The sequence below is a fragment of the Propithecus coquereli genome, unplaced genomic scaffold (genome assembly GCF_000956105.1).
Source record: "Propithecus coquereli isolate 6110/MARCELLA unplaced genomic scaffold, Pcoq_1.0 Scaffold435, whole genome shotgun sequence".
In the NCBI taxonomy this organism is placed as follows: Eukaryota; Metazoa; Chordata; class Mammalia; order Primates; family Indriidae; genus Propithecus; species Propithecus coquereli.
The window spans coordinates 110,124-181,168 of NW_012150119.1; the positions used below are offsets into that span (position 1 = coordinate 110,124).

Here is a 71,045-nt window from a genome sequence, read left to right on the forward strand (position 1 = left end):
CTGGCACACTCAGTCTTTCACCAGGTGATGCCCTGTGCCACCCTGGGATTCTTCAGAGTGTCCCCGATAGCAAGAAAACTCTTATCAGATGAGCCTCCAAGACCTTGGACTTCCCAGCACCCATAACTGTAAGTAATAAATTCCTTTTCTTTATGAATTACCCAGTTGCAGGTATTCTGTTATAAATAACAGAAAACGGACTAAGACAGAGATCAAGAAATATATCCTTTATTTCTACTTGTGCTGTCCATGAATCATCAACCCTCCTTAGAATTCAGTGTGTGTTCCTGACAATGTGGGGAAAGCCTTCCGTGGGGGGTGTGGGTGTGCGTGTGAAGGAGACACTCCGTGGGTTGGCAGAAGTACCAAGGGGACTTCCTCTAGAGGTAGGAGACTGAAAGAACCTTACAGGGTCTCTTGCCTCTGCTTTCAGGATGAGAAGACCACCCCAAGCCCCACCTCCACAAGCTGGGTAACAATTTCTTATCGGAAATCTTGGGGGCATTTGGATCATCTACCCGCATGGTGTTTGTGTGACCATGTGAGGCCCACATGTGGGTGGCCAGTTTACAGCTGCCTCCTGTCCTCCCCCAAAGTCCAGTTCCACCCTTGCTCAAGTCCAGCCCGTGCAGACCTTTCCCTCCCAGCTCCCTGGCTACTGAGGAAGCAGCTTCCATCTGTCTAATTTTCTAACTCTTGTCCTCAGGTTCAGGTCCTACTGTGACCCCAGCTCCCCTTGACACAACAAATGCTAAGCTTCCAACTTTCTCCAGTGAGGCCTTTTCTTTCTAGGAAATGTCCTGCTCAGTTCCTTGTCCTTGGAGTGACAATGACCTTAGGCTGCAGGGGAGGAGAATCTGTCTCAGGTGACACAGAAGAGCCATATGAGTTAAGTTCTGTAAGGAGGGTTCCTCCTCTCCCCACCTGTGTTCTGATGCGAATACCTGGGCTGGGCGTCCTCAGACCCTGGGACACTCAGTTCTGCCTGCCTGGACCATCCTTATCCCTGATCTCCATCTATTAAATCACAGTCTTGTGGGCCTGGCACAGTGGCCACCTCCTCTAGGAGGCCTTCCCTGTGCCCAGAGCTATAAATAACCTCTCCTTCCTTTCCATCTCCTTTCCGTAGATAAGTCTTTGTTCTAACCATTATCGTATTTTTCCTTATTTATTTTTATCTTAGGTCTCCCCGCCGGAGTCTTAGCCCTCAGCACTGTGGCTCAATTACCTTCGTGTTAATACCTCCTGTTCGCCCGGCCCTGTGTCTCACACAGAAATGGCTGTGAGTGAGTTCACCCCACGCTGTGCTAATCCCATCGTTCTGGAGGGCTTTGCTGGACTCTGGGACATACTTCTCTAACTTTAGTGTGTGTCACAGTCACCGGGGCAGCTTATTTGAGACACAGATACCACCAGATAGAATAGAGAGTTGAGCAGAAAAATACTAATGCTATGAGGATGGGAAAAGAAAAGGCAATGAGGAACTCCAGGAAAAGCAAAAAGCTGTACAAAACAATAAATGTAATCATAGCACCCTCTTTGATGCTATAATGAACAATATTGATATGATAAAGTTAATATAAATGATTGTTTTATTGATTTAAACAAAACAGCAATATAACTTTATGAGGAAGATGGCAGAGGGTATGTGGGATGTGGTGTGAGTTAAATCCTATTTATTATAAAAAAAAGTCAATAGATAATGTCTAAGATGAACACATAGCTATGTTAGCATATTATTTTGGAGACAAAGAAATTAATACCAGGAGAAACAATTAAGTTAAAAGTGATTTTCTCTAAAGGGTGGGACTAAGTTATGCAGAAGGAAGGGGCAGGAGATTGTTGGTTTTTCTTAGAAGCCTTTCAAAATGATTTGATATTTTATCGATGTGTAAATAGTATCTCAATTAAAACTTTTTAAAAATGCAGATTTCTAGACCCCTTCCAAGACCTACTAAACTATAATAGAACCTTCAGGGCTGGGCGTGTGGATTTTTAATAAACTCCTTGAGTGATTCCGATTCACATTAACATTTGATACCCGGTGTGATGCATATATATATATAGAGAGAGAGAGAGAGAGAGACAGAGAGACAGAGAGAGACAGAGAGAAGAGAGAGAGAGAGAGAGCTCTGGAAATAGAAGCGCTTAGGCAGTCCTCAGATGGGGACTTGGAAAGGAAGTGCAATTTCCCAAGCAATTTTCCTATGGGTAGGGTGACTATAGTTTCCAAACCAAAAATCTGGGGCTGTCTTGGGAACCCTCCAGGATGCAGGGTCATCGGCCTCCTGCATGTGTCCATGATGATTGAGAATAGGGACACAAAGATAGCACCCCCTGAGAAGAGAGGAACTGGGGAGGTCCCTAAAGTAGCCTTGGCTCCAGGCAGCACTGCAGCCTATGCACTGACTGTACTTAGAGCAAAGGGCACAGGCACTGACCTGGCTGCACTGGAGGGCGGGGCTGAGCCCTGCCCCTGGGGACCACCTCTGGGTGGGAGGGTTGGGGAGGTGCATGCAGCATCAGAGGGGTCGTTCCTGTTGCCTTTGACTCAGCCCTCAGGAATGAAAAACAAATGCTATGAGGATGGGAAAAGAAAAGGCAATTAGAAACTCCAGGAAAAGTAAAAAGCTGTAAAGAAATTTAATGTGGTAAGCCTGAGGTCAGGAGAGAAATGGGGACAGGAGGGGAGTCCTCCCCTTTCCACCCGCGGAGGTTTTGCTTCCCAAGCGGAAAGAGCAGCGTGTCCTGGCCCTGAGCACGGGCTTGCAGCCAGGCTACGGGTAGTGAAAGGTCGAATTCTCCCTACTCAGTTCTTTATAAAGTAAAAAAAAAAAAACACTTTTATTTTTGAAAGATTTGCTTTGAGAACATTCCAAGTGCAGGAGAAATAACAGGAATGCATTTTAGAATTGGATGGGGGTCACCTTTGATACCCAAAGGATTTTGAATACCAGGGATTGGGTAACAGTAACAAATGGTAAAAGCTAAATGTTTAATAAACACTTACAATGTGTCAGACACTGTTGCAAGTGCTTTATGTGAATTAGTCATTTAATCTGTGCAATAACTCTAGGAGATAAATATTGCTGTTCCCATTTTATAGATGAGAAAACTGAGGCTCAGAGAAGTTAAGGGATTTTGCTCATGGATACACACACAATCAGCGGACACCCAGGATTCAAACCCCGGCAGCCTGGCTCCAGAGCCCCTGCTCCATCCTGCACCTGTCACCCCGGGAACCTGCGGGCCATGCTCACCTGCACCATCGAAGCTCTCCTCGCAGGACTGCCAGAGTCCCACATGGAACCTGCGCTGGACGAACTTGTCTTCCCCTGTCTCCCAAATGTACTGGACATCCTGGCTCTCGTTGTCCCTCCTGCCACCGCCACTGCTGCCGTAGCTGAAGTGAATGCAGTGCGGCTCTCCCGGCTGGTTCTGGCACAGTGGCTTCACCACCCGCCGGGTCCCCTGGCACCAGTGGCTGCTGCCCAGGGCGGTGAGGGAGAAGACCAGGGCCAGGCAGATGGGGAGGAGGGTCAGTGTCTGCTGCAGTCTGGCCCTGTCCATGGTGGAATGAGGCGAGTGGGGGCGGGATGAGCCATGGGCCCCCTCCTCCTGCCACGTCACATCATGGTACCTGCTCTGCAGCCCTGCCATCTGGCGTCCTGACCCGGCCTCTTCTCGCTTCCCCCTAGGGAGCCCGAGTGTGCTCCAGCACGCTCCAGAGACACACAGCTGCACACGCTCCCGTCAGGGGTCTTGGCGCTTCAGTTCTCCCAGGATGTAGAGGTGCAGGAGGGCATGGGCTTTTCAAAAAAACACTGCGGTAAAATACACACAACCTAAAATTCACCATTTTAACCATTTTCAAGTGTGCAACTCAGTGGCATGAAGTACCTTCCCAGAGCTGTGCAGCCATCTCCACCACTGTCTCCAGAACTCTTCGCATTTGCAAAAGTGAAACTCTGTGCCCATACACAAGACCCCGTCCTCTCTCCCCGCAGCCCCTGGCAGCCACCGTTCTACTCTCCATCTCTGTGCACTTGACTGCTCTAAGGACCTCATGCAAGTGGAATCACGCAGTATCTATCCTTCCGCGCCTGGCTCCTTTCCCTTAGCATAATGTCCTCAGGCTCACCTATGCTGTGGCATGTGTCAGAATTTCCTTCTTTTCCAGGCAGAATAATATTCCATTGTGTTGACTGTGTCACAGTTTGTTTATCCATTCATCCGCCCATGGACACCTGGGTCGCTTCCACCTTTGGGCTGTTGGGGAAGGCACCAGTTTTGGCCAAAGACCAGGGGTGGTGTGGGTGGGTGTCTGGGTGACACTGCTCTACCCTCGCCTTTTGCATGGAACAGGGTGCACAGTGTTGATTCTGGAAACAGGGAATCCCGAGGCCTTCGTAGGCCTGTGTCTTGTCCAGCTGCTGGTTCCAGAGGCCCTGCGAGAGGCGAGGCACAGGCAGGCTGCATCAGGGCCCAGGTGCTGCACAGAATGGGGACAGACGTGTGCACCCCACTTCGGTGCAGAATTCAGCACCGTCCTGGGGCCTCAGAAGCTGGCAGAGCCCTCAGCACCACCTCTCAGGCCCTCACCAAAGGGGGCACTGGCAGGAGTGGTGACAATGGAGATCCTTGAGGAGCAGAGGACATGGATGCAGGAGCGAGGGCAGGAGAAGATTCCACAGGGCATTTGCAAGACACAGGATCTTGATTGCATGTTAGACACATCCCGAAACCCCCCAGATCTAACCTGGACAGTAGGAGAAAAAGGGCAGTGACTTTGGGTTAGTATCACTCCATCTGTCCTTTCCTGCTGGCCGAGCCTGAGCAACTGTGTCACGTGCTCTCAGTGGCCTCACACGCTGTGCGCTGTGTTCTGGTTGCTGCCCAGTGGCGTGGGAAGAGGCAGTACCGTGTTGGGCCACTAGATGGCACCCGCCCAACAGGTGGGGAAGTTTGTGGCTCCCATGGTTGTCCCTTCAGAAAAAAGATCTCTTTCAGAACAGGTTCAAAGAGATGAGACAGAATATTCTTAGAAAGTCGGCATTTTCCTTACCAGCATGAGACTTGGAAGGTCATCTCTAGTGTGCAGTGACAGAAGTGTTACAGCCACATCCAACGGATGGGGACTGTCGCTCAGGCATGGTCTCCCTCTGGGTCACTTCGTTCTGCTCTCTGCTGTCCTCTAGAGATGACCACATCGATTCCAGAGGTCACACCATCCAAAGGGTCCATTTTGGGGGGTCTTTTTTCAGATTGAGCATTTTACTGCTAAGGTTTAAAATCGTGCCCTGTGGAGTTCTGAAGATTTCCAGGGATTTCTAGTAAGTGAAGCTCACCTGCTTTCCCCACGGTTCTGAATTCCCTCAGTCAGAGAAGTTAACCGAGATGCGCTCATGGTTTGCCTGGGATGGAAGAAACGAAACAAAACAAAACTAAGTGACAACACATTCTTCTTACCTCCTGCTGACCCGATGTTCATCCAGTCAGGAGGTCTTCTACCCTGGGCCTCCAGTCTGGGGGACTGGGAGAAGCTGTAAGTGGATGCTGGGAGCTGGCGGGACAGAGGTGGGGTGAGGCAGGGCCAAGCAGATCCTTTAGGGGCACAGGGATGAGCCTGCAGGAAAATAGGAACTCACCCAGAGAGGGTAGGGGGAGGGAGTGGGACCCTCCCAAGTAGCTGTGTTCAGGTGACTCTGGTCAGAAGACCTGGGTATCCTCTTTACTTGCTGTGTGGCCTTGGGCAAGCAGCCTAACCTCTCTGAACCTCAATGCTTCTCAGCTGTCCAATGGAGAATCAGTCATACCAGGTTATTGTGAGGATAAATGAAACAGGGTGGTGGATGAAAAGATATTGTAAATGTGAACGTGGTGAGAATGTACTAATATGTTCGTTAGTAAGCGACACATTAGGAATTCTGTACAAAGGATCTGCCAGGTGGGCTGAGCCATGCTACTCAGAACAAGCGGGCATTCAAGAGGACTGAACGCCAGGCTTTTTGACACATTGTTTTGCTATTGTGTGGACATAACCTGAGCCGCTGATTGGGTTTGTGCTTCAGGCCCTGGGGTGGGAGCTGCTCCCTCCTGGGATGATCCACTGTCTCTCCTGTCGTGTCGGCATAAACAGGGCCCAGGGAAGCCCTGCCTCTGTGGCTGCCTCCGCCCGGCCTGCACAAGCTTAATGCCTTAGGAAGAGATAGTGCCCCTCAAAAAGATGCTGTCTCTGGACTGGCTCCAGGCCCGTCACCTCCTGCCAGCTGTTCCTCTGCAGCTCGAACCTGAGCCTGTCCCAGCCCGGCCTTGTGCACTGAGCAGAGCCAGCGGCGGGGAACCCACTGGCTGCCTTGCTCTTCCTCCTTGGCCTGCTGAGGGAGAACCAGGGAGTGCAGCTGACTTGGGGAAGGTCTGGGAAAAATCTCCCTGCTTTTGGGGGGGCAAGGACGGGGGATGAGCCTCTGCTGATGAGGAACTCCGGATATTCGGAGATTCGGTAGGTCGCTCTAGACCAGTTCAGACGCTCTCGGCGCGGCGTGGAGAGGATTTGTGCAAACATTTCCTCTCTGGAAAAGAGGAATGCAAGAGGAGGCTGCCTGCGGTACATCTTGGACGGCGAGAGAGATGTGCCCGCACTTGTGAAAGTGCACGAGGAGGATGAAGCCAGAGCCGGACAGGGCAAGGCCTGGGAGAAGAGTGGGACCCCTGCCGGGGGTCCCTGAGGTGCCCATGGGCATCCCTGCTCCCTGGAGGGACAGCCCTGTCCCCTCCCACAGGAAGCGCTCGCTCTGGACCCCTGGGAGGCCCTTCCTCACCCTGGTGCTGCTGGTTTCCATCAACCAAGTAAGAGCAGTTCATTATGATTATTGCTAATGCTTATTAGTATTAATATTATCAGTTGTGCCTATTTTCTGATTAGAGAAGCAATTCAGGCCTCTTGTAGGCAATTTGGAAAAGAGAAAGCAGTATTAAGGAGATAACGGTCAACCACAATCCTAGCATTCAGAGGTAAGCACTGTGAATATTTTGGCATATTTTCCTCAAATCCTTTTTCTATGCATTTTTTTACACAGTAGAAATTAGAAAGCATAAAATATTTGGTATCCTGGAAACCCCTTTACGTTATATTGTAAGCATTTTCTCACGGCAGCACCAACTCTGTAATAGTATTTAAAATTGCTGCGTGCACATGCCTGGGTACCTTTCGCACGGCTCGGGTCTGAGTGTTTCCGTGGAATGAATAGCGGTCGTTGTTTCGTTTCCTTTCTTTGCTTTTCTTTTCTTTTTCCTTCCTCCCTTCCTTCTTATAAAAATATAGAATGCTCATTGTTAAAAAAAAAAAAAACTATAAAATCCAAAAGTGTTAAATACAAACTGCAAATCACTGTAATTCCACCAGCTAGAGAGACCCCTCATTCACATTGGGGGCTTGTCCTCCAGACATGTTTCTACCATTTGTTTACATACAGCACTTTAAAACAAACACAGGAGTGTACTATAAATATTATTTTTCATAACAAAATACAGGAAGAGTGCAGCTAGCGTTTTTACCGAACACTCGCTACGACGCTGCGCGGGGTCCCGCGCCGGTTTCCCTCCCCTCCCCCTTCACGCCGTCTCACGTTGTGCTCTCAGCCACGCTCTGAGCGACGCGCTCTCCTTCATCTCATTTTATGGATGAGGAAACTAAGTCTCAGGGAGGTTGAGCAACGCTTTCTGTGTCAGTAAATGCAGATGCATGGCATAATATTTATGGGCTTTAAGGAAGTATTATAATGTATTTAGTTAATCTGCTGGAGTTGGGCATGCTGGTAGCTTGCCTAATTCTTATCCAAGGAGATGAGACCTCTGCCGCTTCCCTTTGCAAGGTTCCGTTTTTATACTGGGCTGTGAAGGGAAGGAACCCAGTTCCACTCATCCACTCAGTAGGTTAAGGAAGGGCTCTCTTCCTCCTTTGTTCCACAGGCAGGGTTGGTTCCTGTTTGTAGCCTTGGAATTCTACATCCTGCCCCCACGTAGGGAGGGCTGTGGTGCCAGATCTCATCAGCGTTCACCTTAGCACCGGGACCAGAGAGGTGGAATTCCCTGCATCCAAATTCTCCCAGAGGCTGCCTTCAAGCCCAATCAATGGTTTCACAGAATTCTTGCCATGACGCAAGAACATCGTGGAGGGGCAGGTGGCCCCTGGCCTGCCTCCAGCCCCAGGACTTCAGTCTGTTAGTGGTGGGGCCATTGTTGGGAGAGTTAATAGAGAACGCTCATCCTTGCTTCAATTCTCTGACTATGTCATTGTATCCAGATGATTGTGTAATTTTGTTCACAAGCTGCAGCACTTGGCATGTGAGCATGACATGCTTCCCATACATCATCTCATTTAATCCTCACAACGACCCTCTAAGAGTATTATTACTGAACCCATTTTACTGGTGGGAAGATTAAGCTTCAGAGGAGTGCAACGATTGCCTTCCATTGCGCAGCTCGTGAGCAGTGGAGCCGCTGTGTCTACCCGGGGTGTCCGAAGTCCTGCGTTCTTTCTTCTCTAGTGCTCTTGGGAGCTGTTGACATTCGAATATGCACAGTAACCACAGCGGAATCTGCAGAGCCTCAGGCCGGCTCACAACACTGACAAAGCCACACCGTGCCCACTTCGCTCTCGTATTTCCATGATCAATAATGTGCCCGCTGGCAGTGTCCCCTCCCACCTCTGCCACCCAGTCCGTGCTTTCAGAGCCTCTCACACTGTCTGTTCTCCAGCGTGTGTCTGTAATTCTGATGATCCTCCCCTCGGTTCTCGTCTTAACCCCGTATTCTTTCCCCAGATGTTTATATTACAAGGCTTTGCGAAGACTTTCATGATGAATGTCGCTCATAGACTCTTTCCCTGCATGGACTATAAATGAACGTGGTGTGTTTTCTGGCAGGAAGTCCTTATAAAATTCACTTAATGAGAAATTCTCAGGGATAGTTTAGTTTCTAAACTCAAGCAGGGAAACAGTGCTATCTCCACCCACCCCGTACTCACTGAAGTTATCTAGCTGTTGCTTCAGTGTCAAGAAATCTAAATTACCTGAGGCTCTTTGAGAAGTGAATTTGTGGCCCTTTTCTACGTATCAGGTAGGAGTGTAAAATGGTGCATATCTTAAATTAAAAAAAATTTTTTTTGGTGGGGATAGATAGTTTGGCAGATAGTTTGGCGGTACCAAATTGTACGCATAGTGTCAAAACCCTTTAAAGCTATGTACACTCTGTGACCCAGAAATTCCAATTTGAAGAATTTCTCCTGAGAAAAGAAAGCTGCGCTCTCCAATGTTTAACTATGAGGACTTTACCACAGCTTCATTTATGTTAGCAAACATCTGAAAACAACTTAGGTGTTCAATGCTAGAGGATTTAAAAACTAAATTATAAAAAAAAAAACCTAAATGACATCCCATTTTTCATAGAATATTATGCAGCTGTTAAAAAGGTGTTTTGTTTTATTTATTATTTGTTCCTTGAAATGGAAATATATTCATGATATATCATCTTGTGAAAAATAAAAGGTTACAAAACACTATAAGTTCCTTTCTGGTTAAAATAAAAAAGAAAAGAAAGAAAGAAAAGTGGTTCATATATGTAGAGAGAGGAGTCTGGAAGTAGATGGTGATTTCTGAGTGATGAGATGATAATTCCACCTTCCCCCTTCTCTGCTTATCTGTGATTTCTGTCTCATCTACAGTGGAGTGCATTCCTTCTCTAACAGAGAAAAATAGATTCATTTAAAGAGACTCAATAGAAGGTGTTTTATTGTATTTTTTTCATTTTCACTGATGCTGGGTGCCTATGCAGGGGAAAGAGGAACAAGGCCACACTGGACTTTTCCAATCATAAAAAATCCACTCATGTATCCTCTTTCCTCATAACTTTGCCTGGGAATCTGGCTGTGCTTGAACTTGGACATGCCTCTTGTGTGTTTGATGTCTTTGGGGCAAGGACCTTGGAAGACAGTCTGAGTTTGTCCAGCTCCCTTATGCTGACCAGATTCAGTACTTTTTAGTTTTAGTTTGTTTTTCTGCTTTTGACCACGGCCATCAGCCACGGCAAAGAACGAAGGCTAGGGGAATGTCAGTCCCGGGGCTGGTTGTCCTGCCTCTTCCTTAACCAGGTCCCAGTGTGGTCCCTGAGGCACTTTACTTTGACAGCTTTGAGGATTCTGGAAGCTTGTTATCTGATTTTCACCTCATCTGCTGAATTTGTAAAAATAATAGTCAGTTATGGTCCCATTAAGATGTTTATTTCTTTAAATAATGTTATTGATAATAAACTTCCATATTGTCTCCTGGGCCATAACACAGAGGGATACATTATTAATAGAGATTTAAAACTTATTGGAAAGTGAAACTAAGGGATAGATGCCAATTATTGTGTCATTATTATTACTTATTGGCTAACCCCATGGTTCCCAAACTGTGTGCTAAGGTACCCCAGGGCACCATTGTGAACTCACAGGGGTGCTGTGAGATGTTTTAATTTTTCCAGGCGAGCACAGTGATATATAGCAACTGCCAGACACTGTGCAAACTACTAGCTGAAGGTATTCATGCCTTCAATGTTAGATCACACTTCGTTCCTTTTGATGACGTGGTATCTTTGCAAAGCTGGGTTTTCTTCGTGTCCTGTGATAAACAGCAAGTATTGCACAAAACCGACGTGGAACAGGAAATGAAGGTGGTGGTGTCCGGTCTGATTCTAAAGATGGAGAAGTTGTATAATGCTCAATAGGCACTAAGCTAAGACATAAATATTTATTAAGTTGTTTAGACATAAACAACTGATAAATGAGACCTTAGGTATGTCTTTTGGCCTAGGAGTACTGTGGAAAAATTACTGAGACAGTAAGTTTGGGAACCTCTGGTCTAATGATGTCCACATTAGCTCTTCTTCAAAAAGCTGGCTGTGGGATTTTCTGGAAAATATGCAAAGGAATTACCCATAGACCCCATCATGGGTGCCCCGGCGGCCGGGGTGTTGCTGGGCGAAGGAGGGAGAGGGTAGATTGGACTCATTACTCAGGGAGTGAAAACTGCCCACTCATCGATGGCTGCTTATGGATGGAGTGGGGACGTTGATGTGTGTGTGTGCTTAATGAAATTTAAGTGCCTCTAGGTGGAACATCTCCCCAATTTATGATAGGTTCCTTCATTCCCTATTGTTATACCTGTCCTGCCTCATTCTTTTGGGTTATCTACCTGGCCCAAGAAAGCATTTGAGTTTGTTGCCCCTTGTGAGAGGAGACAAAACCTCAAAGCCAACTTAGAAACTGGGTGATCTTAGATCAGATCATTTATTTAACCCCTCCTGTGTGCATTTCCCTGCCCTCCACCCCACAACTGTGCCTCTGTTTCTTTGGCTGGAAAATGAAGGACAATGAAGGCAGTGCCTGCCCCTGTGCTACGGGCTTGAATCCAGAGACAAAAGACATAATCTCAGCTCTCAAGGAGCTGGTGGGGTAGTGAAGGACATGGACAAATGGCCCACTGATGCACTTGCAGTGTGATGGGCTAGAGGAATCAGTCATGCAGGGGGTTGGAGGGCATTGAGGAGGAGGGTGACTAGCTCAAGACTCCAGGGAGAGAGGTAGTCAAGTATGGCCAGGGTTCACTAGGCTCGAGTTGGGCCTTGAGGGATGAATAGGAGTTCACCAGGTGAAAACGAGGGCAGAAGGGAGTTCCAATGGGGAGTTCAAAGATGGGAAGTCATGAAGGAGCACAGCTTGGAACAGGGAGGGCTGAGATGCTAAATCCTGAGTCAATACTGCTCAGCTCCGTCCTGTGGTCCTGTCACTCTGGAGCAGTGTGGAGGGTAGACGGTGGCATCAGGCCAGAGACGGAGGGAGTGGGAGGCAGGGACAGACAGGAGAGAGATTGCGGAGGTGGAGTTGATGGAGTCTGGTGCCTGGTTGGATGAGGGGAAAGGGGGAGTTGAGAATGACTCCTGACTTCTAATTTGGGACTGAGGGGATGATGCTGCTAAGGCCTGAACCACGCCGGGGGGCGGGGTAGGGAGGAGCTGTACGGAAGCCGAGGATGACAAGCTACAGTGCCACTTGGCTTTTTATGTCAGCCAATTATAGAGTTGCCCTATCTTTAGTAGCTTCTAAATCCTTTTGGGGCAGGGACTGTGTCTTGCTCATCTTTGTACCCCCTTCAATGCCTCCTGGACACAAGCCCTGGCACACAATAGATGCCTGATGGAGATGAGGACATGGAACAATAGGAGAGAAGGTCCCCTTTCAAGATAAGTGGCACAGCTACACGATTAGAAGGTGTTAGGCAACCCAAATTTCCGGGAAGCCTAAGAAGTATGTGCTGTATTTCCGAGGTTCTATGGGGCAGGATAGTCAGCGTCAGAAAGAGAAAACCCAAGGCCTCCATCCAGCGCAGAGCGTCCGTCCACTCAGTGTCTCTGACTCTGTGCCCGGATACTCCCTTTGCTTCACGTCATTGCGTTTCCCGCAGTGTGACGCGTCTCTCTTTGGGATCCACACAGCCTTAGGAGCGTGCAGCTGTTTGTGTGGAAGGGTGTGAGAGTTTAGCATAAGAATATTGCATACCCCTGAACTGTCAACTTCACTTAAAGATTTTAAGAAAGATCTTTCATATTTGTGTTAACACCAATATGATTGATTATGGAGTGAATATAAAATTTGTAAGTATTTTTAAGATAGAGCATAAGATGCCAAAGAACTTCCGTCTCCTCGCGGCAGGCCATTACAGGCGCTTCCGTGAGAAGGTTTGAGGATTGTGGTGGGAAACGACAACAAGGCCACATCTGTGCGTGCGGCTGACCAGGGGTGACCGTGTCTTTGTCTGCTCAGGTTACAGGCTCTCTCCTTGAGGAGACAACGCGCAAGTGGGCTCTGTACAAACAGGAGTGCCTGCGAGACTTACTCAAGAAACCTTCTGGTAAGCTCGTCTATTAGTTATCTGTGGCTGTGTAACAAATTGTCCCAAAGCTCAGTGGCTTTGAACAATAATAATCATTTATTTATGAGAGACAATCATTATCATCTCTCGGAGTTTCTGTGGGTCAGGAATTCAGACGGGCACATTGCGGATGGTTTGTGTCTGTTCCGCAACGTCTGGAGGATGTGGCACCTGCAGGTTGATGCTGCTCTCAGCTCGGAGTTGAGCTGGGACTGGTGACTGGGACACCTCCCCATGGCCTCTCCTCATGGCCTGGGCTTCCACACAGCATGACAGCTTGGTCCCCAAGAGCTGGCCTGACCAGAGGCTACATTGCTTTTTATGATCTGGCCTTGGAAGTCACACAACATCTCTCCTGCCATGTTCAATTGAGCCAGACAGTTACAAAGGCCCACCCAGGCTCAAGGGGAGGAACATGGACCCCCACCTCTCCATGTAAGGGAATACGGGAGATGGGAGGCATGTGGACGTGGCCATCTTTGATAGAAGCCGCCTGTCACAGCACACACACTGCCTGGTCACAGGCCATGAGTAACACTGTAGACTAACCTGGTGATCTATTAGGGGGACGAGGGATCCGCCATCACCCAGAGCATTAACGGACTCTGAGTTATAACATTTCTGTTATCCAAGTCTGCACAAAGTACAGAACATTCCAGCAAAGGTGCAATAGTCTGCTCAGTCCACAGCCTCACCTGCCAGCATGCTGACTCTGTGGGCGTGTCTACCTATCTGTGCCCACCTTAAAAAGAAAGAAAGGCCCATTGCCTTTCTTTGGCCCATTGCCTCTGTGCATTGAGGACTATGGGTGACAGCTGCCCCTCCTCCTCCTCCTCCTGGCTTCTTTCAGATCACTTCACTCAGGGCCCTGGAGGTGGACGGGAGACTGTGGACTCTCCCTTCCTTTCCTGACCCAAAAGCAATCGCCGGCTTCAAGCCATTCCCAGCTCCCTCTGAAGGCCCCTTCGGCCCAGGCAGGTGGGAGTCAAGGTTTGCTATCGGCTACAAGAACCACCTCTCATTTGGAGAATACTCTTTCTGAGGTCAAAGGGGGGAAGGTTTTCTTCATCTGGAGCCATGCCTCATGCGGTTCAGCACCACCTCGCACAGACCAGGTGCTGACACACGGCAGCCAGTTGACGCAGTGCCCCAAGCCTGCTCTCAGCCTAGCAGATCTGCATGTGCAGGGCTCTAGTGCCAGGAACTTGGCTATTCTAGCCTAATAGTGAGCGGATGGTGGGGAATGATGCTTAGTTTCCAGGAGCCAGGAGCTTGCAATATGGACGTTTGGGACCTTGCCGGAAACACCTCCATTTGATTCTGGGGGGCCTATAAGGCTGTTTTAAGTTTTCAGCTTTCCATTGCAGAGCACCAGTGTATAAATCAGCCTCTGAGCTGAGGAGAGTCCAAATATTTCATAACGATCATTGAATTAGTAGTCAAAGGGAGAGATAGGACTATGCAGTGCTGGTGTCGGATACCCGTGACCAAGGACCTCAGTTCTGCAGATCCCCTTGTATCTGCTGATCATTTTACACGTCTCACCATCAGTGGACCCCGTGCTCCAACACTGATGTTCCTTTGGGCCCCTCTTCTCTCTGCAGGTGTATTTTGTAACGGGACATTTGATCAGTATGTGTGCTGGCCTCATTCTTCTCCTGGAAATGTCTCTGTGCCCTGCCCTTCATACTTACCTTGGTGGAATGAAGGTAATAATTCTTATTTTACCAATTTCCCACAGCTCCTTTAAAAGCTGGTCCCTCTTGGGCAGACCAGCCATGGGGGAGGGAGTGGTTAGAGAGAAGGCTCCAACCAAGTGCTTTTCTCAAGTCTTCTTTCCCCACAAAGGGTCACCTAAGCTCTCAGTAATGCATCTTCCTTCTCCCATTGTCTTCTGCAATTCTTCTACTCCTGGACGTTCCATTTACGTAATAGCTCTCTTACTTTGAGGATTATAGAGTACAGACCTGGCGACCATAGAATTCGGCTTTGGTAAGGATAAGAAGAGGAGAAAGAGGTGGGGGAGAAAGATTGAGATGCTCACATCCACACGACTTTTGGCTTGTTAGATGGAGAGGAAGGACTTTAAAACTACCCTTGCATCAGCTCTGGAAGGAGGTGCCACTGAATGGGTGCTTTCAAGCCCGGTGGGACTTGGATGGAGAATTTAACCATGTAGCTTGCCCTGATCCTGTTTCCAGGAAGTGAATATTACTTAGGAACCCAGGATAATATCCCACCCTTACTTGCCCCAGGAGATTGACCTCTCGGTTATTTTATTCTGGAAGAGGAGGGAAGCAATTCTTGGTTAGAATCCTGTTGCCTTTGACCACAGACATAGGCAAATATAACAATAGCTAAAACTATTCTCAGGAAACATAAGTGGTTACAAAGCTCCAGGCAAAAAACAAGGTGAGGATCGGTTTCTGAGAAGGTAAGATGATAGCATTTTGTGTTTAATTTCAGCCCAATAAATTGTCCCATCAGTGTAACCCTGGTTTCTATTTTTGAGGCCTCTAGAGAAAACAGAGAGAGCTTATAAAGAAGACACATTTCTGGGTGGGAGAGTCAGCGACCTATTTTATGGAAGTGGTCTCTGACGAAATCCAGTCGGGATCCGCCCAGGAGGCATGAGGATGTGAGGTTCAAGAGAGGGTGGAAGAGGAGATGCTAGAGAACTTGCAGGACCAGCGGGGTCTGAGTGACTCAGGCAGACAGTCCCCATGGGAGCAGCTCAGTGACGTTAAGAGCTCCAAGGCCAGACCCGGCCTGTCTATTTCACAGTCGGAGACTTGGGCAAGTTCCTGGAGCCCTCCAAGCTGTGGTTTCCTTGTCTGCAAAGTGAAGTGAACAATGGCTAACTCTTCAGTTCATTCTGAGGAGTGAATGAGAAGGCAGGGGCAGAGTGTCACACAGTAGGTGCTTTGTGGATGGGAGCTAGAGCTGAGTCTGAGTCCGAGCCCCTTGGGTCCCATCAGGTCTTTAAGGTCCCCTGATGTCTACAAACTCCTAATGCCACGTGGAACAGACCACCGCCTCCCAGCTGCACCACCCCTGGCCCTCCTCAAGAGCTGGTAGAACAGGGCAAGTCCAATTTAAGAGAAAAAGGTGATCAAAAATCCAAAGATACAAAGAAGGTCAGTTAAAGGCTCTTTTTTAAAAAAATGAATCTGGGTGTGCAGAATGTATACAAGCAGTGTGCCATGGAACAGGGGGGAAGTCACAACATTTTGTACACTGAGCCCTTGGAATCCAAGTGGGTCCCTGCAGTAAAAAGGGGACGTGGAGACAGTGGAAGGGTGCAGAGAAGAACGTTTACAAAAGCGAAGGGCCCGGGAAGAGTCCTTGTGACAGGAGAGTGGAGGAAGGAGGAGAGTAACATGAGAAGGGAGAGTTTGGGGCAAATGTAGGCTGGGATGGCCTCGAAGACCAACAAACGACAACCGAGGCTGGGGCTGGGGCCGGTGGTGAAGGGAATTGTGCATTATGCACGAAGCGTTTCAAACGCTCCTCGGCAGAGAAAGATTATATGGAGCCCTGGACGGTGTTAAGGCACAAAAGAAGAACATGAGATTCGTGGCTGGGGAGGATAACGTTGCCAGCACGTGGCCGCTGCACTGAGGCGTGGAGGAGAGTCGGGAGGTGGGTCTGGAGACCACTGCTGTGGTACAGAGAAAGGGATGAGGAGGGTCCAGACCCAGGCAGAGGCAAGAGGTGGGAGAGAAGGGGAAAGATGAAAGAAAAATATTGGAGGTGCAATGGTCACAACTTGTCACCAATTGGAGTAGAAATTGAGGGACAAAGAGTGGAAAATGAAGGGGAGGAAAACAAACTCCTTCCCCCACCTCCATTCCTGCCTCAGGGATGGTCTCAAGTCCCACCTGGTCCCACCCAAAGCCCCCCTCATCTGGTTGGTAGCCGGGTCCCCTCCGTCCCTCACTGCAGCCTACCAGTGCCCTGTTTCTGCTCCCTGGTCTGCTCACTAGTCCTCACCTCAGATCCGCCCCCCACGAGCTTGCTAAAATGCCAACGGCATTATGCCGGCCCCCACCACGACACCTACAAATGGCATGCGAGACCTTCTGCAACCCGGCCCAGCCGGCCTCGTAGGCATCCCCTCCCACGTCCGCTGTCCCTGCACTTCAGCCGGACGAACAACCCCAGGCTCTGCTCCTGCCCGGCCGCTGTCTGTCCAGGAGACCCCTCAAAGGCTCTGCCCACACTCTTCTGCCTATAAACCCCTGCAGTTCTCAGCTCAAATCATCCGTCCTTCCAGAAGATTTCTCAGACTTCTCCCCACAAGTACAACGGATCTCTGCCTTTCTGAGGCCTCTCCTATACCTGTGCCATCTTCTGTCTTAGCATGTGTAACTGTTTATGGCACTTTCTATTTGCACTCCCACAGCTAGACTCCAAGCTGAGCCCTATTCATTTTGTGTCCCCAGCACAGAGCGCTATGGCTGGCACTGACAATGCAAGTGCCAGGTGACGTTACTGCCATTCACTTAATCAAGAAATGTTTATTAAACATACCTACGATATATTAGTGACCAAAACAGGATACAATCTCTCTCCCTGTGGGGCCCATGTGCTCACAGGAGAGACAGATAATTATTCGCAGACGTAGTAAATAAGAGTCAGCATGTTTGAATGTGATCTATTTTGGACAAGATAGAGGGGGGCAGGGAGGGGAGAGCTGGAGTGGGGGGCGAGTTGCATTTGTAAATTGGGTAGTCAGGGAAGGCTTCGATGACAGGGTGACCTTTCAGTGAAGACTTAGAGGAGGTGACATTTTAGCCGGTAGGGGGCGTGGCCAGGAGGGAAGGACACAACAGCACCGAGGCCCCATGTGGGGAGGTGCCTGGTGGGCTGCATGAAGGAAGGAGGCAAATGCAGCTGGAAGGGGAAGCGAAGTGACAGGTCAGGGCAGAGGGTTTTGGAGCCCAGATCTTGCGGGACTTTGTGGAAGTCCGGGAGACTTGTTCTCAGAAAGCCCTTGGAAAATTGTTAGCAGACGCTTGACCTAATGCAGCTGATGTTGTATTTGGCTCAGTCTCACTGCTGTGGGGCCCTTAGATGTGCGGGGCAAGCCTATGGGGGGGGTTGCAGGAACCCAGGTGACAGATGCTGGTTCCAATCAGGATGGAAGCAGGAGGAGGAAGCGGCGGTCAGGGTCTGGTGTGGTTGAAGGTAGAGCTGACGGCTTAGCTGGGGGGACAGATGAGCGCTATGAGACAGAGAGAAGGTGAGGATGACCTCAGGTTTGGGGCCAGGGGACTGGAGGAGGAGTTTGCCATCCACTGGGGCAGGAAATATGTCAGGGAAGCAGATTTTGAGGAGAACTTGAAGAGTTTGGGGTGTGTTGCTCGAGACGTCAATTAGACACCTGGTAGCGCTGTCGGGCGGCAGGTGGATGTACCATACGGGTGTCCTGCAATTAAATTCAGCAGCTAGTTACGGTTGCCCCACGGTGTGCAGGGGCAGGACTAGGAAGTTCCAAAAATTTTCATGCGTGTTTGGAAGTCTAGGCCCTGACCCTCCAGGTAGGAGCACCTTCGGGGAGTGGATGTGACTGAGTCGCAGCAGCAGTCAGAGCGACTTACCCATCGCTTGCACACACTCTCATTTGATTCCTGCCCAAACCGTGGAGGGTCCGTGCCACCATTATCCCCAGTTCCTGAACAAGAAACCAGAAGCCTTAGAGGATGGGAGGGCGGGACCCAGCACACAGACAGGTGCAGGGGTGGCTCACTGGGCTTCACCCGGGCCTGCCAGCCTTGTGCCCACTGCTTTCTCCTGTTCATGGCGTGGCCTCTTGGGCACAGGAGGATGCCCTAGAACCAGCCCCAGGAGCCCAGGTCTGCGTCTCCCAGCTGGGCTGTACCTTGGAGGGCTTATAACATCTCTGAGTCACCAGGGACTGTTCTAACTCCAGGGACTTTGGGTAAACACAGCAGACATTAGCGGACCATGGTTTGTTACAAAATTTAGAGGCTTCTGTGTTTTTCTTTCCATCCCAAATAAACAGTGAGGATGCTAATGAGCCCCTAAAAGGGGAAATGAGAATCCCTTTTCCCTGGGATTTTCCACAGCTTTGCGGCATGCTGGGGGGAGCGGGCCGTGTGTCCTGACCTTTCCTCTAGAGCTTTGTTTACTTTCAGAGAGCTCGGGAAGGGCCCGCAGATACTGCTTGGCTCGGGGGACTTGGCAGACGCGCGAGAACGCCACAGATATTTGGCAGGATGACTCCGAATGCTCTGAGAACCACAGCTTCAAGCAAAACGTGAGTTTGCTCGGCTTGGTGATAACAAGCCACCCTCCTCCAGGACACCCGGGTGGCCCCGCAAAGATCCTGTCCCCAGCGTGTCTGCCCCAGGCTCGGCTAGGGAAGCGCCATGGTCACACAAAGCAGCACCCCCTGTGGGAGCCTCTGCGTTCCTTCCACTCGAATCGTGATGAGCAGATCCTAAGGGAAGTCGGTCTTCCGGAGTTGGTCCTAGCATTGCACTCGCTGTTCCCTGTGCCTGGAACACCTTTCCCAGCTCCCCTGTGGCTGCTGCCTCCTCCTCATTCAGGTTTCAGTTCAAATGTCTCCTTCAAAGAGAGATCTTCAGTGGTCACTCCATGCAGAGGAGGCTCCGCGGTCACCTTCTGCCACACTCCCCCGATGTACCCCTTTATAGCCCCTGCCACCCCCCGAAACCCTCGTGTGTTTGCTTATTTGTTATCTAGGCCTCTCGCCAGGATGTAGACCCAGCGGTGGCAGCGGACGCGTGTGCCTCAAGGGGGTGGCACCGCACTGGGTCTGGGTCAGACTTCACTTCCTGGCTGTGGGCCTGGTGCAAGTGGCCTCACTTTGCTGGCGTCCACTACCCCATTCACCCCACGGGGATCGTGTTTGCTGCCTGCGATTGTTGTGAGGATTTAGAGAGTCAGTGGATGTAGATTTCTTAGGAGGAAACTGGCATGCAGTCAGCTTGGCTTGGTGATAAGCGTTTGGGGCCCAAACACAGTGGGAGTTCCGGCCCTGTCACCAGGGCCCAGCGCACCCCACAAACACATCCCTGCTTCAGCCTCCCCCCACGTGCTTTCTTTCCAGGATCCGTCCCTCTGTCCTTTCTTGTTAGGCTCTTGCTCTTCTCCCGAAAGACCTCCTGTTTGTCCGAATCCCGCCCACCTTCTTTCAAAGTGAAGCGCGAGAAGCAGAAGAGAGAAAGAGATATTTGGGAATGATAGGGCCACCTAGGGCCACAGCGCAGTTTCTTTCACTCGGACAGTCAGGCTGCAAACATTAATGAAGCACCTACTATGGGCCAGGTTTTGCACCAGGCACTGGAGTAAACAGGGAATGAGATGCGGCTGCTGCCTTTGAGGAGCTCAGCGCTCAGAGCGCTGTGATCACTGCTGGGACCCAGGGTGACAGCAGAGGGGGAGGCCAACACAGCCTGGGGGCGGGGAAGGAGATGGCCCCCGGGAAGAGTGAGAGCAAGAAAGAGGAACACACACCCGGGGTCAAGGAGTGCACGGGGCTCTGGGGCCGCTTTGAGGGCTGAGGAGGAGGACACAGGTGGAGGTGAAGCCTCAGGACAGGTGCGGTGATGAAGGACTCTGCCTTGCTAAGGACTTAGGACTTTGCATGTTCAGGTAGGCAAGGGCCACAGCTCAAAGACAACAAGATCTCAGGTTGCTGGCTTGGGCCGGGGAGGAGATTGGAAAATGTGCCTCCTTGAGATGGGGGACCCAGGAAGAGTTCTTGCCCTGGATCTCCCCTGGGTTCTAGATTTTTCACTACCTAATCCTTTGCCCTCACTTGAGCCAGCAAACCTCCCTCGTCCCCTGTCCCCTAAGATGTGGCTAGCTGCTTTCATAGCAATTGGATTTTGAAATTCTTTGGCTTTCTTAAGTCATTTTATTATAATATTCTCCCATCCATTGCTAAAGATACTGTACTATTGTAGTTTAAAGTTTAGGGACAGGGAAGGCAAGGAGCTCAGTTCTAGAAACACTATCCGTGTGGCCCAAGCCCCCAGCGTCTCTCCAGCATCTGTAAGATGGGGTTGATAACAGCAGCATTGCATGGCCTGGTTGTGAGGCCTGAGAAGGCAGTGAATGTGGCATGATTAGAACACCTCCCAGCACCCAGCAGACACTTGATAGTTGCAATTATTGCATTTCTTCTCGAAATGTCTTCCTTGGTCCTCTACAAAAAGTTCTCTCCCTCCCTAGGCCTCTCTCTGGTCCACTCCTAGGGCTGTGAGCACAGCATACTTGTTACCTTGAGTTTTTGGTGTCTGTGATGTTGGCTTTTCTGCACTGGCTACTTGGTGGTTGTTGTTTTCATGTACCATTTTAATTGATTTTCAGAAATAAAAAATCTAGCTTTTTGTTAAGTTATTAAGGTCAATTTATGTAGCTTATTCTATTTATGAATGCAGTGAGTTTTAATATTTCTTTCAGTTTTTATTTTGTCTTCTATACATTATGCTGTAAGAAATAGAAATACTTTCAAGGTTTTTGATTAATTTATGTTGCCACTTACAAACTAGCTATTTAATTACCCTTTTACCTTGTAAATTGCATTAGTATATTTGAGATGCTTTCAATAGTTTAAGTATCTTAAATATTTGTTATAACAAGAAAATCTTAATTCTTAAGCAATTCTAGTTTATCAAATACATCAAAGTTATATGGTAAGTCTTAATGTTTCTGACATATGTCAATACTATTTTGATCAAGTTTCCAACTTAAAGTTTAAAATTAAGTACTTATTGACATATTTCATGTTGCAAGCATCGTATTAATGTATTAGCTCCCCTAATGCCATACGCTTATAATTCTAATTATATACAGACTGTGCAAGTCATTTAAAAAACCTCTATATGAGGGAAAGATGGATATGGGATGGTGCCAAGTGCAGTTTAATGGTAGAATCGAGGTGGTGGATATACAGGCATTCTTTATAAAATTCCTTCAACTTTGCTGTATGTTCGACATTTTTCATAATAAATATAAAGAAAACACAAGAAAAAAATTGTATATCTGAATTTAACACAAAACTATTAATAAAGGTAAGGCAAGATTGGCTTAAACCTTGCAAAGGTTAAGACAGAAAACAAAAACTATCACACTAAGAAACAAACTGGCCCCAGGAAAGTAGGGGTTTCTGTCTCAGGAGACATGGTTGCCTATAGAGCAAAGATGCATTAGGTCTGGCTGTCAATAACGCTGGTGTAGGTGTGTTCGGAGATGTTTACCAACTAGCTGCCTGCTTCCACTCCTGAAAAAAGAAGGGCTCTGATTTGTAACACTTGCCAATTTCTGTGGTGTAAATACTCCCACATGGCCAGTTTCAGGCTACCAACGTGATGTCACTGAATGCAGAGTAGGGGTGAGACGTGCAGTAGCCCACCATTCGATAGCTCGTCCACCATGCAGATACAATAGCACAGGTAACCTCAATAGCATTGAACGTGTAGAAAAATAATTAGGAAGTGATGAGTTTTGAGTATTTGTTACTCTTATTTTTAATATAACTTATTTCGCTGTAAATTTGTATGGTTTGATTTTTAATAATGCTTGTGTTTGACAACTGGCTCACTGAACATTTGCCAATGAGTTTTCACAAACCGGGATGACCACACCACTAGGTGACTTTTTCCACTGTTGCCGACATGTGAGTCCCAAGTCCATGCCCTTTGGAGGCGCTTGCTCTTTCCCAGGTTCGACATATTTCATTACCAAATTATTTGGTCTAAGGGGAACCTGCCACACCCCATCCTGACTGTGGCTCGCTTCCTTTAGAGCCCCGTGGGTGTTGGCATGACCTTGGCTCTTTTGAAGTCTGTCCTACCTTCCCATCGGGCAGGAAGAGCCTTCCACTGGGTCTTCCACATCCTCGGGGATTTCTTTCTAAACCTCTTTTAAACTTTATTACCTGATTTGAGTTTGCAGAATTCTATGTTCCTTATACAGTTTTACTGTGTGAGAGGTCACACCTCTTAAAGAGATCAAAATGACACTTATAGTTAAATTGGATTCAGTTTATCTCAAGAATTTCTCAGACCTTTTTGCACCAAAATCATACTAATTGTATGCCTTGAATTGGGCGAATTGTGTATATTTCTTATCTGTCCTGCTTGACTGTAAACTGCTTGAGAACAATGACAAAGTCATAGTCACATTTGAATACCACCCCCAAACCCCTGGCCTACTACTGGGATGCACAATAGCCTTTACATACAGTAGTCACTTAATACATACTGAATGGATGGTTTCACAGACTCTGGGTCAGCTGGTCTCTGATGGGGCCTCGCCATCCACTGTTGCCAAAGTTCACCAGGTGATTTTAACACGCAACCAAGGCTGAGACCCGAGGAGTTCAGCAAGTGTGAACGTGCCCTAGGTCTGCAGCGGCACCGTCCCCAAGTCAGCAAGTGGGGACAGCAAACCACAGTTTGAAAACTGCACTTTCAAAGACTGGAAGTAAAGATTTCTCTCTTTAGAAAAGCCAGGACCTAGGCCTCCTCCCTCTGTAGATGGCCATATTTCCAAGAATTCAAATACTTAAAAAAGAGCAAAAACAAAAAACAAAAACAACTTCTGGCCATGTTTACCTGTGTTTCTAATAGAGGGTTGAAATTTTGCCCAAAAAAGGCCAGTGTTAGTAAATCTTTGCCCTTCGGAGTTTTGGCAAACAAAATATGTTACGTTCTTCCAACTAATGTGACACTAGGGGTCCTTATGCATGTCCAATGGCCCTTTTAAGGAGAGCGTGTGTGTGTGTGTGTGTGTGTGTGTGTGTGTGTGTGTGTGTGAGTGTGTGTGTGTGTGTGTGTGTGTGTGTGTGTGCATGCGCATTAGCACGTATATTTACTAATTCATTGGTATGGAATTGTGTTTAGTAGTATAGAAATAAATTATTTTACCTTACTTCAAGCTGTTTTTGTTGTCCTTAAAAGAAGTGTTTTCTATTCTTAAATGCAGAAGTTAATTGATATACACATATCAATAGCTATATATGTATATAATTTTAATATTCACAGTACATGATTTTAATAACAAATTTTAATTTTAATGTAATTTATAATATATATCAATTGATTATTTTAACTTTTCCAACATTTATTTTGAAATATTCAAACTTATAGAAAAGTTAAAAGCGTAACAAAATAGACACTCATGTATCCACTATTAAACTTCAAAATGTATTAAAATTTTGCTACATTTGCTTTCTCTCTCTCTCTCTTTTGGAAATATTTAAAATAATTTGCAGATACCATGAGATTTCACCCCTAAATATTCATCAGGTATTGCGTTCTAAGATTAAGAACATTATTCCACAAAATTACATCACCATTTTCTCAACTAAGTAAAATTAATAGTGATTTCATCATACCACCGTATTTCATCCATATTCAATTTCCATCCATGTTGAAATTTCCCCAGTTGTTTCCCTGAACTTTTATAGCTTTTCTGCCCTGGACCAGTATCTACTCCAGGTGCATATGTTGCATTTAGTTTTATATCACAGTAGAATCTTTAATTTAGAGCAGTCCTCCCTACTTTTTTCCATGATAACATTGGTTTTTCAAAGAGACCAGAAGAGTTTTTTGGTAGAATGTTCCACAATCGGGATTTGAATGTTCCCTTGGGTTATCATTAAACTCATTCCTCCATCCTCTGTATTTCCTAGAAACTGAAAATTAGGTTTAGAGGTTTGCTGAAATTCAAGTAAGTCTTCGTTGATGACGTGCACCTTGTACGGCATCACACCTGTAGGGCTAAATGGCAGGTGCCGCGCTGTAATGACGTTACGTTTGATCACTTGGTCAAGGGAAAGACGGCCAAGTCACTCAGTGGTGAAGTTACATTTCTCCTTTTCTATTTGATAAGTTACCAGTGGGGCAATACTTTGGTACCGTGTGTTTATCTTGTTCCCTAACAAACCTTCATCAGTGTTTTAGCCTTCATTGATGATTCTTGCCCTCAGTCAAGCTCTGTTATTCCTTCTACATTTATTAGCCGGCATTCTTCCACAAAGACAACCTCCTCCCCACCTGCTTTTTTGGGTTTCATTATGGACTTTCAGATTGATTTATTCAGTTATACTCATTATTTTTCGATGCTCCGAGTTTTCTACATTTAACTAGTGAAATCCCTTCAAGCTGGTTCTTGTATCCCTTTGTTGTAACCCATTAGTCTTTGAACACCTCCTTATTTTCTGGTGCAACAAAATGGTGCAAGCTAATCTTAGATTTTCCCTGCTCCAGGCCTAGAATCAATGGTTTCTTTTAGGAGTCTTGGGTTCTTTAAGTGGAGGAATGGTGCTAGAAACCAAGATCTCAATGCTAGGTATGCTCATTACTATTACAATTGTATAATTGCCTTTTTCATCCTGTTCTCTTTGATTTTGTTTTTAAATAAGTAGAATATTGACAGGTTTTGAAAGTCAAAACTTTATGAAAAGGTATACTTGGCGAAGTCTCACTCTCATCACTATCTCCAACACTGTCTTCCTACCTATCCCCTATAGATAATCATTTTTATTATTTTCTGGCTGTTTGGGGAAAAAAATCCCTCAAACATTTTTTTTTTCCTTCTGCTTTCACACCACAATAATCATCAACACAGAAGAAGACTTCTGTGGCCAAATGTGAGTTTTTTTCTTTCCTGCCCACCAAGCAGCAGACACCAGCTGGGTGTCCTCTAATTCAATTCCTACTCTATCTGTCTGGAGATAGCATCAGATCCCACAGGGTGAGGGGCTCAGTCCCCAAGACTGCTCCCCCCACCAGTCACAAGTTCAGCCTCTAGAACTTCTGAACAACAGGTTTCAAGTTGCGGTTTCCATGACCTCCTCTTTAGGTTGGAGTAATTTGCTGGAGTGGCTCACAGAACTCAGGAAAACACATTTACCCATTTATGATAAAGGATATTACAAAGGACACAGATGAAGAGATGCACAGGGCCAGGTATGGGGGAAGGGGCATGGAGCTTTCATGCCCTCCCTGGGCACACCACCCTCCAGGAACCAGCTATCTGGAAGCTCTCCAAACCCAGTCCTCTTGGGTTTTGTGGAGGCTTCACTGGATAGGCATGACTGACAGCCATGTAGAAATGTGATTAGATAGAAGGATATGGTCTCACGCTAATAGACTCAGTGGGGAGACCCAGTGAACCCTGTCTGTTCACATTCTTCTTGGCCTCTGTCCAGCATTCCTTCCTCCAGGGTGTAGGGCAGGACCCTGTCTGGAGTGAGAGTCTTGGAACCCACAATCAATTAGAGTCCTGCCTTGGACAGGAAAGAGAAGGGCAGGAGAAGGGCAGAGGGAGAGATTCTGTTTACTGTAACAAGGGCTATGGAAGTTATGAGCCAGGAACTGTGGACTAAAACATATATATGTGTGTGTGTGTGTATATCTTAACAACACACTGGATCACACTTTCTGTTTTCTTTCTTTTTCTTTTTTTTATTGAATTATAACATATGTCTTGTGTTTCTTTTTGCAAAACTAAGAAAATATGTAAATATGTTATTCCTCATTTTTCTTACACAAAAAGTAGTATAGCAGATACCCCATTCTGCATCTTGCTTTTAACGACGTATCCTGGAAATCATTCTGTGTCAGTTCCTAGAAACATTTCTCTCTTTTTCCCCGCTGCATAGTACTCTACCTGTGTATCTACCATTGTTTAGTCAGCCACTGTCCTATGGCCTTTGGGTTATTTCCAATCTTTTATTCATAACAGTATCACAATGAATAACCTTGTATGTATATGTTCGTGGCGGTATATCTTTTCGAACATTCCTAGGAAGGGGATCACTGGATTAAAGGTAGATGCATATATAATTTTGTTAGATATTGCCAAAGTCCCCTCCGTAGGGGTTCTACCATTTTGTCCTCCCTTCCACAATGTATGAGAGCGCTTACGTCCTCACGGACGCATATTACACCTTTGGTAGGACGGTTTTCATAAAGGTGTCTAAGTGACTTGAGAGTCACTGGTTGGTACTAAGAGTGAAGTAGAGACTGTCTGGATGTTTTGGAGCCTCTAGGGAAGTAGCCAGGTTTTGATAGAGACCTGAATTGAATATAGAGGACAGTTTTAGGCAATCCTATAAAAAACACAATTAAACCAACTGTAGCAGGTGCTACTGGTGCCCTGCCTGTATACCCTTGCACTAATCAATTCAGTATACAGCTGCCTAACTTCCTAACTAGTACATGCATTTCTTTGCTAGCTCTTTGGTTCCTGGAGCCCACTTTGTTTGCTGAAATGCAGGTAGAAGTGCCCTCAACCAATGACTGGCAGGAGTTGGTATATAAATACCCCAGCGCCCTCAGTCTTGGGGTAGTCAACCCTGAAGCTTCCAGAGCTTCCTGAGTGGGATTAAGCTCTAGCTTCCCACCGTGGTAACTGGCTTGATAATGCGTCCTTTATTTGTCCTAACTTCTCCCTTCCCCTACTGAAGACTTTTTCACTTTCCACATAAACTACTTGCATTCCAATTCTCTTCTCAGAGTCTGCTTCTTAGAAACCCAAACTAAGACACAGACAAGAAAAACCAAACATTTCCCCTAATTTGTTCCTAGAAAGCATAAAATACAAGCATATGCTTTTAAAAATCATAATTCAGGAACAAATAATTAGATTATGTAATTAAATATGTTAGTCTCTTATCTCTAATAAAATAAAATAAACAAAATAAATGATGTTAAAATAACTCAGTAAAGTCTTGATTTACCACCTCGATATGCCACCCTCAATTTAAAGAAACCATACCACTGTGTGTGTAGGTACACAAAACCCTTCTCTGCTTTCAAGATGTTGGTAGTCTATCTGGAAAGACAAGATGAATGCAAACAAAGCATTAATTAATATAATTGGTGCCCCCATTTGTGAAACAGACTACAAGTGCTTTGACAATAAGAGTTTATATAATAAGCAGAGAGGCATTGGAGGAGGATTTCTTATAAGAGGTGGGTTTGTGCTGGTCTTAGAAGGATAGATTTAGTTGCAAGGAGAGGAGAGACAAGAGCAGTTAGAGACCCAATCGATTGTAGGGATCTTGACGAGGTCCATAGAAAACAATTCTAGATAGAAATGTGGTTGGGACTGACTCGGAAAGCTCAAGACCTACACAGAGAGTCCTGCATCCAGCCCACCACTATAAGAAGTGTTAGAGGAAGTCATTAACACAGAAATAAAAATAGAACGCATGGGCATTTTGATCTACCTAAAGGAATGAAGAGCATTAGAAATGGTAAATATGAGAGTAAATATTCTTATCTCTTTTAAAACAAATTCTCAAAAGATACACAAATTTAAAGTTTTTAATGCCATACAAAATATGTTCTCTGACCACAATAGAATTAAATCAGAAATCAATTACAGAAAGATAACTGGAAAAATCTCCAATATGTTAAAACTAACAACATACTTCTAAACAGCCTACAAATCAAATAAGAATCATGAAGGAAATTAGTAAATATTTGTAACTAAATAAAAATGAAAATACAATATATCAAAAAATTTGTGATACGACTAAAGCAGTCGTGGAGAAAAATGCATAGTCTTCTTATATTAGAAAAGTGGAAAGGTATCAAGTCAATGGCCTAACTTCTACCTTAAGAAACTAGAAATGGAAAAGAGCCAATTAAACCCAAAGTAAACAGAAAAAAAGAAATAGAAAGGTAAGAATGGAAATAATTAATTAAATGGAAAACAGAAAAAAATAGGAAAGAATCAATGAAATCCAAACTTGGTTATTTAAGAAGATCAATAAATTTCATAAATCTCTAGAAAGACTAATAAAAAAAAAGAGAAAGAATTAGAAATGTGTGTGTGTGTGTGTGTGTGTGTGTGTGTGCGTTTGTGTGAGAGAGAGATCAGTCATGAACTATATCAAGAGTGAGAGATGGGACATCACTACTGATCATACAGACATTAAAAGAATAATAAGGGATTTTTATAAACACCTTTCTGCCAATAATTTTTACAAGTGGGATAAAATGGACAAATTCTTTAAAAGAACAAACTACCAAAGCTCATTAAAGAGGAAATAGATAACCCAATAGCACTATATCTATTAATAAAATTGCATTGTAGTTAAAAACTCTTCCACAGAGAAAACTTAAGATTTGTTTGGCTCTGATGGTGAATTCTACCAAATGTTTAAGGACAAAATAATACCAATTCTATACAAGCTCTCCAGAAAACTGAAAAGGTGGAAATACTTCCCAACTCAGTCTAGGTGGCCATCGTTACACAGAGGCCAAGCCCAGACAAAGATGTTGCAAGAAAATAAAACTACAGACCATGAAAACAGCACAAAATTATACTTAATAACACAGAATTTCCAGCAAATTATCCTCTTTTCACAATCAGGCTATCCCAGGAATCAGAGAAAACAGTGTGCTATTTCACTGGATCTTCTTCTAAGAGGTCATCTATGAAAAGTTACTTTAGGAGAGAGATATTCAGACAGGAATCCGGCCCCATCTTCCGGAAGGAAGGACCCATAGACTCCAGGGACAGCACTCCCAGGAACAAGCAGCTTTTCCTAATTCTCAAGGCACCCTCTTGTCCTGGACACAAATCCTTCACGATATTGTGACTCTCGGTGTATCAGTGCTGGGCTGTGTCCTAGCCCTGGGGGCGAGGCCCACCGTGGATGCTTCACTCATTGAGGACCCTTGGCCTCCGAGATGTGCCAGACAGCAGTCTGTGCTACCTTACTCAGGTGTCAACAGGGCAGGGAGGGAAAGGTTTAAAAATAGGTTTAGGGGACAGGACACGTCTCGATCCATGCCTAGGCCTTGGTTGCCTTGGGCATGGAGCTGCGGCTTGTGGGTCACAGCCCACGACTCGGTGGTCATGTCTGTTCCTCCTCTGTGTGCAGGTGGATCATTATGCCTTGCTCTCAACCTTGCAGCTGATGTACACCGTGGGATACTCCTTCTCTCTCGTCTCCCTCTTCCTGGCTCTCACCCTCCTCTTGTTTCTTCGGTGAGTGGAACTTCTGCAGACACATGTTCAGGCGTGTGCAGTAGTCCCGCCTTATTTGCGGGCACGCACTCCAGGATCCCCCGTGGGTGCCTGAAAGCACAGGGAGTACCAAGCCCTATATATATACACACTATGTTTTGTCCTATACGTACATGTCTGTGATATAAGTTTAATTTATAAATTAAGCACAATAAGAAATTAACAACAATAATAAAATAGAATAATTATAACAATATACTACAATAAAAGTTAAGTGAATGTGATCACTTTCTTTCTCAAAGTACCTCATTGTACTGCACTCACCCTTCTGCTGAAGAAGGGATGGGGCAGGTCAGCGCCAGATTTCGTCATGCTACTCACAACAATGTGCAATTTAAAACTTGCGAATTGTTTATTTCTGGAATTTTCCATTTAATATTTTTGAACCATGGTTGACTGTGGGTAACTGAAACCACAGAAAGTCAAACCATAGCTCCAGGAGGGCTGACTGTGTTGTGTAATTTGCTCATTGGCTGCTTCTGGAAGGCAGTGGAAAGCTGGGCTGGGTGTGCCATGAATCCCCAGAGCTGGAAGCCGCCTGAGAGCCTCGAGTGCATCCATCCCATTTTGCAGATGGGGGAAGAAAGGGCTACCAAGTCCCAGCCAGAGGCATTGAGTCACTCCCAACCATAAAGCTGGTTCACTGCACAGCTAGAACTTGAACCCAGGACTCCTGACTGCCCTGCCTCTTTTGGGTTAGAGACTCTGTGTGCCTGGCCCTGGTCTAAATCCCTGATCACACCCATTTCTAGCACAGCCCATCCTCAGCACGACTCTGTCGGAGGCATTCTTTTTACGGAAGAGATTAGGAACCTTCCCCAAGGTACATAAGTGAGTGGAAGAGCTGGGGTTTTAATCCAGGGCCCTCGGACTCCCATTAGCCATGAAATTTAAGTGCTTACTCCTAAGCACTTTCCATGCACTTTCCATTTAAATCTCATTCTAATTCAAATTAGGATTAATTCTAATCTTGGGAAATTAACAATGTTATGGCCCCCACTTTATAGTGTGTTAACTGAAATATGAAGGCAGGAAGTAACTTGCCCAGGACAAAACAGCAGGTAGGTGGGTGATGGGCCGGGGCACAGCGAAGCAGTCCGGGATCTGAGCATTTCCACGCCCTTACACTGTCTGTCAGAATCCAAAGCCTGAGTGCATTTTACTAAACCCCGTTTTTAGAAATCACTCAAGTGAGGTATTTAGGGACACACTAAGAAGCCCTCCGAGGCTGTCTTTCCATCTCAGCCTGTTAGGAATACAAGTGACTATGATGTGGCAGAAGGAGCGTTTGACACAGACCCCAGAGACCTGGGCACTGCTCGCTCCAGGTCTGGTCTCATTTGACTCCTCAGTCCCAGGATGTTCCATGGCTCCTGGAGCAGGACCATGACCATCTACCCCACTGGGAACATCCACAGCCCACCAGCTGTCTGTGATCTCCGCCTTCCATGCACCTTCCCAAAGTCCCAGAACCAAGCCAGGAGGAAGAAACGCCAGCTGGGCCTGGGTCCACTGAATGTCTGTTTTACCAGCAAGGCCAGTCACTGCCCTTGAATAGCCCCTAGTCTAGTTAGGGAGGAGGAGGCATAAGTCATAAAATGCAAGGACCAGTCTCAGTCCTTTTTGGAAATTAAAAACATAATAATAACTCTAAAGCAAAGTAGGACAGGGAATGTGCTGGAAGAGTGCTTTCGGCTAGTGAAACCAAGGATGCAGAGTGTCACATCAGCCGGTGTGACAAAGAGCCTGCAGGAGACTGTGGTGAGTGAGGGAGAGGTGATGGGAGCTGACATTTTTCTGAACACTTATTATGTGCACTTTACGCAGATTGAGCGATTTAATCATCCCACAACCCTTTGAGGTAAGTGCTCTTGTTCTCAGAGGCGGCAGAGCTTGGAGAGCTGTACTCTGGCCTCAGAGTTCCTGGTCTGGGTCTCAGCCCCACCGCTTACTGCTCTGGGACTTTGGGCAGGTGGCTTAATCCTTCTGCTTCAATTCACTTATTTATAAAATCAGGATGATAATAGTGCCTACTCCTCCAGTGGTGGGCAGGAGCAAGGATACCCACAGGTACATGCACAGGTAAATGGCCTGGCATGCTGAACAGATTGTACAGGCGATAGCTGTTATTACCCCCATTTTGCAGATGAGGGAAATGAGGCACAGAGAAGTAAGATCACAAAACCCAGTGGTCCAGCTCTGGAACCTACACTGCAAAGCTCTGTATTTAGTGGTAGATACACAAGCATGACAGGCAGAGACCTGCTGGTCTGAGCCATTCTTCCCTGAGTGAAGGAATTCGGTTTTCTCCTTACACAGAAAACTCCACTGTACACGCAACTACATCCACATGAACTTGTTTGCTTCTTTCATCCTGAGAGCTGTGGCCGTGCTGGTGAAGGACGTCGTCTTCTACAACTCTTACTCCAAGAGGCCCGACAATGAGGACGGGTGGATGTCCTACCTGTCGGAGGTAAGCCCCTTCCCCACCACTTACATTGGCTCTCCCAGACAGTGGGTCAGCCCTGGGAGCCAAAGGCAGGTGAGGCTGCAGAGGGGATGAGGAGGTAAAGGGGTGTCCAAGACTTCTGGCTAGAGAGGCAGCACATGACTTAACAAAACCACCACCTCCCAAGAGCGGGCCAGATGAAGGAGACGCTGCAGAAAGGTTCACCGTGGCCACTGTATATCCTTGTGGGGGAAATTTCTTCATTTTCTAGCAAAAGAATTGGACTAGATCAACCTTTTTAACAATTACGGTTGATCCTCTGTATCCATGGGTTTCACCTCTGTGGATTCAACCAACCTCAGATAGAAAGCATTTGGGGAGAAATGAAAAGGATGACTGCATCTGTACCGAGCATGAACAGGCTTTCCCCCCTCGTCATTATTCACTAAACAATTCAGTTTAACATCTATTTACATTGTATTCTGCATTATAAGGAATCTAAAGATGGGGGTTTAAAGTATACAGGAGAATGTGTGTAGGTTATATGCAAATACGACACCATTTTTTATCAGGGACTTGAGCATCTGTGGATTTTGGTCTCCGAGAGGGTCCTAGAACCAATCCCCCAAGGATACTGTGGGACAACTGTACTATTTCTTTTATAGCAGCAAATCATTTCCACATTGAACTTTGCATCTATTGAGATGGTTTTTCCTTTATCTTACTAATAACACAATAACCTGTTAAACTAACCTTGCATTCCTGGAATAAATCCAACTAGGTTTTGATATATTATTCTTTCTCCCACATTGCTGAATTCAGTATGCTAATGCTATGTTTTATTTAGCATTTCTTCTTTTATATTCATGAGAAAAATTGGCCTGTAGATTCCCTTTCTTGTAATGCCTTTGTTGGGTTCGGATATCAAATTTGTGCTGACCTCTTAAAAAAATTCAAACTACTTACAAGTGAGAACGTGCGATATTTGTCTGGGGAGGTTTTTTGTTTATTTTTATTTTGTTTGCTACTTATTATTTGACTATTGCGTCCTATTCATTCTCTCCAATTTTACTCAATGAAACTCCCATTAAAAATCTGAAAATGTAAAAAAAAAAAATTGGAACTAGTTCCCCGTTTCACTATTCTCTGGAAGGATTTGTTAAGAATGGTCTTATTTCTTTCTTAAGTATTTGATAGATTATGCCAGTGAGACCATTTGGACCCAGAGTCTTCTTTATTGGAATGTTTCAAATTGTGGATTAAATATGGATATTACATTTCGATTTTCTATTTCTTCTGGCCAGCTGTAGTAACAAGTTTCTCTAGGCATTTGTCTATTTCATCTAACTTTTCAAATGTATTGGCATTATTTTGTTCATGATGTTCTCTTCAGGCCTTTTGGAGTCCACTGGGTCTGGAATGGTGCTCGCACCGTCATTCCCGAGACTGATGCATTCTATCTCTGCTCCCTTTCTTTCACCCCTTGCTCATCCTTGCCAGAAGTTTCTCAATTATATCGAACTTTCCAAAGAACAGACTTTTGACCTTGTCGATCCTCTTTAATCTGTGTTCTCTATTTCATTAATTTCTGCTTTTATTTCCTCTTATGTACTTTCTTTGGGTTTAATTTGCTATTTTTTTCTAACTTTTTTGACATAATGCTTAATATAATTGAATTTTAGCCTTTTTTCTTTTTCGATAAATGCATTTAAGGTTATAAGTTTCATTCTAGGCTCGGCATTAGCTGCGTACCACAAGTTTGAGTATGCAGTATTTTTCTTACATTCAGTTAGGAAATAATTTCTAGATTCTCTTATAATTTCTTCTTTGATTTACGGGTTACTTAGAAATCTATTTCCTGATTGCTAATGATATTAAGATGTTTTTAGTAATTGAACTGCGGTTGGGGAATATACTGTTTAGTGTTTCCGTTAGAGCAGTTGCTGATGATGAATTTTCTCTGTTTTTGTTTGTCTAAAAATGTCTAAAATGTTAAGGAAGAGGCTGATCTTTAAAGCCCGTGTGAAGCCCTCCTTCCTTCACGTGCTGATGTTGTTGCCACCTCTCTGAGATGGCCAGCAAGGGTCTGGGAGAGAGGGGAGCAGAGAGGGAGGGGTTGTGCTGGGGGCGGTCCTTTTCCACCCACCTGGGCAGATGCTGGGAAAGCCGGACTTGCCCTCAGCTGTTCGGTCCCCTGCAGATATCGACCTCCTGCCGCTCGGTCCAGGTTCTCCTGCATTACTTCGTGGGCGCCAATCACTCATGGCTGCTGGTCGAAGGCCTTTACCTGCATGCGCTGCTGGAGCCCACGGTGCTCCCTTCAAGGCGCCTGTGGCCCAGATACCTGCTGGTGGGTTGGGGTGAGTGACCTGACCCCTGGCCTCCTCTCCTGGGGACCCATCAGAATGTGGGAGCCTGATAGAGCATTTGGCTAGAGTTAGAAACCTAACTGGAGGGTGGCTTATGGGACAGATAAGTCCTCGAGGTCAAGAGGCTCTGAAGAGAAGTGTGTGTATGTGTATGTGCACATGTGTGCTAGAGTGCGGGAGGCCCCATGTACACATTTGAAAATTGAGAAGTTCTTTGGTGGAATTGGATGACCTTCCTCCTACCCTGTACCCAGATGTATTTGTTTGGGATGCCACAATGCAATTCCTGTGTAATTGAAATGACGGACATTACTTAGTCATAATTCTGGGGGCTGGGAAGTCCCACAAGGTTGGGTTCTGGGAAGGGCTCTCTTCCTGGCTTGCAGGCGGCTGCCTTCTTGCTGTATTCTCACACGGTGATGGGCCAGAGAAGGCGAGCTCTCTGGTCTCTTTTTATAAGGACACTAATCCTGTCATAAGGACCCTGCTCCCATGACCTCATCTAAACCTAATTACCTCCAAAGGCCCTACCTCCATTGGGTAGGGTTTTAACATACGAATTTTTGGAGGGCACAACATTTAATCCATAATACTTAGTGTTCAAGATGAATTTCTTTGATTTACAAAAAAAATATACGACCAAGAGTATCCAGATCTGAAGCCCCTCCTTCCACAAACTCTTAGAGAATTTGATGCTACAGGATTCAGAGGAAAAAACCTGGGCCCACCCACCATTCAGGACGTTTTGGTTAATGCCTTTACTCTACACTGCTTTGTGACAAGTGGTGAGTCCCTTCTCTCTGAGTCCTGGTTTCTCAGATGTTAAAACAACAGACGGGCCCTGTCCTGCCATAGGTCTCTCCAACTCTAAAGATCCACAAATCTATGATGTTTGAGTTTGTACAAGTTTAACCTCCTGTGCTCGGCCCCATCAGGTTGTGGTGGGAGGCAGGTGGGTTTGGCCAACCAGCTTCTAACTACATTTTCCCGTGTTTTCTCCCCAGCCTTCCCTGTGCTCTTTGTTGTCCCCTGGGGTATTGCCCGTGCACACCTGGAGAACACAGGGTAGGTAATTCACCTGGTTTTACTCTTCCACGAGCCAGTAATTCCCAGATCTGCCCAAATATAAGGAATTACACCATCTTCCCAAAGAAAATATCCATCCCCTATCATCGTGGCCCTCTAGAATATACTTAGGAATATAGAGAAATAATCAACGATCTTATGGTAATTCCTTTATTACTTTAGCTACATAAGCAAATTAGCACAAAGATGCTGTCTAGGTTAGCTGCAGCCCTTTGTATGTAAGGACACAAACATAGGCATGGTCATTGCAGCACTGGTCACAGTGAGGAAAGAAAAAAGAAAAATAAACAAGCAAACAAACAAACCCAGAATGCCCACCAACATGGGAATCATGGAACAAATGCGGCACACCTATATCACAGAATGTTATGAGACTACTAGAAGAAAAACCAAGTTCCTTCTTCACAGGGACTCTTAGGGACTGAACCTCAGCAGTGTATTTGAAGCCTGTTGCTGAATAATTATTGTATGGTCCCACTGTTTGCCTCCAAATAAAGCCACCCACAAAACCACTATGTAATTAAGGATTTGTGTTTGTATGAACATGGAGAAAAATGTGGAAGGATGTGCACACCAGGCTGTTAACACTGAAGACAGCTTACTGGCGAGAAAAGTCAACAGTACCAGTACTGACAAAGGAGTTTAGTCCTCTCTTCCACCTCCCCCACCCCAGAGGGAAACAAGGCTGGAGCGCGGGCATCCTTCTCCCAGAGGGCACGAGACCCTGACATTGAACCTCCTCTCGGTTCTTAAATCTTCTTCTCCCTCCCACTCTTTGCCCTCAGGTGTTGGGCCACAAATGGGAACAAGACAGTCTGGTGGATCATCCGAGGACCCCTGCTGCTTTGCGTGACAGTAAGGACCATCCCACCCACCTTTTTTGCCTCTGAGCTCAGCAGCTGTGGGAAACACTCCCCTAACCCTATCCCTCAAACTCTCCGATCCTTTGAGAAGGAGAAGCTGAACTGAGAGCAGTTTCTGCTGAATGAGAAAAAGTTAGAAGCTTGTCTTTGCTCTGGTTCAGGATCTAAATTCAGAGTCACATTGTAAGCCTTCTTCCCTCTGGGTCTCCAAACTGTGCACAGAGACCTGCAGTCAGCTCTGTGGTCCTGTATTGAAGGGCTGCGATGTGGGCAAGGCCCTGGAGATCCAGGTGCCTTCTGTGATTGAGGAGCCCAGCGACAGCAGGACTGATGCCTTAACACCATTAGCAGGAGGGAGGAAGAGACTAAGGGAACTTCCTTCACAGGAGGAAAACATGTGGTCAGTATCACCCAAAGCAGGGATGGGGCTAGAATTGAGACATAGATGCCACTCTGAGACCTTAAGGAGGAAGGGCCTTTCATTGTTTTGGCCCAGAATATTTGGGATGCGCAAGGGTGGCTGGCTTAGAATCAAAAAGCCCCTTTAGATGACAGAATGTGAGAATGAAATCTGTCAAAGAAGCTTGAGGGAAGAAGCAGAGAGTTAGCGGATGGTGGGACAGGTTAGCAGGATCCAGGAGGGAGGCAGAAAGTCTTCCTGCCTAGACATAGCACCCCCTTCTCCAGCGCCCACCAGGTGCCAGGCACCGTGTTCCATGCTCTGCCCACCCTCTTCTCCAAGGGGTTGCTAAACGATCTGTTTTTGCCATTTCATGTAAATAATCTGGTGTTCGTGGTGTTGTGGAAGAAAAAGGCCAGTTTTTATAAAAGACTGTCAATATTTGTCAATAACAGAAGGCAGCATTCTGTTCAGACCTGGGTGTGACCTGGAGGGAAAAATGTTCATAGAAATGGCAGGAAAATGAAGACCTTGGAGAGGCCCTTGATCGTGGGGGCTGCGTCATGTCTAGTCTGTAAGTTGGCCTGGACGCAACTGTCACTGGACCGTCAGTGGAGGGCAAATGTTCCAGATGAAGTCTGGGCACACACACCCCACACATGGCACTGCGAGCCCCGCCTCAGTCGCCTCCACCTCTCCACAACCCTCCCCTCCCAGCCACACTGCCCAGCCAGGGTCTCAGCGCCCACCCCTTGCCCAGGCACCTCCACCAGGCCCTGTAACATTTATTGAGCACCTCCTACATACCGGCTCCATTTCTAAGTGCTTTGTGTGTACAAACTCATTGAATCTTCCCAACCAAACTATGAGGTGGTTGCTGTTATTCTTATGTTTAGTTTATTGGCAAGTACAGTGAGAAGATGAGTAGTTACTTTCCTAAAGTCATAGAACCAGTCACTGGGAGCTGGATCTCAGCCCAAAGAGCCTGGCTGGGTGGCAGCTGGCACCTGCAACCATAACACTGCGTTGCTGCTCAAATAATGTCTATTGTCTCCAGCCCCTGTGCCTGGATTACTGGCTGCTGTGGGCCCTCTCACACCGTAGCAGCGTGGTTCAGACACCCCTCTGGTTCCAACTCCTCCCCTCTGCCATCTTAGCCACCTGCTGACCTAGTCCTCATCTTTGAAGTCTTGAGTTGAGCATCGACCTCCCTGTGCTACTGTACCTGGGCACGCACCCCAAGAAGCAGAAATGGTCACACCCTCCTTCAGTCCTTCCTGGGTCCTGCTCTAGCTCCAGCAAACTTCATTTCAAGTATTTGTTTAAAGCCTGTTTACTGCCACTGTGTGCCCCATGTTCTATTCATCCTGGCAGTCAGCTCAAGCCTATGGTAGGTCCTTGATAAACTTACTCAGTGGATACTTGGGACCCACACTTCAGGCCCCAGAAAGTTCTTGCTCACCAAGCAGAAGGAAGTAGGATGGAGGCCAGCAGCCAACCCTAGGATGGAGTTCAGGCTTGGTCTAGCTGGACCCTTAGTGTTTACCTTGCAGTTTTCTAGAAGCTACATTAATGGCTCTCAAACTGGGTTGCTCCTGGAATCACCTAAGTATCTTCAAAAATTCTTTTTGCTGGAGTCCCACCTCCAGACATTTGTGTTTCATTGATCTCAGGAGTGGCCTGGGGATTCTAACATGCAGGCAGGGGTGAAAAGCATGTTGTTACATCCTCGCTATTCAAAGAGTGGTCCTTGGACCAGGAGCACCAGCATCACCTGAGCACTTGTTATAAATGCATGTTCTCAGGCCCCACCCTCTAGACCTACTGAATCAGGACCTGCACTGTAACGAGATCCCTAGACTTTGGAAGCTCATCAAAGTTGGTGAAGCTCTTTGTCTACACCTGTGGCTCTTAACACTGGCTGCACATTAGAAACACCATGGTGGCTCGTACCCCAGACCAATGACATCAGCAATTCTGAGATTGTGGCCCAGGAACTTATAGTTTAAAAGCTCTCAAATAATTCTGATGGACACTCAGGACTGGAACCCCCGCTCTGGACCCTGACACTTTGGCCTTCCATGGTTGGCTGCCCCGAATGCTAGTTTTTCCTGGTGCTTCCTAGTTCCTAGAGTGACACTCTTCTCCTAGCATGACGAGAGAATGTGCTCTATCTTCTAGCATTGGTAAAGCAACCTGAGACACTCTGGGCCAGACAGTGGCTGCACATTAGAACAACCTGGGGAAGTTTAAAAAAATACCCAGCCTGGACTCCACCCAGACTAATGGAATCAAAACCTCTGCCACGTAGAGCTTTCTTAGCACTGGACTCTCATTTACCCACTGTTTTGCACCTTTGTTCAGCATTCGTTGAGTACCTTCCCTGTGCTTGGTTTGTTCTAGGTCCTCTCAGTTTCTATCCTTGGGGAATTCGGAATGTCATAATTATCATTCTGAGACTCATCAGATTGTGACTGAACCAATATCTACCTTCATGTTTGGTCATTTGACCAATTTTGCAGTTTTCCGCTGATCTGAATAGACATAACCCCAACTCTAAAAGAGAATTCCTTAACCCACAACATGGAAGGAGCCTGGCTCCCTGAATGACCGCGTGGAGCAGAGCTGCCCCCACTGCACTAGACTGTGACATAAGCAAAAAAATAAACTTTTATTGTGTTAAGGAAAAAAAAATTCTTTGACCCCCACATATATTCAATTTAAACCGAAGTACCAAAAAGTAACATGTTATAATAATCAAAATTGAGCTGGTAGCACTTGGCATTTTAGGGTACTTAACAGTTTTTTTTTTATCTTGGCCAAAGTTGAGCCTGGGTCCTGTTTTGGGGAACACGGGGCAGAAGCCTCTGTAGAAAAGGCAACTGTCCATGGAGAGCAGAGCACTGGGACCAAGGAGAGTCTCTTGCCCCGGATTCAGGCTCCCTGGTGGGCATCCCCAGTTCCCACAGTCAGGTCTCTCCTGTGACTCCCTCAGCTGGGCCTGCATTTGCTGATCAGCATCTGGGTTGGTGTGAACGTATATCATTCTGGATTTCCAGACACATCCGCAGACTTTATTGGCTACAAGGTTTCCTATGTTTCAGAAATGCCCACAGTGTGACAACCTAAAGAATCCAGATGCTCTTTGGGTCTTTCACTATGCACAGAAATTGGAGAATTACCACTTCTTTATTTGCGTAAGACTTCACAACTTAGATTAACCTGTCACTCCTGTAATGGGTGTACCTTTAGGGTTGAATCATATTGGAACGTGGTATATTCTTACATCCTAGTCTCCCCTATCGCCAATGGAATATCAGTAAGGTCTTGATTAGTCCTTTTCAAGGACAGCCTTACGAAATCATTACACTGTGCAAGGTCATTCTATTCCTGTCCTGCTCCCTGCAGATAACAGACTGTCCAGATTGAGCACGCAGTTGAATGGCTTTTTTGAGCTAACAAATTGAATGAACCATCTGTTGAATTTATGAAGTCATAAAGTCAAAAGCCTTCATTTATTTTTGTTAAATCTCTTTTGATAGCCCCAGAACTTGGCAGAGAAACTGGTGGAATTAGTCTTCACTAGCCTTGTCCCTCTTTAGGGCCTCTGCCTCACCAGGAACTCAGAGGCTTTCTGCTGCTCCAGACTTCCCAAGACAGCTCCTCATTTGCCATACTCTCCTCTTCTGAAGAATGGAAATCTCCCTATATCCTGAATTTTCCCACCCCATCAAAACTTACCTTTGCTGCACCCCATCACCTGCTTTCCATGGTGAAAGCAAGGCAGATAATAGGTAATTATTGAAGTCTTCATTGTTGTAAAAATGAGTGAATGAATGAATGAATGAAAGGGCTCCCTCCCTCCTTTCTTAGTCATTTCTTACCTTCTACGGGACATGTGCCTTTCAGCAGGGCTCTTGGGGAGGGAGTGTTGGGACCCAAAGGAGTAGCTCTCAGAGTAGGCATGTTAGTTCACATGGCAAGCCAGAGGAGGAGGGGCTTTGGGGCCGATTCAAGAGTTTAAGGGTAGATGAAGCCTACCCCTGAGCTCTTGCCATGCTAGCAATCACCTCTGTCAACCTGTAGGCTCAGATCTGTGCACAGAAGCTGGAGTGCCAAAAAAGTGTCACCAAAACATCTGAGAATGCATCTGTACCCTCTAGAGCCTGGAAGGGAGCCTTATATATTTGGGGTCCTATGTGCCTCGCGTCTGGTCACAGAATCCTAGAAAAGTTGGCTGGGTTCTTGAAAAATTTCTTCTTTCAGCCCCTTTCCTGCTCGTGTACAAATGAAGAACAGCACCATCCAAATGTGATCGCTGACTCTTGTCTTCCTGGAAGCCCAGCCGAGCAGAGGCTCCATGGTAACCGGGCTGGTGTTTCATCCACGGCAGTGAGGAAGTGCTTCTCCCATATGGCCCATTAGTTGATGCCCATTTTCTCTTGTCTGGTCTCTGGAAGACACAAAGAACAGCAAATCAACATGCCTCTCATCTCATTACAGCCCGTCATTTCCTAGGTGACAGTCCTAATTGAAATTAATTTGCTGAAATATGTGCCTTTCCCTGTTAAGCTTACTCTGTAAGAAAAATGCCTGTGTTCAACACATCCCTAAGCCAAGGACACAACGTTTTCTTTTTATGATGAAACGCAGATATCCCATTAAAAGGGATAAATTACTTGGTTACATTTAGTTTGTATTTAAATTTTCTGTTACTAAATATTCTTTGGCCGAGAACGTCCATCATTCCTGCTGGTTTACAGATTGGGTAAAGAGCTCCTCGCCTGAAACTAGGCTTTTGGCACTGGGCATTGACTCTCACGAGGCCAATAAAGCAAGTAGTAACAGGTACATATTGGATTCTACAGCTCATGTTTCAATATGTAGCTAAAGGATTTTATTTCTAGACAGGGACATTATTACTGTGCTGGCTCAGTATCTCTAGAGACTTTATTCCATGAATTGTAACCTGATCGCCCTCTCTGTTAACTCTTTCTCATTTGCATATGAAGGGACATTTTTAGGTCTTTTCAGCCTCAAAAACATTTGCAACCCAAAACCTCTTCCAGCCCTGCAAATAAAAGTGGGGAGCCGGCACAGTGGCTCATACCTGTAATCTGAGCACTTTGGGAGGCTGAGACAGGAGGATGGCTTGAGCCCAGGAGCTTGAGACCAACCTGGGCAACATAGTAAGATCCTGTCTCTACAAAAAATAAAATAAAAATTAGCTGGGCATGGTAGTGTGTAGCTACAGTCCCGGCTACTTGGGAGGCTGAGGCGGGAGGATCGCTTGAGCCTGGGAGTTCGAGGCTGCAGTGAGCCATGATCGCACCACTGCACACCAGCCTGAGTGACTGAGCGAGACTCTATCTCTAAAAAGAAAATTAAAAAAAAAAGTGGGGAGACATTACCTCCATTGTGTATCCCTTGTCAACACTGTTCTATCACTGTGCTTCCCTTCACAGCCAAGCCTCTTAGAGGTTGTCTACACTGTCTCTCCTCTTCACATTGCATTCACAGAACAAAGCTTTGGAATCCGGCTTGTGCTCTCACCTCTGCACTGCAGCTTCTCTCGGTGAACTCCTTGTTGCTAAATGCAGTCTTGTTTAAATTCTGTGTAGCATTTAAACTTTAAAATTCTTCTATTCGTGGGCTTTCAGGATGCCCCTTCCATGTGGTTCATCCGAACAGCCCTACAGCTATCCCTTCTCTCTATCCTTGCTCTCTCCTCTTCCTCCACCTTTCCCTTCGCCACGGGGTGATTCTCTCAACCCTCTTTTTCTCCTGGTCTACACAGTCTCCTCGGATAACCTCGCCTACTCCAACAGCTTCATGCTCTGGCTGGCATCTCTCTGCTGAGGTCCAGACACAACATCTAACTGCCGTGGGACATCTCCTGTGTTCAAAACCACTGGATCTGGCCTGCACCCACCGCCCATCCGGCTCTTCCTCCTCCAGGTGTTCCCGCTCTTGTTGGACGGCGCTGCCACACTTCAGATCTGCCAGGAAACGTTAGGGGCATCTTTGACCTCACAATGAACCAGCAACGAAGATCGGTTGACTCAAACTGGATCGTTTCAAATATGTCACTTCCTCTCTGTCACTGGAGCACCAGGGCTGCTACTTGAGTTCACCTCTCCGTCTTCCACCCCCAGGAACTCTGAAACTACCTCCTGAGCCCTCCTCCAGCCGTGCCCTCTCAAATCCATTCTCCACACCTGCTGCTAAAATGATCTTTCTGAAATGCAAGGGTGCAAATCTGATCAGGTCACTTGCCTGCTTAAAATGCATCGCCAGCTGTCCCTTGCTTTCAGAAGTGAATCCAAACTCTGTGCTTAGCATGGCCTGTGGGAACTCGTCCTCCCTCCCTCTCCACTCTCATGTCTCACAAGCCCTGTTCTCGTTCTCCAAGCCCTACCCGTGCTCACCTACTTGCTTTCCACACTTCAGGAGGCTCTTGATCTCTCATGAGGTTGCAGCCAGGGCTGCAGCCAGCGGAAGGCTTGACTAGGGCTGGAAGATCAGTCCCCGGGGTGGCGAGTGGTGCTTGTTTTTTGGCAGAAGGACTTAGTTCCCCGACGTGGGTCTCTCCACACGCTGCTTGGGTGTCATCACAACATGGTGGCCGGCTTCCCCTGGAGTGAGCAATGAGAGAGGGAGAGAGCACAGGGGGAAGCTGTCCTTTTGAGGACCTAGCTCAGAAGTCACATAGCATCACTCTCCCCATGCTCCTTCTATTAGACGCAGGTAACTGAATGTAGCTCACCTTCACAGGGGAAGGTGGGTGGTATTAAGCTCTGCCTTTTGAAAGGAGAAGCGTCAAGGAATTTTCAGACATATTTTAAATTTTCTACCAAGGCTGACAACGAAGGGCTGGATTTTCCCAGTCCATGACAGTTGTGAAAGTATTCTAGGGAGTGGAGAACGTACGCTGTCCAGTGAATTCCTTGGCAGCAATAGGACCTCAGGTCAGACACCATAGGGCTGGAGTTCATAGAAGAGAGGCAGTGGGGTTCTGTTTAAGTGAAGGGAAGGTTGTGATCATATAATCTGGGCTTAATTACCAGGTGGGTCGCCATCTAGCTGTGCAACCTGGGAATTATTCTTATCTCCTAAGTGCCTCTCTTTCCTCATTGCATTGTGGGAATAAAACCAGTTGTGGCTACCTCAAGGGGTGCGGGGGTAATGAAGATTAAATAAAAAAGTGCACGGAAAGTTCTTAGCCCCAAGCATGGCATGGTAAGTAGTCAATAAATGTCAGTTAATATTAATGACAGTGTTAACAATAATGATGTAAATGTCCATCTGCCTTTCTCAGATGGCTTTAGTAATGCGCCTCCCTGAGGCAGAAGAACAAACCAAATGACTCTCAGACTTTCAGTTCAGGACAGTGGAGATCACCACTAAGTAGTCACTCCCTCACCAGCTGACTGCCAAATTGCCCCTGGTTCACACGGATGAGGAACTGATGGTCAAGCCCAGGGCGACCTTGATATTCACAGCTGTATAGAGTCCAGCACTTACTTACCCACATCTGCTTTTTTTCAAGGTCAATTTCTTCATCTTTGTGAAAATTCTCAAGCTTCTCATTTCCAAGCTCAAAGCCCATCAAATGTGCTTCCGAGATTACAAATACAGGTGAGTGCCCGAGGTTGGGAGCAGCTGTCGGGGTATTTTGACTCCTGCTGGCTAATGTTCTGGGAAGGGGGGAGCAAGGTGCATTGGTATGTTCGTCTCCTGAGGTAAGGGTATGAGGGAGAGCCTGTCCAAAAACAGGCGTTGTAGGATTGCCTATAACTTTTGCCAATGTGAGACTTCTGCCAATGATGAGGACCTTCTGACCCCATGAAAACGAAGTAAGTGGTGAGTAGCCCAGGGTACACACATTCCCGCAGCAAGAAACTTGTAAGAATCCCCTAGAAATGGGAAAAGGAGTCTCGTATGAAGGGAAGTTTGGCAGTTCCCTTCCTTGGGAAGGATTTGAAACAACAGGATTAAAGACATATTCACAACCCAGAAGAGAATATTTGGGTATTTTTGAGACCTTAAGAAATAAGACCATAAACTTTTAGAGTTCAGGGAAATACATTCTTCACAGTGTCCCTTTCTTTGTGACTTGCCTCTGCTATGTCTCCCCTTCTTTCTGTGATGACAGCAGTCCCCATCCATAGTACATCAGATCACAGGTGTTTATTAGGTTGACATTCCTGTTAAAACAAATGAATGAATGAATGAATGACAGATAAAGGGCTCTCTCCCTCTTTTCCTAGTTATTTGTGCTTTCTATGCGGCATGTGCATTTCAGCAGGGCTCTCGTGGGGGGAGCGTAACGCACAGAGCAGTGCTAAGGGTGGCCACCCTGGTCCGCACAGCAGGCCGGAGGAGGAGGGCGTGAGTGATGATGGCCCTAGCTCTGTTTCTCACCTTTTCTAAGGCTCGACTGAGGTACTGGGAAGGGAGTTTATCCATTTATCTGACAAACATTTAACGGATGGCTACAATATGGCCAGCCCTGTGCTTGGAACAAGAGGTAAATACGATGTGGACCCTGCCCGGAGGATCCCGCATTCTACTTCCCTAAGGGCGGGGCTGTTGCTGTGGAGCAGGAGTCAGGAGGGAGGGTGCTGGCCATGACCCCAGACTCACCAACTGACCTTAGGCAAGTAGCTTGGCCACTTGACCTCCCCGGTGTGTAAAATGGGAGTGTCACGGCAGACCCATCTCCTGCTTGTGACGAGGATTCAGGAGGCTGTGGACATGGGTGGCCCAGGCTAATCAGATGTGGTGGGCAGTGTTTGCTCAGGATCCAGACCCTCAAATCCTATCTTCGTAAAACCCTCCCTCTGTGAGGTCTAGAAGGGTAAACATACCCAGTTCAGGACTGGGCAGATAAATACTATAGTTGCTAGTTGGGGCTTTGGCCAAAACATTTTGCAGAAACCTCCAGCCCTGGGGAACTGGCCTGGGCCCCAGGGAGCCACACTGTCTCTCTTGGTGCCTCCAGTCGAGCCTTCAAGTGGCTGAGCAGCCTCCTTGGCCCCTTTCCCAAGGCTCGGCCTCTCTCACTGTTCTCTGGGGATGGAGTTCCAAGGCCTGCTTTAGTCCATGATGTTTGGGTCCACTTGGGGAAGACAGTCTTCTTAGTAACCAGCTGCTGGGAAGACTAGGGGACCCCAGAAACTGGACAGAAGCTAGTGTTCCTAGGAGACAGAAACAGGGAGCAGACGATCCCAAGAGACTCAGAAGCTAAACCTTGTGCTTTGTGTCCCCAGAGTCTACCACTGGGTCCTTCCCCGTGCCCACACCCACAAGCCCCACAGCAGTTTTCCATCACAAGCATCCCCTGAAAGACGGCCAAAGTACAGCCTGTGAGCGCCACCGCTGGGTATTCTGACTCAGTAAGTGTGGGATGCACTTCTCACGGAGTCCCCCAGGGCACTCACACACAGCCAGAGTGAGGATCACTGATCAGACGCTCTAGTGAAATAACATATGGAACTTCCTGCTCGGGCCATGACAAATGTCATTGCAGCCTCAGTATTCTCTTTTCCAAGGTAGTGGTTTCCAAACTGTTCTAATCATGCAACTCTATCAGTAAAGAAATTTTGAGTATGTCCCTCATCATACATATGCGTGGTCTAATGAACACGTATACGTTATAAGATATCCCAAACATAGAACATGTAAAAGGATAGATAAAAATTAATACACTTCTATTATCTTCTATTATTATATTTTCTTGCAGTATCAAATAGATTGCCTTGCACAGCCCCAGAGTGTGCACACACAGCTGGGAGCCATCGATCTGGGGAAGGGGAGACCCTCATGGCTGCACGATGACCCAGGATGGTGTTTTGCAGGGAGGAAGAGTCACCCTGCCTGACACAGGCAATCTGCCTGGAAACTCCTTTCTCCTCCCCCCACCCTCCGCCCTCCACCGCCCTCCCCCATTCAAGGAGAAAGCTTGAAAACAGGCACCTGGGTGCATGTCTACCTGAAGGTCTCCCAGGGAGAGATGCCTCATCTTGGGGAGTTTGCCACCACCTGGGGACCCATCTGTGTTCCTGAGTGGCTGAGACTTTGGAGGGCTGACTGACACCACCTGAATTCACAAAAGGCAAATGTGTATGAACTATTCATTTTTCCACTATTCATTTTTCATGTCTGTGGAAGGTAGGGGTAGGCAAGGCATTCCTTTCTAGTGCCTGCATACCTAATCTTAACACTGGAAGACCCAGAAATCCAAAGAAGTCACTGGAATGTTGCTTGGTGACTGTGTCGTCAAAGCAGAGAAGGATGCCCAGGGGGGCCTGAGAAACCACCCCTGGCCCACCGCACACCTACCTGTTGAGGAGATTGGTTCCCGGAGACAGTGCGCCCTCTGCAGGCCAGGGTGGGATAAGTGCTGAGAACGTCGTCTGCTTTTCCTGCCCAGTTTGGCTGGCCGGTTCTGTTTACTTACTCTTTCTCCATGCAGAGTGCAATACAGTTGATTGGCTTGTACTTATTAATTAGCCAAAGGCAGGGACCTGTCTCTCAGGACATACCTAGACCACTTTATTTTACTCCCTGGTCTGGTGAATCCTACAGCATCTGTGAACTCACTTGCCCATTTTGCTAGCAATGGGCAATGCTGATTGCTAATTGCCCATTGCTGAAAGCAATGCTAATTCCTCATTTCCGGGTCCTAGGAGTGCTGCTTACTGTCACCTCCATGGGTCACCAGCATCCCTCAGCTGCTCAGCTCACACTGCCCTCTTCCACGTAGGAAGGCTGCTCCTCTTCCTCGTCCCCCTCTGTGTTTGTTTTCCCCTGAAGACCTCTGATGGCATGAGGAGGAGGGGCGACGGAGCCCAGTGCATTTCGTCCAAACTCCAGTAGGTACAGGTGGCCTCCACCAATCAGAGATTTTGAGAACTTTCAGAATGTAATGCTCATCTGGCCTCCCTCCAGGAATATATTTTAGGAAAGTTTAGATTAAACACATTTAGGCCCTGCCAAAGAGGCAAGTTGCTAAGAGCCGAAAGACTTTCTGGAGTTTTAGCCCTCGTCCCTGGGCTTCCACCATCAGGCGAGGGACGCAGCAAAGGACCCGTCTGTCTGGCTTGGAGAGAGAGGCCACGTGTGAAGAAGGAACTTCACGGTTATAAATGGGGTGAGTGATGCCCTTGGAACGTGGACAGAGACCAGCAGACTCTCAGCTCCATCTGAGTTCTCTGTCCTTTGTGGTCCTCAGCACGGAGGTGGCTCTTTCCCCCAGATAAATGGTCTTAGCTCTCCATGTGATACACAGGGCAGAACTCTTAGCGCATTTATAAAGGAGAATCATTTCTCCACATGCTAAACCCCAGTACTTTCTGAAAGGACTTTTTGGTGGGCAACATGGGGAGAAAAAGTTTTCCTCTACCCTTTAGGGCTCCTGTCTGGGCCTGAAAGTCAAACAGGCAAAGACAGATTAACAGGAGAAAAAGCAAACAAATTTATTTTGAGAGTTACGTGTGACATAGGAGCCTTCATAAGGAAATGAAGACCCAAAGAAGTGGTCTCACTTGTGTATTTTCATGCTAGGTTTGATGAAGAGTGGACAGTCATGGAGAAATATCACTGGACAAAAGGGCTGTGAGCTAATGGTAATGATCGGGGGAACCTAGCAAGGCCTGTGTGTTCAGATTCGTCCGTGTCCCTGTGTCTTCCGAAATAAGGACATTCCTTCCCTACAGGTATAAGGAGGGCATCTTTCACATGAGGGTCTTATGACCTGTTTGTTGGAGAGCTCCTTAGTATTTAGAGACGGCTCCAATAGGAAAAATCACTCTGTGGTCTGGGAAAAGATTTTTACAGGTCAAAGACCACCTGTGGTTGCCACTTTGCAACCTCTGAGCCAGAGGGCTTTAAAAACACTTCATTCATTCATTCATTCAATTCACAGGTCAAAGACCACCTGTGGTTGCCACTTTGCAACCTCTGAGCCAGAGGGCTTTAAAAACACTCCTGGAAATACAAAACCCTCTAGTCTCTCGTCGGGAGCATGGTACTACTGCCTAGTGAAGTGACTCCCACATGGGAGGGGTGGGCGTGGGATGGATCTGAGCTCAGCTCAGGAGAACTACATAACCAGGGCCCGCAACTCCACCTCCCCACCTCACTGGCCTCTCCTGACAGTCAAGGCTCTGGTCCATGCAGCCATGTGGCTGGGTGGAGTCCCTTCTTTGTGGTCTCCTGCTCTCCTCTTCCTGGCTTTAGATGCTTTCAGTGCGCAAAGGTGAGTTTTTCATTTGTCTATTTCACTGATAATATTGCATTGCAATGGCTCTCGCAGACGGGATTCACAGTCAGCTCTTTCTCTTGGATAGAGTTAAACCTTCCTTAAGAAACTACCCATGAACTGATGCTACGCTGTGTCTACACCTTTAACTCCTTGGCATTTGGGAGGAAACCTCCTCCTAGTCTGGCCCTTTATGAGAAACTATTTGGCCTAAAAAATCATTACAATTAAGCTCTACTTTCTAATGTGTATAAGACAGTAGCTTTGTTTGTACACTGAATATGAGTCATCTCTGCTAATGTGGTTAGTTTTAAACCAAGCAGCTCAATGGTAAAGCGCAATCACTCCCAAACCTGCTGCTTCTCAAAATCCCATGGGAGTTCCTTAAAAATTCCACATTCCTGAGACCCAACTTCCAGAAGTTTGGATTCACGGTGTTGACACTGGAGCCCAGGAAGTGACATTTTTTTTTTGAAAGCTCCGTAAGGAATTTTAATAGCCAGCCACATTTGGGAACCACCAGTCTGGAGCATTTGGACTGCAGCTGTGCACTTTACACGTGGGTGGTACAAAGGAATGTTTGTGTTTTCACGTGTGTAGACTGTATACAACAGCAAACCTCTGTGCCGCACTTTTTACGAGGAGGATCTGTTTTTCATTTCCTGTAGCCCTTGCTGTCACCAGGGTTGACAGCAAAGCCCAGTGTGTGAAGTATGTAGGGCCTGGAGGTTAAGTCAGAAACCCCACTTCCAGGCTCAGATTTGCTACTCAGTGTCTGTGTGACCCTGGGCAATTCATTTTCTCTCCCTTCTCAGGGCAACATTGGAAGTATTGTTGTTGAAAGTCCTGGGTAGAGAGAGAAATAGAGGCATCTGCTAGCCAGGCAACGGGAAACTTGTCAAACCTGGTAGGGGTGGAGTGTCCTAGGGTGGCAGCTACTTGCATGGAAATCCATCCATCAGGCAAAACATTAAACTCTGTAGGCATCTATAGAGGATAATGAGAATCTATATGGAGGAATTCATTCATTCATTCATTCATTCATTCAATTCATGTTTCCTGAGCATCTCCCATGCGTCAGGTGTAGGGATGCAGCAGTGAACAAGACCACAATGGCCCTTAAGCATTAAATGTATAGTTAAGGAGACCAACTGGAAAACCAACAATTTATCAGTGTGATAAGAGCCACAATAAAGCTGTGCACAGAACAGCAGAGAATGTGTTGCCTATTCCCTGCCTGGCCTTCATGACCATTATTTGGTTGTCGTTTACAGATTGGCAAAATCAACGCTGGTCCTCATTCCTTTATTGGGTGTTCACGAGATTCTCTTCTCCTTCATCACTGACGATCAAGTTCAAGGATTTTCAAAACTTGTACGACTTTTCATTCAGTTGACATTGAGCTCCTTCCATGTAAGTAGGAGTCTGCAGCATGACGCCTTGGCTTTGGAGAAAATAGGCTCGGAATTGAGAGAGGCCATGGATGAAAATAGAATTCTAGCACCAGCAGGCTTTATCTGTGAGGGCCCCTGATGTTAGAAGGGCGTGCAGAGGGGGAAGTGTTGCTCTGATCCTGCCAGCATGATTCCATGACTAAGAAGGGAAAAGTGGTCTCTTCCCTGGGCTGTAATAGTTGATGTGACTCATGGTCCTATTAACTATGAGTGTCGACTTGAAGCCTTTTATTAAGTGCCTATTTTTGCTGGGCTCGCTGCAGAGCATTGAACAAAATGAGCCTTGTCTGCGCTTCAGGTGACAGGTACACAGAGCACAGCACAACTTGGGTGGGCACTAGTGGGTCCAGACTGGGAGGTTCTTGAATCTTGACAGATGTGTGGGGGCTGAAACTAGCATCAAGAGGCCAGCTGTGGTTGCTACCTGGATACTTTCATCATCTATTGCTTAAAATTGTTGTCCATGCCTTAGTAGCTTAAAAATGACATTTAAAAAAATTATTTCTCATGATTCTAGGAGTCAGGAATCTAGGTAGGCTCTAGTAGGGATGGCTAACCTCTGTGTCTGTGATGCCTACTGGGCTGGAACTTCCCAAATGGCTTCTTCACTCACTGTCTGGTGCTGAAGTTGCGATGGCTCACATGGCTGGGGCTGGCTTTATTTCTGTAGCCTCATTTCTCACTATCAACCACCTTCCTTCCTTCCTTCCTTTTTTCCTTCCTTCCTTCCTTCCTTCCTTCCTTCCTTCCTTCCTTCCTTCCTTCCTTCCTTCTTTCCTTCCTTCCAGAGACACCAAGTTCCCTGTATCTGAGTCTTAAAGCCACTGCCACAAGACAGGGTCAGGTGTGGAGATTTTGTGCACAGAGCAGAGAAAAGGTGCCTGCCCACTGCATGCTCACCAACAGCCAAAGGACAGAGCCTGAGGTGTAGGTGTGATCTGGGAAGTTGGACAATGGTTTGTTTGTTTGTTTTCCCCTCTTAAATTCTTTGTGGCTTTGAACTGAGACAGGGGATTCATCAGTAATTTTTTGTTTTATTATGAAAACATGTTTAAATGTATTTCAGTCTTTTAGGGGATTTCAAAAGCTAAGATTTAGTAATTTGGATTTTTTGTGTTGCTTGTCCTTAATCTTCTTTCAAAGGTAATCCCAAATTAGAAAAATCAAAACAAAGCAAAATGAAAGCAAAAGCCTACAGCTGTTATATCAGTAGTATTTGGTGGCCTTTTGTCCCCTGAGGGCATGATCAGCCAGTGTGAGCCCTTATCACCTGATCTCATACACTCAAGACCAGTTAAAGATCAGACATTCAGGTGGAGCTAAGTGAGGCAAAGTTCTGAGACAGAATGCTAGTCTATCAGACCTCTCTGACACGGGAGGATGTTTTAGTCATCTATGGCTGTATAACAAACCACACCAAAATGTCATGGCTTAACACAATAACCACTGTATTATTTTTAATGATTCTGTGAGCTAGGTTGTCTGGGCTCAGTGTGGGTGGTCCTTTTGATACAATTTTTGGCTGGGTCTACAAACATCTGAAGGCTTGATTGGGCTGGAACAGACGAGATGGTTGATTCACATACCTAGATCTTGATGGTAGCTGTTGGCCAGGACCTCAGCTAGGACTGTAGATCAGGGAGCCTCAGCTCCCTTCTGTGTGGCCTCTCCATGTATCTCGGGTGTCTTATAGCAGGCATGCTGGACTCTCAGAGCATCCCAAGAACAAATGTTCTAAGACGGAGGAAGTAGAAACTTCTAGCTCTCTCAAGACATAGGCTCAGAAGTTCCAGGGGTCACTTCCATGACATTATATTGGTAAAAGAAGTCACAAGGTCATCCCAGATTCAAAGGAAGGAAAAATAAAGTGCATTTTTTGATGTGAGGAGCCGTGTGAGCCTACAGAGAGAAGAGGAATCATTGGAGCCATCTCTGGAGACTAGTTACCACCGTGGGTCATTTGTTTCTGCAGCGGCTAGAGCCCTGCTCACCACCTTGCACCACTGAGGAATATAACAAATCAGAGTGACTCTGCAGGGTATTTTGTGCCAGGGAGCCAGAAAACATACTTAGAGGGCAGGGACCTCCCACCCTCTGAATACCCCTGCACTGTTCCCTCCATCCTACCAGGCAGATGCAAGAGCATGGGTGGCCAAATGTGTGGGGGCACATTTGGTGGATTATATTAGGGAATCAGCAAGAATAAGTATTAGACCTAAAGCTTCCTTCCCTTGCTGCTTTGGAGGGTCCTTCCCTCTTCAAGGGCTTACGGCTTAGAGGGTTCCACCAGCCTCCTGCTGTTGATGGAGCTTAGGAGAGATTGCCAAGTGGTGGTGATACATGAAGTGAGAGTCGTGTGCTCTGTGGGCCCCACTCCCTTCACACTTGCTTGATCTAGAATGAGAACCAGACTCTAGGATGTTCCTAAAACAGTGAAGCAAGAGCCTGAAGAAGTGAAAAGACACATTTGTCATGGAAATCTTATTGTAGCCAACTTGTTTGTGAGAATTCTGGCACACTGAAAGGCAGCTCTTCTGATATCACGTGCCCAGAGGCAAATATTTTATTACCTGTGCGCCTACTGTACAGGGCAGCTGTGAGTGTCTGATGGGATTGCATGTGTGGAAATGGTTAACTGGCACCACCGTGCCCCTGTTGAGAAGCCACAGCTATGACGTATCTGGTGTGTAAGAGAAGTTCCACACTGTGGGCAGCATCCAACATTGGGTTGATGTCGTGATTGCCAGCATGGAGATTCTGGCCCGCTCCAGAAGGGACATGCTGAACAAAGCTTATGTAAGGAAGAGGAGAAACACCTTGTCCAGGGCCACATGTCATTATCATCATGAGATATTGGAGGTCCCTGCCACTGGGACCTTCCCCCTTGAGTTAAAAATGTGTCCTTGTGTGTGAGTTCTGGCATTTTATGACTCTTCCCAGCATCGCTCAAGTACCCAGATCACATGCCTAGCTCTGACATATCGGACACGCAGCCCCTTCCACAGACCCTGGCGTCGATTAGGGAAAGCCAGGGCACGTAGGTTATCATGTGACTGACAAATCAGGGAGCGTAGAAGTCTGGGGAAAACAGTGGAAACAAACATTGACTGAAGCCTCTTTGATGCCAGACCTCTGGTAGTTAAGCAGTGAATCCAGAAAAATGTTCCCAATTCAAGAGATTATCCCTTTATCGAGACTTCCCCAACACAAATGCTTTGTAAATGAAAATGCCATAGAAAGGTGGCCTATTGTTTTCATTTTAACCCTCATGTCCGTAATTCTAAATAACTAGGAAGAGAATAGAAAGGAAATTATGTCGTCATGTCTGACGTTGTACTAGGCAAGATTCTTTTACAGTGGTAAGTGACAGAAACCTCATTCATTCATTCACTCACTCACTTATTGATTCAACAAATATCTGTTGAGCTCCTGTTTTGTGCCAGGCATGGTTTTAGGTGCTGGGGATCTGGCGTTGAAAAGACTAGATGAGGATGCTAGTCTCGTTGGGGGTGGGGGCTGGGGAGGAGCAGAGAACAACCAGGTAGACAAATAAGTAACAATGCAGCTCTGGTGGCATCATGAATACAAAATAGAGCTCTGTGATGGTGACTGCTAACAAAAATTGGATGGTCTGGAAAGACCTCTTTTTGGCAATATTTGAGCTAAGACCTGAATTTTGAGAAGCCAGGTAGACAGAGATTTAAGGAAGAATGGTCCAGAAAACAGAAAGTGTGAAGGGACTCAGTGTCTCCTCCTGGTATTCATGTCCTTGTGTCCACCCCTCCCACAATGAATAGGGGTGACCGTGGCCTCCCACTAACCACAGCCCCAGCTTGCCAGCCACGGGAGCTGCTTTGGAAGCAAGTCAAGTGGTCAGATGACCAGTTCCAACCAACATCCTGACTACAACTTAAGAGTTACCTTGAGTTATAACACCCAGCTAAGCCACTGCCAGATTCTGGGCCACAGAAAGTGTGTGAGATGATAAATCTTTATTGTTTTGATCCACGACGTTATACAGCAGTAGATACCCAATACCTAAGCTTGACATGCTGGAGGAGGCCGGAAGGCCTCGGTGGCTGGAACAGAGTGGCTAAGGGCAAGCGTGGTACAAGATGAAGCCAGTGACACAGGCAGGAGATGATCTATCATTTCAAAGGAAATATTCTCACAAGAGAAAGGGGTATTTATTATCTTACATAAGTGAAAATTTCAGGATCAGGCATAGGTGGATCCAGGTACTCAGAAAGTAGCATCAGAAATCCGTCTGTCACCATCTCTGGCCTCTGCTTTTCTCTGTGTTGGCTTCAGCCTCAGACAGGCTCTCTCCATGTGACTGGGAAGATGCCCGCCAGTGTCTCCGGGCTTGCGTCATCTATGCAGCTGGCAAATGCAGGGAAGACAGTGCCACTCTGTCCTCCCTCCCAGTGAAAAGAACTCTGATTGGCCCTGCTTGGGTCACAGGCCCATTTGGGCTGATTGTGGTGATGGCCATCCTAGAACGTGGGAACCGCATGATTGACAGCCCTGCCACACCAGAAGCTCAGGGAGTATGGGAGGGTCAGATTCCAAAAGGGAAGGATGCGAGTCAGACAGAAAAATTAGCCAGTGCTCACATTGGACAAGTGGAAATGGGACAGTGGCCTTGCCCAGTATTTGTGTAGCTGAAGGAATGACTGGCTCTAGTTAGTATAAGCAGTGTAGCTGCGTGCCTCTTCTGGGGGCTCCTCCCACTGAGGCAGGCCCTTGGGCTTTGCCAGTAACTCTCAGAGACACAGAGACATCTACCACGTCAAATCTCATGCCTTGTCTTCTTTCTGTTCCAGGGATTCCTAGTGGCCTTGCAGTATGGCTTTGCCAATGGAGAGGTAAGATTTCCACGCTGCCATCCCGACTTTCTGCGGTGGGGCTGGACTCCTACGCCCTAGGGGTTTCTGCTGAGGTGATGGTGCTGTGGGTAACGTGCAGTGGCCAGCACATGTCGGGACAAATTTGCACCGTGAGCCGCCAGGAGAGAGAATGGGAGGCTGCTTAGACGAATGGGAAAAGGTGTCAGGATGGGTGTAAGGAAGTTCAGAACCCAGCCCTGGCCCCACTGGAGACAGCAGTATTCAAGTGTGGTGGAGGAAACAATCTTGAACTTGGGAGTCCAAAAATCTGGATTCAAGCCTTGGATCACCCACTTAGGAGCTCTGTGAATTAGGCATGTCACCATGCCTTGTTTAGCCTCAGTTTCCCTACTGGTAAAATGGGAATTATAACCGTCCCTACCTCATCGTGTTGCCCCAGGCATGCCGAGCACTGGAGAGCTACGATTGCCGTTAGTGTGAATAGCACTGCACAGCCCCAACCAGCTCCCTGCTCCCCTTGGGAAAGGCTTGAAGGGGGAGGGGCAGGGGGCAGGACAGGCGTTTTCTCCTGTCTTTAGTGAGTTTCCAGCCTCCTTCCAACCTCCCCTCCCCCACTCCAGGTTTAGATCTTTTTTTCTGTCTCCTCTCGCTGGGATGCAAGCTTCCTGACCGCGGAACTCTCCTCTATTTCGCTCGCCGCTGCCACTGCTGTATCTTCACGCAGAGGCTCCTTACCCGCGGCAGGTTTCAGCTCAAATGCCACCTCGGCACAGTCCTTTCCTGACCTCCACATCTCCAGTTTTGTCTCCTTTATACACTGTCCCACGCGATGGTCTCCGCGCACCCACCATCTGACGTGCTTGTGCGTCTTCACCTCTCTTTGCTTGTCTTCTCCAGTTAGCAGGTAAATTTCCCAAGGGAAGCCCAGCGTGGCTGCTCAGTAAATCTTTGCTGAATGGACACATGCCTAAATGACTCCAAGACGGTAACCCCGCCCCTGTCTCACCTGACAGGTGAAGGCCGAGCTTCGGAAGCACTGGGTCCGCTTCCTGCTGGCCCGACACTCAGGCTGCAGAGCCTGTGGCCCAGGCAAGAACCTCCGGTTCCTGGGCAAATGTCCCAAGAAGCTCTCGGAGGGAGATGGCGCCGAGAAACTTCGGAAGCTGCAGCCCTCACTCAACAGCGGACAGCTCCTGCACCTGGCCATCAGGGGGCTCGGGGACCTGGGAGCCCGGCCCCACCAGGGCCACGCACCCTGGCCCCGGGGCAGCAGCCTGTCTGAGTACAGCGAGGGGGATGTCACCCTGGCCAACACCATGGAGGAGATTCTGGAAGAGAGTGAGATCTAGGGTGGAGCCCACAGCTCTGCCTCTGCTTCTGGGGACTTCTGAGAGGGCCAAGGAGGTAGGAGGTAGAGCAGGAGGGATGTGGCTGAGCTCAGAACTGTTCCCCCGTTCGCCATGCCACTTGGACGGGAAGTCTGTCTCAAGGCCCTTCGAGATCTGTGTGAAAGAGGCTGTGTGACGCTCACACCTTCTGCCTGCCCTTGTCACCCTAATAACACCCACTGCAATGGCCGTGAGACCCTGGGGCCTGGCCCTAAATTCAAGGGAATGGACCCTGACGTGAGGAGAGAGGTCAGACAATATCTCTTCCTTACCGCCCATGGCATAGGATTTCCCGCTGGGGCTGGGTTTAGGCACCCACGCACCACCTGGGAAGCTTTTTCAATGCAGAATCCTAGACTGGTGGTTGGGATTCTAAGAGATGAGTCTGGGGTGAGGGCTGGGAACTAGAACTGTTTAATAAGCGTCCGGCTAATGCCCATGCATGCCCAGCCTGGAAAACACTGAGCAGTGTGCGAGGAGTCAGAGGCCCGCTCCCCCGACGTGGCCGTGGCAGGGTAGAGGGAGAGGGGCGCCGCATTCCCAGCCCCACTGCGATGCGCCTGCCCTCCTCGGACTGTGTGTGGCCTGTGTTGCCCACCAGAGCCCCCCTCCTCTCCTTCTCCTCTGCTCCTCCTCTCCCATCGAGCCCTGCCTCCCTTTCTCTGCCTCCATCCTCCGTGCGGGGTCAGCAGTGCTGTTAGATCTGTAACAGCCCCATCCTTTCTGTGAGGATTGGTCCCAGCTCTCCGGAGACTCTCTGAATGTCGTCCTGGGTCCTTTCTCTCTTTTCTGGCTCCATCTGCCTTTCTGAGCTTGGCTTCTACAAGCCTGACCTGCTCTGCCGTTCCCTTGGGACAAGGAACGGCCCTGACATTTTTGGTTTGCCACCAGTGTGTTGATGGTCACACCTTCCGTTCCGGGAGGTTTACCTATTACGCTCCCTGACTGGAGTCCCTGCTGAAAGAATTCTCCTCCCCAGATGGGAAAGGATGCCAATAGCAGGCGGTAAAGCAATCTGGTAAAGCAATCTCTCCCAGGCTGGCACTGAGAGACCCAGGGCTCCGCATCGGCCGGGCCTATAGGACCTGCCCTGCTGGTGGGCAGTCTGTGTCGTGTGCCAGCCCCTGACCTACGGAGGCTGAGGAGGGTCCAGGCCCAATGACTAAAACTGTAAGGCAAGAGGCTGAAGGAAGGACAAGGGAGGAGCATCCTGTGGAACAGCATGTTAGTGCCCAGGACTGTCGCTTTCACAGTGTGTAAAATGCACGTGTATGTGGGCGGAGCATGTTGCCAGGAGACTGAATACTACCTTATCTTAGGGGGCCAACACAACTCTTCTCAAGTAGGGCTGCCATATTTCACAAATAAAAACACACGATACTCGATTGCATTCGGATTTCAGACAAGCAATCTTGTGTAAGTGTCTCCCATGGGACTTGTTTTATCTGACATTTGAATTTAGTCACACATCCCGTCTTTCCCTGGCATCTCTGTTTTCAAGGATGCTTTGCAGTGGGGCTGGGACGAGGGTGAGACGGCTGACTCTCTCACCTCTGAAAAACTCAGTGAGCAAAATAAATTATATTTCAATGCAATATTCTAAAAAGTCAAATCCACAAACTACAGCCCACGCGTCATTTATGGAAATCAAATTTTACTGGAAGTAGAGCCAGGATACGGGTGAGGTGGGTGAGACCAGCTCGTACGAGGACAAACTCCAATCCTGACTTCATCTGAAATGTTGGTACTTTGTTCCTCAGGCAGGGACTTTTAACATTAATTTTGATTTTTAAACAATTGCATTAAAATATTATCTATCTTGACTATGGGGCCTTTCGGTGCCCCCTTATGTGTTGCCCCTTGGTGAGCGCCTCCCAGCCTTGGTTTGCAGGATGGAAACAGAAGCAAAGGCGTTAGGCAAGTGCGCAACGACACAGAGACTTATTGTTTGGTGTCCAAATTATCCATAGTTCAATCACTAAAATATATGTCTTTCTAATTTTCCCTTTTCTGCCAATGCCCCTGCCTCAGCTCATCAGCCTGTGAGCTGGGGCCATTGCGTATTCCCGGCATGTACCCGGCACAATGCTGGTTCGGACTAGGTGCTCCACACACATTCCTCGAAGGACACAGCACAGAAATGTCTCTTAGGAGCATTAGATGCTGCTGGGAGTAAGTGATCCGGGATCTTGTCCCTATTCGGCAAAATGTGTCCCCCCCCGCACCCAAAGCATTTGTCAGTGCGTCCTCCACCTCTCTCCACACGCTGCTTGCTCTTGTCCTGCTAATGATTAAAACAAGTTTATTTAACTTGATTTGCATTTTCTCAATTCTTTTACATCTGTTTCTCACTGGAGCTGAAGTTCTCTCCCACCTCTGGGGAATCCAGTGCACCATACCCGGCCAGAAACGGGAGAAGGGGCTGCGGCATTTAGCCAGGGTCCTGGGCGGTCCATAGTCCTACATTTGGTCTCAGGGACCAGAGGAGTGGGCAGGGGTGGGGGGACCCAGAGCAGAGGTAAGAGGTGTAAAGGGTGGAAGGCGACCGTCTGACTGTTGCTCCTTTTCTAACCCACTTTCTGGATCATTCAGTGAGTTTGCCGCCTTGGAGGTCCAGCCTAGTGGTTCTCAATCCTGGAGTTACAAGTCCCTGGGAAGCTTTATAGAAAGACCAGTGGCTGCCTCTGACTCTAGAGATTCTGATTGAATTGGTCCAAATGAGCCTGGGAATTAGTATCTTTATAAGTTTCTGAGTGATTTTTTTTATATTGTGGTAAGATATACATAACATAAAATTTACCATTTTAGCCATTTTTAGGCATACAGTTCAGCGGTATGAAGTTCATTCACCTTGTTGTGCAACCGTCACTACTATCCATCTCCAGAACTCTTTTCATCTCTCTGAACTAAAACTCTGTATCCAGTAAACAACAACTTCCTTCCTCTCCCTCCCTCCAGCCCCTGGTAACCTCTGTTCTACTTTCTGTCTCTATCAATTTGCCTATTTTAGCTACAGCTTATAAATGGAATCATACAGTATTCGTCCTTTTGTGATTGGCTTATTTCACTTAGCAGAATGTCCTCAAGGATCATCTGTATTGTAACATGCGTCAGAATTTCCTTCCCTTTTGGGGCTGAAGAATATTCTGTTGTATGGAATATACCACATTTGTTTATCCACCCATCCGTCCATCAACACTGGAGATGTTTCTACCTTTTGGCTATTGTGAATAATGCTGCTAGGGATAAGAGAGTATAAATATGTTTGAGTTCCTGCTGTTTCTAGGACAAATGCTATTGCCCAGGAGCCACTCTGGCAGACTCTAACCTAGAAGGCTCCCCAGGAGACCAGCACACAGCATGAGTGTGTTAGGAGTGCTGTAGCCTTGCCTGTGGTAGGAATGTGGTGCCTGGGGGAGGCAATGGCACCTGGCACTAAGGGACCTACTGGTGAATCTCCTGGGATGCTAAGAAATGCCCGAGGGGCTGAGGTTCTATGTGAGCAGCTGGCAACAGGGGAGGTTTGGATTATTGTTCTTAATGATACCTGTCTCTGCCCTTGAGTTTACACATCCATGAGGAAGCAGGAACTCAGAGACATGAAATGACTTCCCTGAGGTCTCTATAGTGGACATCTATTTTGAGAATTCACCCTTCATATACTTACAGCACCCCAATTTTCTCCTTGGAAACCACACAGCTCCCATTCTCAGTCCATAAAACTTGAGTTGTCCTGGCTCCATCCTCAGCTTCAGGGATGGGTGTAAAAATCTGCTTGGCCAAGGAGAGTGCTACACCCTTCTGACAGCAGACATCGGGGCAGGGAAGGGCATGTCACCAATCAGAGGCAGTGAAAAGTGACCCTGACACTTTGGTTGGGACACTTGACAGAAAAGTATTTTCTGTTTTCTGCTGAAATTGGAACCGTGGAGAAGTGAGCCTGGATCTGCTGGTGACCATCTTGCCAGTATGGGGAGGACCCGTCTGAGAATGGTGGTGACAGCAGAAAGCAGAACTAGGAGATGGCAAAATGAACCCTGAGAGATGGTTGGAGCCCCTGGATTAAGCCAGACCTGAAGCTAGTGATACTCCTAGAATTTGAAGTTATGAGAGCCGATCAATTTCTATTTGTGCCATAGCAGTTTGTGCTGGGTGTTCTGTCCTTTGCATCTGGAAGAGTCGTGATGACGTAGCTTACTGTCACCTCGACCTCCTTCTCTTCCCTTCAGCCAAGCAGGGCTTTACACTACTCCCTGTGTATTTCCCAAGGTGCCATAGAGCTGCATAGACAGGAGGTACAGGACCAGGTGGTCCTTCCACCCTAAGCTAACAAAGGAGGTGCTAATTAGGTTATCACTCTTTGGTTCTCCATTGGCCAATAGAGGCTCCAGGGACCCCTTTTTATGCCTCTCATTGAACCATAGACCAACAAGGACCTTATTACGCAGTGTCTGTCCTTTTAGACTCAAGTGACAATGATACCTTGACCTCAGAGAGATGTGAAAAGCCCCCAGCCTCATACCCCAAGCAACCAGCTCCATTCATGGAGGATGGTGCAAATCACTGGAGTAAGGCATTGAGCCCTTTGGTTGTGTGCCTAGACCACTCAGGCTGGACCCGAGGTCCTTTTTCTCCCCCTGAGCTGGCTCCTGGGAGGCCCATTGTGTCTATACCGGAGATGTGTCTTGGGCAGGTGAGTCTTGGGCAGATGATTCTAATAATAGCCCTCCTCCTCCCAGAACTGCTGGACCGGGTGTGTGTAGCCTCCTTCTCCTTTCCAGCCGGGACACTGTGCCATCCTAGCATTCTCTGTCCTGTCATGTCCCGGTCAAAACCGCTGGGGCCACCAAAGGGACTCTAGTTTAAGTACAAATCCCACCTTCACTTCCTGGCCTCGGTGTCCTAATCTGTGCCATGGAGATAATAACGCCTCCATCAATGAAATAATGCCACCCAGAGTCCAGCATGATGCCTGGCTCGTAGGAAACGCTGCGTGCGTGTTTATGCTCATGTCCGCGCCCCTCAAAGAGGAGCACTCTCTGGCGGTGGTGACCGTGCCATTGCTGCGGCCACAGCGGGGCAGTGGGCGGATCACCCACAGCACCAGCGAATGGAGTTTGCATACAGGCCGGGCAAGCGTCCAGGGCATCCACCTGTTTTTCTGACCTCACCTTGGGACGCAAGGCTGGAGTTCCTGGGTGTCCCAGGCCCTGTGAGGAGGCGGCGGGCCGGGGGGCATCCCTAGCCTGGCCTCTGCTCATCAGCTGGCTGAGCCTGCGCAAGCTGCCTCCTGTCGCTCGGCTTCCCTTTCCTTGTCTCTCAAATGTGGGGCCTCAGGGACGTTGATGGCTGTACTCTCCGCTCACCTTATGGGAGCTGAACTCATCACTGTCTGCTCCCCGCGTTTCCCTCCTCTGTGGAGGGCACTGCTGTTCACCCAGCACCTGAGCCACAGCCCTGGCTGCCACCCTGCGCCCTCTCCTCCTGGCCCCGCAGCCAGTTGGGCTGCAGGGAAAGCCTCGTGTGGTCCACCCCCGCCTGCACTGCCCTCCAGCCACCCTGGGCTCCTCACAGCCCTGGAACATGTGACGCTCGCTCCCGCCCCAGTGCTGTGTCGGCCACCCTCTGTGTGAGACATGAGACCCCTGCCATGGTCTGGTGGGCCTGAATTTAAATGTCCCTTCATGAGAAAAGTCGTCCCTGATCCTCCCTGACAAGACGGCTCCTCCCTTTGTGTCTTCCCATGTGCTCCCCACGTTTCCATGGTAACCTCGGCCACTGCTCCCGACTCCTTCCAGGTCCATCCTCCCTTCTGGACAGTGAGCTCCGTGAGAGCAGGATCGTGCCAGTGTCGTCCTGCACCACAGGCTCGGCACCCTGGCCTGGCCCTGCAGTCACAAGACGTCCCCGTCCTTGAGGGCGAGCCAGGGTGACTCGTTTCCATTTCCAACGGAAGAATGACCAGCCCGCAGCACGCACGGCTCCCCTTGTGTTTATTGGAACCTGCTTACCCTGCACTCCACAAAGGAGCTTACATGGGGGGGATACTTAGGGCTCCTGTGACCTAGTCCTGGGATTATCACAGGGCCACGCACGCACGGGTTGGGAGGGCAGAGGGCGGGGAAGCCGGTGGGGTGTGGCAGGAGGGACACTAAAGACGGGGAAGAAAGAACCGGTGAATTGCTAAACACGTTTCGGTCTGGCAGGGAGCTGTGCTGCGGGTTTGCAGGCCTCTCTTGGCCCTGGGTGTGTGAGTGCGTGTGTGCGTGTACATGTGTGCATGTGTGTGTCACGTGTGCAGTCACAGGCGTCCTGTGAGTGGTGGGCGGAGCTGAGCAGTTGGCATCAGGGTTTCTTTTCCTTTAACTTCTCCTTCACTTTTTGCGGCTCAAACTGGATCAGTCGCAGAATCTCCTTATTGGCCAGGGTCCCCTCGATGAATTCCTCCTCTGTGAGTTTATCTGCACGTTGGGAAAAATGTACATAACAGTCAGGACTGATGGCCTGACCAGCTGCCACAAGGCTGACATCCAGCCGGTATCCCCAGTGCAAATGTATTTATTATGCCTTGCTGGTTATTAAATGTCTACATAATAACTATTACTATTCATAACTATTACATATTCAATATTTTCTCAAGTCTCAAGCCTCAGACTCTGGGGGAACTTCTGAGGGGCTGAGCAAAGCAAACAAGTAGCGGGGAATGCTGCCCCCAGCCCAACCCTGGGGAGTAGGGAGTGAGAGGCAGACGAGGGGTCCGGTGGGATTTAAGGGACAGCCTGGCTTGCAGGGAGGTCCCTCTGACCCCTGCAGCACACGGGCAGCCCCACAATTCCCAGATGACAACTGCTGACGCCTCCTTCCTACACATCCATCCGCACATCCCCGACCTGACTGCCTCCTCCCTTGGCGTCGGGACGGGGCGAGAGCCTGGCTCCAGCCACGCTCGGTTTCCCAGTGCTTTCACCAGCTGGCTACCGTACTCAGAGCAATCAGTTAAATACATGTTCCTGAGCCCAGATGCCACCGTGCTTGGGGTTGAGGCTGTTGCAGGGGGCAGAGGCGGGGCGTGCAATAGAAGAGAGTGAGATAAAGTCCCTCCCCAGGTGGGACTGATGGGGAAGTCAGTGACACTTAGAGAAATAACTCTGGAGTGAGATAGCTGCTCCTCTCTGCTCGTGGTTGTGTGCTCATAGTGCCCAGCACATAGTAGGTGCTCAGGAAAGCTCTGCTGAATGGAATTTGATTTCCACTGGTTTATGCACTGGACCTTTTGGGCATCCCTAATCCCTTCTGGGTCAGGATCCAGGATGGCTTCCTGCACAAGTCTGGAGGTGGAAATTTCGGTTTTAAAGTCCCAGCTGCCCTTCCACCAGCCTCACACAGAGCTTGGAACTCCCATCATCAGAGCCCAACTCTGTGGTGAGGCAATTTTCCAGATGCGTCACGTGGAAACACATACGCACGTCACACACACGTCACCTGCAAGAGTAACACATCAGCTCTCTGCCACCATCCCCTCCTGGGATGTTCACTTGGGTCAGTTTTCAGATTAGCAAGTAGCAGAACACAGGACTTAACGCACGGACAGACCCAGAGAGAGGTCGCGAAGGGGGTTAGAGAGCCAGTGGGGTGAAGCGCCGAGGGAAGGCCCCTTAAGCATCCAGGACGTGTGCAAACGAGGAGAGGTCGCTCAAAGCAGACGTGCCAGGCAGGGCCGGAGGAGGCCCAAAGTGCCGGGCACAGCATCTCAGGAGGTGCTCACTGTCGGGTCACCAAGCGCAGCGTTGGCACCTGCGAGTGAGCACCTCCTGAAACCCTGTGCCCCTCGTCACCTCACCCACGTCCCACCCCCATGACCTTCATGCCTCTGCGACTTCATCATTTGACAGCAGATTAGTAGGAACGGGATCATCTCTCTGTCCTTATTTAGTGTCCTGCTCAGGTTTTTCTTCTGGAACCCTGCTAAGAGACTGTCCTCAGAGGTCACCCAAGGGGCCAGTGCTGGCCCCTCAGATATGTCTGAGCCATGCTGTGTTTTATCAGTTGAGGCACTTTAGAGTTTGAAAGTCTCACTGGCTAGCTTCTCTTTGAAAATAATCAGATGATGTGGCACCCATATTCTCACGTGGAATATGCCGGAAGCAATCAGACCAGACATACATTCTCTGCTATTAGCCAGTCTCCATCACTTGGGGGGCTACTGTCTACATGACTCATTTTCGTCATTCCAGCCCCTCTGGCCATAGTCTGTAGCCCGGGAGTTTCTAGCCCCGGCACCAACTCCTCTCCCGCATCCTTCCTGTGTTGGCTGTGAGCGTCATCGACCAATGACTTCAGCTGCCGAGTTCTGGAATCCATCACTGCTTTCAATGCAAGACCATTTTTCATGGGCTGTTTCCAGACACCGACTGATCAAGACAGGGTCACTAAGACAGCTGAGGACACCCCACCAGATCTGCCCATGCTTTCTTAGAATACACTGCATCTAAGGCGTTTCTTACCCAATCTTCCTTCCGTCCCTCTCTCCCTGCGTGGCAGTTTGGCAGCTTCCTCAGCCCCCCTCTAGACTCCTCCCCTCTTTCTCTCACCAGGCTTTCTCCCAGAAATTTCTAGCAATCTAGAGTGGTGCTTCTCTGAGGACCCAAACGAACTTCCTAGAGTAAAACCACATAAATTTAGATTCCACACACTTGGGACATGGTATTAAATCAAAGCTAGGCTGAGCTGAGGTTTGCCCTTACCCTAATCAGGCAGAAAGCATTTTTAAAAACTAGTAGAGTAAGCCAAAGTGTTCAAAGAATAGACTCTCCACTTAAAGAGAAAGGGATTTGCACTTCCTCTTAACTCACCATTTGCATGCAAACTGCTACAGAGCTTATTGCCTTTACTTTTTACTATTCCTTAATATAGGCTAACTCTGTTACAACCAAAGATGTTTTTCTTCCAAAGCACTCCATAATTTAGAGCTTCGTCCCCCAGCTGGCTGACCCCAGGGATCCCAGGCAGCAAAGGAGTTCTGTAAGCCATAGGGGTGTGGTTCCACATCCCTCCTTCCCTTTGGCAGTGTCAGCTCCAGGGTGGCAGAGGAACTGGAGGCGGAAATGACCCTTAGGCCATTCCCCCCTCAGACCCTTCAGGCAGCCCTGGAAATGCAAGATGGGATGAGGTGTCCCCTGTCCTGCCTGGCCGCTATGACTCAGAAGAATAAATCCTCCTGGGATCTCAAGGAAACAGCCCGAGACTGTGAAATCAAAGGCAATGAAAGAAAAGGAATTCACCATCATCTTTTTTTCCAAAGAACTTCCAGATCTTCTCAGCTCTCTTTTCTGGTGTGTTTTCATCATCTGGGAGGTGCTTCACATCCTCAGGATTGATCATTTTAAAAATAGCCTATACCAAATCAAGAGAAAGAACTTGTTAGAAGGAACTGCAAGGGCTGGTAATCCTGGGAAAAGCCACGTCTTACACCGTGCACAAAAATCTACTCAAAATGGGTCAAATACTTAGCTCTAATACCGGAAACTGTAAAACTCCAAGAAAAAAACATAAGAGAACAGCTTCTTGACATTGGCCTTGACAATAACTTTTTGGATATGACACCAAAAGCATAGGCAACAAAAGCAAAAATAACAAGTGGGATTACATCAAACTGAAAACCTGCACGGCAAAGGAAACAACCAACGAAATGAAAAGGCAACTTATGATGAGAGAAATATTTGCAAACCATATATCTGATAAGGGGTTAATATCAAAAAAATATAAGGAACTCCTGTAACTCAATAGCAAAAGAACCAATAACCCAGCTGAAAAAATGAGCGAAGAACCTGAACAGGCATTTCTGCAAAGGAGACATGCAAGTGGCCAACAGGTGTATGAAAATGTGCTCAATGTCACTAATCATCCAGGAAATGCTAATCAGAACCACAATGAGATAGTGTCTCATACGTGTTAGGATGGCTCTTATCAAAAAGACAAGAGGTAACAGGCGTTGGCAAGGGGGCGGAGAAAAGGGAGCCCTGGTACACTGCTGGTGGGAATGTAAATTGGTACAGCCATTATGGAAAAACACACTGGGGACCTTGAGTCACTTCCAACACAGTGTCCCTCTCTCAGCGCCCAGATAGGCGGGAGGACCAGGCATCCCCTCAGGCAATGGATGCAATACAGGTGCCCAAGTCGCTGTTTGAGCTACTGAATTCAATTGCTAGTTGTGGGCCTGGGCATCTGTATTTCTGAGATCTCCATGAGGCACAGGGAAGGGGTGAAGAAGGTTTGCACTTCTTATTTTGTATCTTTCTGTACTTTGAATTTTCTGACCATGTAGACATATTACTTTCATTTATTAAAAAAAAAAAGGAAAATAAGAATTAAAAAAAGTTTCTCAGGGAAAAACATCCCATGGCAGCCCCGAGGTTAGAGTTTGGGAATCACGACCTCAGACCCTACTGCCCAGAGGTTTTTGAGTAGTGAATGTCCTCTCTCGGGTCCTTATGGCACCTCAGTTGCCCAGTAGGATTGGCTTCTGACAATAATGGCTGACATTTGTTGAGCACTTAATATGTGCCACTGTTTAAAACATCTTTACACCTAACCTTCACGACAACCTTATGAAATAGGTATTATTGGTCCCATTTTACAGAGGAAGAAACTGAGACAACTAACTTGCCAAAAGCCACCCAGCTAGAGGTAGAAGAGTACAGATTCTAACCCGGGCAGGTTGTTCAGGTGGCAGTCTTGTGTGATGCCGCAGATTGCTCACCTCTGGGTGGCTGCAACGCCTGACGGGCACTGGCGAGGCTGGGGAAGGGACAGGGAGGCGGCAACAAGAACTTCCCAAAGGAAGCCCCATTCAACCTTCAGCTCAGGAGGATCCAGAGAAAGCCTTAGCGTTGGGCTCAAGGATGGCTTTTACCTCCCTCCTCCTCTCTCTAATAACGGAGCCGGGTGTGCAAGGCAGGAAGTGCCTCCAGACCTGTGAGATCAGGGAAAGGAACAAGGGGGCTCTGTGCACCTTGTTTCGAGCTCCAAGTCTGTAGGGTTCCACGGGCTCAGCAACATCAGGGCTAGCCAGGCCCAGGGAGGACGTTCAAGGATCCCTGGATGTTGGGGCAGCCCCAGAGTGTAGACAGGTGTGTTGGGTGGGAGTTGGGAGGATACTGGCTCTGGCTAGAGCCTTCTACCTCCCTGGAGACACCTGGGAACAGGTCAGACAAGGGCAGCGATGCCTGGGAAATTAGGTCAGTGCTTTGAGAAGTTCCCTTTCAGCCCCCTGGTGCTGTAACAAAAAGAACAAGGAGATCACACCCAGCAGCTCCGGGCAGCCCTGAGAGGGATGCAAGTGTAGGTGGCCCCCATAACTCCTATCTGTGTCTTGAGCCATGGGCACTGTGTGCAGGTATGGCAGCTGAACATGGCAGTGGCTGGCTGCCTGCCCACCCCACTTCCAACAAGGAAGGACAAACTGTCAGAGCCTCGGGAAAGATTGCGAAAACCACTGAATCATCACTTGAGCCCAGGAAGGTTGTATACTTTCCCCATGGCAACACAGCTAGGAGGTGTCAGAGTTGGGACTAGAATCCTCTATGTCTGACTCCCAGGCCAGTGCTCTGCCCATGGCCTTGTGATCTGATGAACAGCAGAGCCTTCTGTTGCCTTGTATAGCCTTGGACACTGATGTGCTCTCCCTCCCTCCCTTTGCTCTCCCCTTTCTTTCTCTCCTTTCCTTCTCCTCCCCTTCCTCCTCCTTTTCTTCAAGGAGCACCACCTTGTAGGTTTCTGCCGGGCCCAGCATCCCTATCTAGCTCTGAAGACTTGGTCCCTGTCTCAGGCCACCCAGCGACTCCACAGCCAATCCCGGGGGCTTGCTCTCCAGGCGGTGCCAGACCACGATGCGGGGGACACGTGCCTGCCACTAACAGGAGCCCTAAGCTGAGCACCGAGGATGAGCCCACTGGCCACAAGCCGCATGCTTCGCTGTTTTATTTATGGTTTCTCCTAATAAGGGAGGAAGAACTCTGCAAACGAAAGCATGATTACAAATACACAAAAACTATATAAATCATGAACAACATTCTCCCTACTAACAGGATGGAATTGGAAAAATAAAGCAAGTGGCATGGGACGGGGGAATTAAAAAAGAGTCAGTAAAAAGATATGCAGAGAAGGGGACTAGAGCTGATATAATAGGAAAGAAATCGAAATGCCTTGATGTCTAAAACGACAGGAGTGTCAGATAATCTTATGGCATTTACGTAAGAGAGAATGCTAAGCAGCTATTAAAATGTTTTTGAGGACTGTGCAGTGATATGGACAACACGTGATAAAAGAGCAATGGAAAAAGTATGATAAAAATCAAATGTAAATATGTCATACCTCTAAAATTGTTCCGAATTATGTAGATAAAAACTATAAAGGTACACACCGATATGTTAACAGAAGTTTCTTCTGGATGTTGGAATTAAAGACAATTTTTATTTTCTTTTGCACACGTTTTTAAATTTCATGACTGACTTATATATTAGATAAACACCATTTTTGAGACACCTAAAATAATCCCCCAAAATAGTCTGACACTAGGACAACGTGGACAGAGGAGGATGTGTGGCGGAAGCAGGGGGAAGCGTGTGCGCCTCGCAGGGAAGCCGCGGGGAGCCCGAGGAGACAGTGAAGTGAGCAGATCTGGGACACGCCAAAGGTGCGCGGCTCGCCGTGCAGGGACCCGCCTCGTGCCAGGAAGAACGTTAGGACCAGCACTCAGGGCTAGTGTCCCCCAACTCTGACCTCTTTTTACTTTATATTTGGAGTATATTGTGTGTTTAAAATTAATTGTGATAGAATTTGATTGTGGACTGCTGAGCATTTTGAAGGACATTTTAATGAAGAAAACAGGAAGGGGGGAAGGATGGAAGGGCGGGAGGAAGACAAAAAATGTAAATACAGTCACGTGCTGCTTAACAACAGGGATACATTCTGAGAAATGCATTGTTAGGTGATTTTGTCATTGTGTGAGCATCATAGAGTGTCTTTACACAAACCTCGACGGTTCAGCCTGCTGCACACCTAGGCTCTATGGTGTAGCTTATTTGCCCCTAGGCTACGAACCTCTACAGCGTGTTATTGTACTGAGTTATTGTAGGCAATTGTAACACAATGGTAAATATCTGTGTATCTAAACCTATTGAAACATAGAAAAGGTACAGTAAAAACATGGTATAAAAGATAAAATGGTGCACTGCATAGGGCTCTTACCATGAATGGAGCTTGCAGGACTGGAAGTTGCTCTGGGTGAGTCAGGGAGGGAGTGGTGAGTGAACGTGAAGGCCTAGGACATTACTGTACACTGCTGTAGACTTTTTAAACACTGGACACTTAGGCTACACTAAATTTATTTAAAAAATAAAGCAACTGTGCTACGAGGTTACAATGGCTATGATGTCACCAGGCCATAGGAATTTCTCAGCGCCATTCTAATCTTAGGTGACCAGCATCATACATGTGGTCCATTGTTGACCAAAATGTTACGTAGTGCATGACTGTATTAGGAAAGACTCAGATTCTTCTTTAAAAAGAAAATGCACCTGTGGGCAATTGCCCAGCCCTTCAGTAACATCAGCATCTTGGAGACGCTTCTTTACCGCACTCTCGGAGCCAGTGGCCTGAATCCCCCCATCCCGCCCCCCAGCTCTGTCCCTTCTGCATCAGCACAGCTGGAAGGGCAGAGGGAGAGACTGACCATGACGATCTCCAGCACTTCGTTCTTGCTGATGGCCCCGTTGCCATCCACGTCGTAGAGGGAGAAGGCCCACTCCAGCTTCTGGGTGGTCTTGCCCGCGGTGGTCATGTGCAGGGCGATGACGTACTCCTTGAAGTCCAGGGTGCCATCGCTGTTGGCATCGAAG

At 47.6% G+C, this 71,045-nt stretch overlaps 2 protein-coding genes across 2 annotated transcripts in view; one reads left to right on the top strand and one right to left on the bottom strand.

Annotated features, from left to right (window-relative positions):
* Positions 1-6,154: 6,154 nt before the first annotated feature.
* GLP2R (glucagon-like peptide 2 receptor) lies at positions 6,155-57,396 on the top strand. The gene is made up of 13 exons (XM_012653932.1): positions 6,155-6,849; positions 12,863-12,950; positions 14,576-14,680; positions 19,133-19,254; positions 29,875-29,981; positions 32,340-32,493; positions 34,670-34,829; positions 35,843-35,903; positions 36,710-36,779; positions 44,737-44,825; positions 50,727-50,865; positions 55,733-55,774; positions 56,770-57,396. Exons 1-13 carry the CDS (start codon positions 6,664-6,666, stop codon positions 57,103-57,105), a joined length of 1,659 nt encoding a protein of 552 aa, XP_012509386.1. The 5' UTR covers positions 6,155-6,663; the 3' UTR covers positions 57,106-57,396.
* Positions 57,397-63,489: 6,093 nt separating this feature from the next.
* The window catches only part of RCVRN (recoverin), a 7,771-nt gene continuing 215 nt past the window's right edge, over positions 63,490-71,045 (bottom strand). Inside the window, exons 1-3 of the mRNA XM_012653945.1 lie at positions 70,880-71,045; positions 66,426-66,537; positions 63,490-63,605 (exon numbers count right to left, since the gene is read on the bottom strand). The exon at positions 70,880-71,045 is cut by the window's right edge and continues 215 nt beyond it. Coding sequence (XP_012509399.1) covers positions 63,490-63,605; positions 66,426-66,537; positions 70,880-71,045 — 394 coding nt within the window. The remainder of the gene's footprint in view (positions 63,606-66,425; positions 66,538-70,879) is intronic.

Coding starts and splice junctions, on each gene's coding strand:
- GLP2R (XM_012653932.1), top strand. CDS start 6,664: ATGAAGCCAGAGCCGGACAGGGCAAGGCCTGGGAGAAGAGTGGGACCC. Junction 12,951..14,575: donor CTTACTCAAGAAACCTTCTG/GTAAGCTCGTCT, acceptor TTCTCTCTGCAG/GTGTATTTTGTAACGGGACA. Junction 50,866..55,732: donor TGACATTGAGCTCCTTCCAT/GTAAGTAGGAGT, acceptor TTTCTGTTCCAG/GGATTCCTAGTGGCCTTGCA.